At 39.1% G+C, this 72,089-nt stretch overlaps 1 protein-coding gene across 1 annotated transcript; it reads left to right on the top strand.

Annotated features, from left to right (window-relative positions):
• Nucleotides 1–37,027: 37,027 nt before the first annotated feature.
• LOC119735885 lies at nucleotides 37,028–49,827 on the top strand. Its single transcript, XM_038209830.1, has 9 exons — nucleotides 37,028–37,046; nucleotides 40,615–40,698; nucleotides 43,312–43,626; nucleotides 44,173–44,496; nucleotides 46,508–46,615; nucleotides 47,535–47,559; nucleotides 48,155–48,240; nucleotides 49,332–49,435; nucleotides 49,552–49,827. The coding sequence occupies exons 1-9, from the start codon at nucleotides 37,028–37,030 to the stop codon at nucleotides 49,825–49,827; spliced, it is 1,341 nt and encodes a 446-aa protein (XP_038065758.1).
• The last annotated feature ends 22,262 nt before the right edge of the window (nucleotides 49,828–72,089 follow it).

The raw sequence follows: 72,089 nt of genomic DNA, 5'->3' as shown, positions 1-72,089 counted from the left end.
CACCTTTCTCGTGGTAAGTCGAATAACACACAAAATATTTTGAATAGTAGTAGCGGAGTTTTTATATTGATTGTTAACTCCTATTGGATCTATAGTAATCAGTCAACTGTTATTCTAACGACAAAAGACTGTAAATAAATTCCACAAAAGGATCATCCATTTCTTAAATCGTTATGAACATTCACAGATGAGGGAAATTTTGTCAGATTTTATGATGATTTTATCGTTTGTTTCCATAGAGACGATTTTGACAGCCGTCGAGGGAGAAGATGTGGAGTTGGAATGCAAAGCACTTGACTGGGCTGTGACTCCACCGTGCAGTGGTCCAGCTTACGAATTCGAATGGCTTGTAAATAAATCAACCATTGTCAATTGTAATTATACAACGACCATTGCGGGGTATACGCCTGTACTTAACAGGACAAGTGGGGCTTTGACAATCCCGCATGTTCCTCAGTCCTTGAATGGCACAAAATTCCACTGTCAAGCGTTATACGGAGGAGGGAACAACAACTCTGTCATACAACTCATCGTGTTTAATGGTAAGTATTTCTAATATATTTTTCATGTTATGGAAAAACATAATGAATCAGTGTTTATATTTGTTTAGATTAGTTCTTGTGGCCTGAATGTTTCAAATGTAACGGCTGATCGCTAAACAATCTAGTAATTCTCTACAGGAAGTTACTCACTGCAACAGGTTTAACGTTATTCTTACGGTTGAGAAAAATAAAATTGATGAAAAAAGGCTGAACAGAGGGAAGTGCCTTTATCAGGAGCACATTAATAATATTTAGAATGTTTGACAAACGTCCCTGACATCAATTTCCTTTTTAATATAAACGAACATAGTAGTGTTAAACACTTTTAACAGGTGCTACATGCATTCCCTCCATTGAATTGTGGAATATGAACACAAGACAGATCGGAAAAAGGGATAAAGTTTGCCCCTAGCGTCAAATGTGGTCCATGTGCCCACCCTTCCCCGCATTTTTGAGTTTGCACTGCCGACTAACCGGTTGGTCTCCCCGAATATTCAAAATTTAAACAGAGGATACTGCTTTTTTTCGAAATTAGAAGGAGGTAGAATCAACCCCTATTTTTGTGTATGGCCATGTGTCGGTTCAGTTATCGTTAAAGCTTGCAAAACATAACTATTTCTCATTTATACTTGATATTCCTATGTGCAGGAATGGGAATTACTGAGACGACGTACCTGTTCAACGGGATAATAGGAGGGGGTATCGCCTTAGAATGCTTCGTCAAAAGTGTTCCATTCGGCTTTCCGAATATTAACTTCAAGTGGTTGCTTGGAAACAAACCCTTGCACGATGTGTGCACAGAAGAGGGCAGCACTAAGACAGGGAAGTATGACTATCACCATGACAACCACGGTTGCAATTTGACGATTAACGATCTCGAGTTAACTGACGAAGGGCGCTACAGATGCGAAGCTCAATATTCGGCTACAACGGTGTGGAAGAATTCAACCTTGACTGTTAATGGTAAGTTCAAACACTGGATTTAACTGTTTTTATTGAAACAACTGTTCTTTCATGGATAAATTAATCATTGGCAACCGTTATGTTGGATTACACATACACATTTTGTTTTGCATATAATTATAACAAATACCACAAACAATGATCCCAAGCTAAAACATCAGAAAACATGCAGATCTAAAAAGGAGATTGCATTAAACATCACAGGCTTTTTTTTTCAGGATAAAACAAAAAAATACTGTTTCTTTCCAAGGTTGATATATTTGCGGTACGAAATCAACGTAGGCTGGTCCGCCACCCACGCTGGCCAACACTGGCCGTATATCTTAGCCGTTCATCGTGCTCCGTCCAATTTTGGTGGCAGGCCTCATTCCGATTACTGATTGTTTAAGTCGGTAATTGGATTCGACGTGCAGGCATTTTGGGACCGAGGATGTAGGAAACGTTCCCGCCTGTGCAATAACCTGTTTAGGCCCAAAAAAACTAAAATATTTTTAGCATCCCCGCCTGCTTCCTTTTGGAAGGATGCCTAGTTAAAAAAAAAATAAAAATTAACAGTGACATCATTTTGGCCTCTTCGTTTGTTGCATCTAGCCCATATAAAGCTGTTATGTCATTTCCTGAGTCAAAGTGGCGGCCATTAAAAAAAAAAAAACGGCGGCCATCTTGACAAATAGCCCGGTCGGGCGGCCATTTTGGAGGGGAAAAAGGCCTCCTTCTTCCTTTTTCAAGTTCCAAAAAGCAGGACGCGAAATTTTCTTTGTGTACTTGATCTGATTAAGAGATATTTTCTGAAATAACTATTATTAAGGGAAGGACATCATCATTAGCTTCCGAAAAAAAAGGAAAAATGTTCGATAGTTGTTACTGCGAAGTGGTCGAAAATGTCTTTGAATGAGTAATGAATAACTTCAAATGCGATTATCTCGGGATAAACTTTTGTTCAATTTGGAGAGTTTTTTTTTTCATTTAGTGAGCAAAGCGACGCATTGTGTTACGTATTCGGCACATATAATTAAAATGTGTTTAAAACTTGACGGTGTGCACGCGTGCCTCCAATAAACGTGCTTCCAATGTAAACGCGTGCAACAGATTTATGAGGGTCCCCCTTCCCCGTTTCCGCTTTCTAAGCTATGTTAGTCGTCTAAAAAGTCGATAGAGTCTTTCCATGGATTGCTATGAAAAATTAACTTTTTTTCAACACAGCAGTGGTTCACGAAGGAGGCGTTAACTGGACGTCTGATCTGTGTGTTCCAAAATCTGACCGGTATCTCTGTTTCTTATCAAATGTTGCAAGAACATAGGAGGTATTTCTACGGAGCTGCATACTGGCCGTATCGTTGAATTTACCCGGCCGGGCGTTCTCAGAACCACTTCACTGTTCAGACGCTGTCACTTCACATGATGCATGGGCAAGACTGCTATCGTGGGTTTAGGCAGGTCCCGGTCCTTTTCCAACCATGACAAACGAACATGACAAACAAGAAGACTCCAATGTTAAACTGAAGTGCCCACTTTGGGGAGTGCTGATAAATGCTGGTTTTCTAGTAAAGTTCTCTCATAGCTAATGCTGTTCCTGTTGGTCTTGTCCTGATGCAAGTTGTAATTCTTCTCTGCAGTGCCACCCAAAGATGTGCACATCATCAACGCCACTACCGGCGAAGTTTATAGCGGAGACGTGAACGTCGGACCGGACACCGACCAGAGCTTCACCTGCCTTGCCACAGACACTAAACCCCCGGCAGAAATCACCTGGACATTCGCTGGAAAGAACACAAGCGGAGAGACGAGGGTAGTTGGGACGAGATTGCATAACACCAGCAGCACGTTTACCGTGCCGTCGTTTCAGCCTGGTCAGCGGGGAAATCTAACATGCACGGCAACTGGGGAGGGAGGGAAGGTGTCTACGGTCATTTTGTTGCTCGGCCACTATGGAAAAACAGGTATTTCTTTGTTTTTCTCTCTGCCAATTCTTTGAGTTTTTGTCTTTGTTTTCCCTAGCCCATGTTGAACTAGCTTTCAAAATTGCTTAATTGGTGGGAAATATCATATTTGATAATAAGTTAATAGTATCAAGTATTCCATGGTATGACGTCATTCAAGAAAAAACATTGAAGGGTGACGATGGGTTTAAAAGAACAATCGCTGTCAGTGACAAAAATATATTTCTATGTAACCGATACGATTACTGTCGTCCATCGTCGTTAATGAGGCTTTTGCTTCGAAATAGTGGGGTTTTTTTTCGTCCTTTCCAATCAAAAGCCGTGCAAAACAATACGGCCCTCCTACCAAGGCCCCAGCAAATTGTTGGCCAGATGACGACCGGTCTCACATTAGGATTTAATTATTATGAATGACCAAGATCATAATATTCATCATAAACTAATTTAGTCAGAGCAACTAGCGAGGAAGCATTTTCTCTCTCGTGTAAATATGTGGTATGTGTTTATAACAACAATGTCCTAGGGATCTAGCCTAAATGCTCACTAGCAATGGTCATCTTTTATTTTTGAATTTCTATGCCTTGTATTAACGCCCGTTGGCGGAAAGTAGCCTACACAAACGTTGTTGAATGGATGAAAAGTATCACTCATGTTTGGCGGAAGCCCTGAGTGGTCTAGTGTCCAATCTGATAACTTATCTGATATGCATAAGAATATATAGCTGCATTGTCCTGAATATATATATCAGGTTATGGTAAATATGCGTTTGTCCGTCATTTGCTCGTGTCGATGTCCTATGTAAAATGCTGGCAGCGACCCATGTCGGCTTTGCAGTTCTAGTTTTCACTTCAAACCACACCAGAATCAGCATCCACTTTCTGTCACTTAGGCCAACACTAAAAACGCCGAGCTACTTCCGTACCGAACTATATAGAGACAAGAACCAAGATTTATATTAGGTCTAACAGCGTTTGTATTAATGAGAATCGACTCTAACTTCAGAAAATGTTAACCAGCCATTACTTGAAACAGTGTATTATTGAGAACATGTATTATCTCATTTCGTAACAAGCACCGACAGAATTTAATCCGGAAAATGTGGGTTTTTAGCATACATACATGTACATAACATTGGCAAACTTTGATGAAGTGTAAAAAAAAACTGCAGCAGATTTGCTGAAGAACTTTTGACATAGTGTTTGTGATGTACTGAACCCCACATATGTGCATTAAAAAAGTAGAACTCAGTGTTGCTGGAACGAAACTCATTTTACAGCCGGTTTTTGAGTTTCAGCTGATAGCCTACAGGTGTACTATATGACTGTACTATAATTGTTGTTATTGTTTAACCTTTTATAACGTTTGAGTGTCTACCCTTGTTCCATGAAGTGTTTTAGGAAGGATATCTGAAGAACACAGATGTCAACTAATAATACTGTATACACTGTACTTTCCTTTTCAGTAAGCAAAACTTCAAAGAAAAACACCAGCTTTTATAAATATTAGTAAATAAAGAAAGACTTGGTTTGAATTGACTCATGAATTTTGCCTATTTGAATCCCAATTCAAACACGTACAATAGACTATTGACCATAAGCTATTGAAGTTTACCCAAAATGTGTTCTGGCAGATTTGCTAAAAGCCATTTGAGCACCCTGCTCACAAACTACGACAAACTAAACACACACTAGCAAGGTTTTATAAAGGAACACAACTGCGGCGATACTAAATAGGATATACGTAGCCATAACTGGAACATCAATTTTAATTTTGCCTTTGTAGTCAATTTAAGGCATTAAAGTGATTTGATAACTATGGCAGGAATTTCAAACGCATTATCGACTATCAGACTATTAAACACGTTTTTGTCAATTCATTTTCAGACCCATCAAAACAGAGTCAGTTGACGTTGATCTTAATTGCGGTCAGTGTCACGGCGGCACTCTTGCTGATTCTTGTTGCGGCCATCGTTTTCTGGAGACACCGAAAGAGTAAGTTCACTGCAAACCCTGTTTACTGCAATCCCGACTTTTGATACTGGCATCATACCACCAAACCACTACGTTGATACTGCCAGCCAGTAGCTGCTGCTCTGTTGTTACTGACACCAATGTGGCAAGATTCTGGCAGAGGACCCTCTTCTCTTTTGTGTTGCTCAATTTGTGTTCTCAGGATCCCATGAATTATTTTGATATACGGTGTAGTGTGCATATAGGTGACAGGTGTCCCTCTGTCGCAAATTGCGCAGGGTATATACCGATAATACTGCTGATGTGCCGCTCTGCTGCTCTATATCTATTGTTGTGCCTCCATATTGCCATTTTGCACCGTAGCTGCTGAAACTGCTGCAATTATGTTGATGTTCAACTCTTTGCATAAACGTACAACAATAGGGAATTGTGTCACCTGTCTGACATATTGACCTATGTAGGAACCTGAAGTTTTCTTTTATAGTGTATAAATCCACACATTACCTTTTTTACAATGCTTTTTCTGTCACTTAGCGACAAATACTGGGGACGCCACATATTAACATAATTTTTCAATGAAGAGTAATCATAAACTCACATGTGCTTTTACACTACATGGTCGGTTAAAGATCAGTATGGGTACGGTGAGTTTCGATCCTAGATTAGGGCAAACATCAAGATCAGTTGCAGTGAGTGTGTTGTACCTGTTAGTTCAGCACATAAAGCAACGTTGAAATATTTTTCTTGCGGTATGCTAATAAATAGTGAAACATTTGTTTGTCGAGATTAAAACTAGAACAGTATATACTATATAGAACAGTATTGTTGATTGTTCAGAATGCATATTTGCGTTTCGAATTCAATTGTTATTATTTTTTGATTTATTCACATCGGGAAACAAATTTATCCTGTATAGGCCTCGTGGTGACAGCTAAAGAGATCGAATATGGATGTGATTTTAGTTTGTAACGAGTTTCTTTTTATGTGGGTTAAAGTATAAATTGGAGAAAAAAACGAAAGTTCAAACCGCACTTTTGAAATGACTACATGTGAAATGTGAAGGTAATAATAACAGAAACCTATGTAGACTTCTGTTTTTGGTTTGATTGTATTTCTTTTTATTCTTATTTACAGATAACATCCCCCCCGATGGAAACCAGTGAGTTAAATATAGTATAAATACTGCTATCGTCAAATGGGTTCTGCTTTGACAATGTTTTTTCTTTTTTGTAAATTAGCACTGCAGTTTAGTTTCATTTTGCACTTACATGAGAGGTCTTTGCAAAATAATTTCGATGATCTTTATTTCGGATATTATCCAACCTGTATGCACGTTCTGTTTCCACGTTTTATAGAAGCATTATCGCAGCACATTTGAAACGTTCCGTGCTAGAATAAATCCAAATATCAGGTCTTACCGATGACACAATGTTGCAAGCGACTACTTCTTTAAAGCCGAAGGAAACAGTAAAATTATTGTGCCTGTATGTTCCCCCAGAACTATATATTTATTTATTGCTGATCTATTAGCAGGGTAGCCCGTTCGCATAATTATAATGTGGTCTTCCACGGGGGTCCTGGACATAACATTTCAAAGAATATAGGTAACAAGACAACAACTAGCAATTAAAACATTTAAAAGTGTATATAAAATGTCAAAACAGATAGGAAATCAGATCATATAAAATCATAATCGAATAATCCTTAAATAAAAGAGACATGAGCGGGTATACAACATTAACAGTATATTGTATATGAAAAAAAGACATAGACAAAAGTTCAGATTAAGACAATAGATTTGAGAATAAAATCCAGAATAAGTCTTACATGCATATCAATGAACGAAAAACGAAAAAAATGTAAATGGTAAAGACAGTAAAATTAGTACCCTTATTATGTTAAAGATATATAAGAAGCTGTCCTATGCAAGAATGCAGGATTTAGGCGGTGAACAAAAGCAACATATCATAATAACATCAATGGTATGCCTCTGAAAGCTTTATTTTTTACCGATATTTTGCTAACATGATATTACAGGCCTGCAGTTTACTACACACAGACTGGACCCGACAGGCCTACGGCGTCTGTGAGTCCTGTCTTGAACACAGTCGTAAGACCATCAGGTAAACTAAGCTAAGTGCCCGAGTCCCAAAGCTGTTTGTACTTCAGGGTGGGATGTCCATATCCAAACTGAAACAGAATTGGAAATATCAAACGTACATGTCCTTGGAATGTTACAATGCGCATCGAACTATAATGTCCGATCGCTAAAGAACGTTATTGTTTGACAGGATGGAAATTGCTTCTTCCTAGAATTAAATTTAAAAAAAATATTTTCTCAGTTGACAATACAAACTTAGATCCAGCTGCTCCAAATTGATTGCTAGATATGAGGCTTTCCATAGGAAGTTACCCTTTTCGACAGTGAAGTCTATTGCTAATTTGACCATTTAAACACTTTAAAATTATGGCCGTGTTACGAAGATGCCAATTTCAGGACTTTCTTAAAATCATTACAAGATGTTGGAAATATCTACTACAAACATTTTATAATTGTATAACGCAATTGTATAAAATGTACATTAACCAAAAAATTAAGCTATACAATCTGTTTCATTTCCTATTTATCTCTAATTTGTATATTTTTTTAAGTCTTCAATCTCCTTCAAAACGTTACGTGCTTGAGAGGAAAATTCATGGCTTGCCTCACTCCTTGAACCTCAACAGAAAATATTCCCGATTTAGATGATTTTCATTTTTTTTTGTCTCGCCTTTTTGTTTCAGGCAACAGGGCAGCGGAGACTGTTGTCCTCTCTGACCCCCAGGAGCAAAGAAACGTGACATCTACCGGCAAACATCAACCAGCCGCCAATGTAAAAATCATGAATAAACTCCTTAAAGTTGTAAAAAATAATATCACTGATTCGATTTTACTGAAGTTTAAATATTTAGTCATTTTCATCCTGGATGTTGAGCTCATGTGGTTGAATAGTCCGAAGACGTTTCATCAACATTTTTTCCATGCTTGTGATATCCAATTGATTCATTGCCCTGTAAAACCATATCAGAAATGGAATTGTTAAACATGTTGAAGTGTTGACAAATAGGGGTGTCAATAATTTGGGTTTTTTTTTCAAATGCGATTTTTCTAATATTTGCATTAAAACATTTTTTTCTACGTCCTGCATTTGCTTCAGGTGGTCCATACGTATGCAGACCGCATCACAAACACACCCCCATTGGAAGCCCAGCCCATCCGCATAGTACCTACTACTCAATACGAAGACATCGACAACCTCCAGATGTCATCTCCTGTCGAGACCCCGCCTCTTTTCAGAGACGACGCTACCAGCATGTGGGAGGAGGGGCAGAGTGTGGACGGTCTGGATGAAGAGGGCAGGATGGAATGGGCTCCGCCCCGCCCCCTCCGGGGTAACCCAATCCTTCCTCCGGTACGGGATTGGCAGATGTAGGTATGTGTAACAATTGCATTAATGAAAGGGTGCGATCTAATTGCCAAAAAGTGCGATTTCAAGATCACCAAGCGAACAGCCCAATATACATGATTTTCAAGCTTGTTTAATGATCTGTGAACTGATAAATACATTGTTTACATTTCACTTCTTATCATGCGTAATCTGTAGATACATTTTTCTTCTTTAAATAACGTTCACTGTTTTTCATTTAGTAGGCTTATTTTACAGTGTTTGTCTGTACATGTATAGTTATTTTGTTTTGCTTGAAGAATGAAACGAAGTGGTTTCTTCTACGTTAGTGTTGCATTTGGTTTTAGTCGAAGGACAACATACTTGGAAGTACAGTCGAAAAGCTTTTTACGTATACTATTGACTAAAAATTTATTAAAATTATTTGTAATTTTATTCTGAAGTTAAAGTTCACGGTCGGTATTTTTTTCTTTATTTTGAAAATATCACATACGTTTTAGAGGGGTTCTGTTCAATATTCAATAAACGTTCCAGTCTCACCCATACAAAATGTAATGAATCCATGACGTAAATTGACGATTCCATTTTATCTTAGAAACTTTACTGTAAATAATGCCACAATTTTCTCAATGTTTTAATCTAAAGTATAAACAGTTATGACCTAGTAATATTGTAGAGAGATGATTGTTTGTTATTGTTATAACATACAAGCTCACCAGTATTGGTGGAATATCGGTGTACTTGCAGCAGCGCAGACCATGTAAGTAGCTTTTAGGATCCGAGTGGCGCCAACTAACGATGGGTGCGGCATTTAAAGCCACACAACCATTAACTTTAAAAGACTATGAAAGAAAAACATGCATGCACCTGAGACTAGGCTAAACTTGAACAAATACGTTCTGTTTTATGAACGAAGAGTAATGTGCCCAAGTTGTTAAGAGAAGTATAAACAAGTCTTTTTATTACACAGTTGGAAGTGAGTTACGTCTCAATAGGCAATAGTTTTATCCAACGAGGGCGCCGCTGTAATCATGCCATCTTCTTGGTACAAATGCAAGCAAAATGTCGTTCATGGATACAGTAATAGCTACTTAACTAACATCGAACATTTTAACATAGTAAACATGTAAGTTTGAAGTCGTAGCAGAATTCAAGCATGCGTCAATTACTTTGGAAACACGTCTGTTTATACCTACAGCGCCGTCAATTGTTTAAGAATACGGCTCATTTTGGGACTAAGATGTACGTTTAATAATCTCTACCATACACGTTTTGGTTTTCAAAGACAGGTTGCTGCAGCTATTAAACGGTGATGATTTCCTCACACTGAATTTGCCATGTTTAGAACATTCGAACATTATCTCAACTTGTTTCCATTATCCTTTGTGTCTAAAAAAATGTATCTGGCAAAATTATACATCATCCCTGTTGATTTTTTTTAGAATTTGTAGGGTGTTATTTCACAATTCAAATCGCCTTATTCGCCTTTATAATTCAATAATTGGCAAACAACAATGTGATTATCGACCCCTTATTGTTTTGGGTTCAAAGAAAACACTCGGTCTAAAGGGGCTCTCAATAAATGAATTAGCTATTGATGTTGAAAAATAATCGATGCTTAAAAATATGCTATAAAAATTGTCTACATGCATAACATTCTTTGACCTGTATAATAGCTTGGAAGAACTTCCCCTTTGAATATCTTGAAGACAGATCAATGTTTCTTTACTTAAAACGTTGGCATGGTAAATCGGGCTTACCTTGTTTATTATTGTATGATGTAAAAGCGTTTGAAATGTCAAAAGTGAACTATTCTGCAATTTCAGACAGTTTTCTTCAATGTAATACATTTATCAAAAAGTAAAATTAAAAGTGGGTCAAAGATTTGTACATGTTAAATTTTTGTAATCTTAATAATGTTTGTGTGTGTAGGAATTGACAAATCAATGCTTCTGTAAGGGCTGGGATGGGTGTGTACCCTGAAGATCCAAGGCAGTCAATGTGAATAAAGCAGTTAATTAACTCAGGTGGTGCAGCTTCTTTGTCCTATTTTTTTCTCTCCTTAATTAATGAAGTTGATCCCAAATTCATCAGAAATAATCCCTCACAAAAATCTTAATGAAAATCCGGAAAGTGAGCAGAGTCTTTAGCCAAATATAATATGGTAAATCCCTGGACACTGTCGCCACTGTTATGTGCTCTCTCCCCGCGTATTAATCTGAACCGGGCACAGCGATCTTCAACGCACCCGTCGTCACGCAACGTCAAGGCAGCACCGAAGAGGGCAAAGAGTTCGAGCGCTTCCAGTTTGCGACTGGTGGCGACTATGCGTTGAAACCCGACACTTTTCCCCATGCCTGAAGGAGTACTGCCAACCCGCTCATCTGACGGACTGGAAGTGACATCGATCGCGATGGCCCGTTACGTCATTTAATAGAACGTTAGTCCGGCGGAGACCGCCCAGGTGTTTTCAGCCAATTTGACAACGGGACGAGGATCGCTTCATTGGCAAATTTCAAAGGTTTCAACGCCCTCAGCGGTTCTTCAACGGCTCTTATGGGGGCACCCTGGAATCATCTGCGTTCTCCAGTGTTGCTTCTCCACGAATTTCCCGCCAGTCATCGACCGCAAATCAAACTTCGCCGGTAGCCCCCTCCCTGCCCTACAAACGAGTCGCTGGAAAGGGCTGATTTCCTGTGACGTAGCCAGCAGCACACAAACCGCCCCTGTTTATCAAACGTTGCGCGCTGGCGATATGTGACGGTTATGATAAGTTACCCATAATGCCATCCTTCACAAGATTTTGTGAAGCGGCATCGGCACTTCCCAGCACCCTGTTTGCCGGGGGGAACGAGCAAAGAGTCAACCAAGTTTCGTTCGTACCCCCGCCCTGCAAACAGGACACTGGGATGCTCTGATGAATACACGCTCTGATTGGTTGGATTTTGCGTGACCTGTGACCTACGTGTCATCACGGTCATGACTCTGCAAGCTTTGAAATGGACTTTAGGACTGATTCATTACTCTTTTATTCCAGTTTATAGATATTTTTTTTAAGTGTAATAATGTAGGAAATTCTGTCAAACTTATCTGTGTTGTAAATTTACAATTCCCGATACTTGCTCAGTCTCCATTTGGAATCACGAACGGTCGGATTGCATTATGCGACGCTCACAATTTTGTCGACATGGCCCGCAATAAAACAGCAATCTCATCCGGTATTGAATGCGCGCATTTCTGTAGGAGGTTTCGGATAACATTTGCGCGCGTGGGCTGAAACAGTTGCAGCCAGATGCTTTATACATAGGTCATAGGCCACTTCCCCAACAAGATTCTGTGAAGCTCATCAGAGTATCCCAGCGTCCTGTTTGCAGGGCGGTGGTACGAGCGAACAAACAAGTTTACTTAACAGACCCGGATTTTGAGCATGCGCAAATACGGAAAGCGTTGTGTTTTTAATTGTCATTATCTTAAGACAACTTGGATTACAAAAGTACAGCAATATGTTACAGTTGTTTGTTGGTACATCCCCCCCCCCCCGAACTAAAGAATTCCTAACTGCTTAAGATTGTCCATTAAGACTTTCTTTAAAAAAAAAGTCTAAGCTTATAAAAATGGCAGAAAAATATAATCGAAATTGCACAAACGAGACAAAAGAAGTTACCGAGATACTCAATGATATCTGTATTAAACGGAACCCCATAAATAGCGCTCTCCTAATGTGATCTCCATAATTTTTGTCAATATCTAGTATCTTTTGCAGGCTGGAATACACATGTATAATGCCGATGAAAATTATATTGTGCCTATTTTGTTTAACTTTTTTACTGGAGCTTTAACTTTCAATGTATTAGCCTTCATGAAAGGAAAATTTTGATAGAGAGCAAACGAGCTGGTGTGTTCTTGGATTCTGGACCTTTTCCCACCAATTACATTACCTTGTTTGGATTTTTAAAGGCGTCAGCACTCACCAAGTCATGTTTGTGATTCCCCTTTCATTGATCTTGACGAGTCAGTTTCCACCTCCGGCTCCTTTAAGCAGCAGTTCAGGCGTCCCGGTTAACTCTTATTCACACCATACTAGTTGAAGGGCCAAAGTAATTATGACTGCAATGCAAACTGTAAAAATGCATTTTTGTTTCCCATTGAAGTTAGTTTCAATCTTACAGGGTGTTTGGGTCGTGTTGATTTTTTTATTTTTTTTTTTTGTTGGTTTGTTTGTTTGTTGGGATGTTTGGGGTGTTTGTTGGGGTGTTTGTTTCTTTGTTTGTTTCTTTGTTAACTTATGCGAAGTGTCGTATTTGTGAGCAGAACTGTGATGTCATTCAAGTCTTGGGGCAACACCTTGTTTTTGAAGGTACGTGATAACAAGTCTTGGGAATGTTTTAGGGGTGGTAGTGTGAACAATTTATGCACTTTGCATCTGTTTATTACTTAAATGATTATTGCTCAACAGGATTCTTTGCAATGCAAATAATACATTTGTTAATTAATTGTTGAATAAATTAAATTAATTTAATTAATAAAATAAATTAATTATAAAGTATTAATACATTTGTTTGTTATGTTTTGTTTAAGAAATAAAAATTAAAGCAGAAATGAATTATTATTATATCATTATATTAATTAATTGTACAAATAAATTGATAAAGTTAATTAATATAATTGTTAATGCATTTATTTATATTTTTTCATGAATTAGGCATTTTTTTAAGTGTACAGCGCTTGTAATGTAATGTTAAGCATTTTTACAATTATGTGAATTATTGTTATAATGTCAAAGCTTGAAAAATCATTCTATTTACGTTATGAGCAACGGGATAGACATAGGAATGATTTATTCATATTTAATAATGCAAATTCAGCCTAAGGGGCCGGGTTATTTTGACCATCTTACCCCCCCCCCCCCGGTATCAGCCATCGAGTGACAAAAAAAATATGAAACTCGGTGCCTTCATAACACAACTTAATATAAACAAACCAAAGAAATGTTATGACTATATGTTACAGGGTTTGGAATTATGACTAAATAATTATTCATACGCACCAATGGTAATTCTGCTTTGTGTACACTACATATATGGGGAAATTGAGTTTTTATTGCGCGTCAGAAATGTTATGTTTTTGGTATTTAAAGACGCGAAAGACTCGAGGCGAAAAAGTCAGAAAAGCTCAGGTCGGGAAAAAAAATTGCAAGGATAACGCGGATAAAGTTGAGGGCGGGGAAAAAAATCCGCCCCCTCCACCGACCCCTTTAGGGTTAAACGCGACATTGTTTTTCAGGGCAAAACAACTGGAAGCTGGTCTCCATATTTGAATAACTTCAGGGAAAAATGTAGACTTTTTAAGCAATCGCCGCTAGAGTCCGTATTGGTTGCTAGCTTGTGTAACTCCAGCTCCAATTCTCATCAGGAATTCGACATTAGGGCTAGAGCTCAAACTACGTTGTAGATATTAGATTCTAAGGGTATCTATAAAAAATGGGACTCTCTGTATTTCAACAATTGTCCTTTTCCCTTCTATTATCTCAATCCAGATTCATTCAACATAACTCATACTTTGCAGCAGTTTTTCACGAAGCTAATGATTGACTTCAAACAGAACAAAAGCGACTAAAATATGAAAATAAATTATGATTTCAGTGGCTTCTCCAGAAAATTGTCAAGTACCACGCCTGCCGTGCATGTTGTGTCTGCATGCGATGACGTTGGGTTACGTGATGACAATTAAAAATGTGCACGATGTATGTGGGTACCATACCGCTTTCAGGCGCTCAAGTGGCTTCAAATTTCGTCTGGTGCGATGTCGTGGAGAGCAAGACATCTACTGTTTCATGCAGACCAGACGTGCTTTCCACGACATGAAACAGTCGTTGTCGTACATTCCACCCCATCGTACCAGACCAATTTGTTGTTTACAAAATTGGCATAGTTTGTGGCACGACACAATTATTAGCTCGTACAGGGCGGGCTGCGATTTTTTTTTTTCATACGGTCGGTGGTGGTTTTGCCGTGTATTGGAGTACAAACATTGAACATTATAAGTAGAAATGCTACGTCTTGAAGTGACTGGTGTTAAGGAGCATTGATATTTTTTCTGTGGCAGCAATATTTACATTGTATCTCTTTGCCCTGACAATGCACTCTGGATGGCATTTGGAAATATAAAGAGCTACCCATGTTTGCTCTTCAGAAATTAACACCCGCTTACACTTTCAGTTCTGGCGAAAATGGTAAAACTTTCGGTTTTCATAACCTATGAAGCTATTGGTATACGCACTGAACACTAGATAGGCAATAATTATTCTGAACACTTCATATCTACACAGATGCACGTGACCCTGCTTGACTTGGTCAACATTTTACGTGATAACAACATAACCTACGATGTACACTTGTTGTTTATGTTTTAAGAAGCCTTCAACTAGCTTAAAATCAATATAACTCTCGCGTGAAGTCTCTAAATAAATATTTCGGCTTCGCTTCTTTACCTCACTGCGACGCGTTGGAGTTTCGTTACTGAATTGGAGACTGTTGAAGATAACTGACTCTCTTCAGCAATGCCTCAGTTACTATACGCGTTGACTTGGATCTGCGTGTTCGGTACTGCATGTCACCTTTCATATGGTAAGGCAAATAATGCCCACAATAATTGACTGACAAAAAATAGAGTTCATTTCGATTTTTAACTCGTTTTGTTTTCTTTTAAGTGTTATTCAAACTGTTATTCCGACAAACGCCGGTAATCTGGTCGTATTTTATGATTTTTTTTCTTTTGGTAATGTTTTTATAGAGACGATTTTGACAACGGTGGAGGGAGAAGATGTGCAGCTGGAATGCAAAGCACTTGACTTGGCAGCGATACCACCATGCAGCGGTGCAACTATCGCATTCGAATGGCGTATGAATAAATCGATCATTGTCTCAAGTGACAGGGCCTTTGCGGATTATACGTATGTACTTAACAAGACAAGTGGGGCTTTAATGATCCCGCAAGTTTCCGAGTCCTTGAATGGCACAACGTTCAACTGTCAATGGTTCCAAGGAGCAGGAAACGATCACGGCTCTGAAATATATCTAATCGTATTTAATGGTAAGTATTTCTTTTATATTGTCACCGTTTGAAAAAGTTCAGAATCTGCGCACACAGCTGCAGTTTTGAAAAAAAAAATTCGTTTGAAGTTCGTCGATTGTTCAATTCCCGTTTCCGTATGCAGTTTTTCCCTAAAATGGAAAGCAAATATATATATATAACTGATGAGATAGCCTATTAGTTGAATAGAATCATTTGTTCTCTGTTTTCATTAAAAAAAAACACAATGAAGATGTTTACTCTGTGGGGTGACAGATCCTTTGCTGCAGCGTCAACCCGAGTGTGGAACCAACTCCCTCTGGCTATCAAATCATCTCCATCCATCACAACATTTAAGACAAACATGAAATCTCACCTGTACAAACAAGCTTACTCTCACATCACACAATCTTAACTTGACTTTCTCCTCGAGCGCCATGAGCGCCTATTTTTGGCGGATACCGGCGCTTTACAAATGTTCTTTTATTATTATTATTAATACTTTGAATGTTTGTCTGAAGGGTCCTTCATTATTCTGTTGTTTTGGGGAAGGAGGAGAATGTGCATAAAAAAAGAGATTGGAAAATAGGTAACAAGCGCCCCTAGCGTCAAATATGGTACTCCTGCCCAACCTTCCCCGCTCTTCTTAATTTGCAGCTGCCGGCCGGTTGGTCTCTCCTATTATTTACAATTTAAACAAAGCGGACCCTGCCATCAGAATTCAGAAGGAGTTACAATCCACCCCAAGGGTGTTGTTGGTGGCCACGCCTCGTTCCTTTTATCGTTAAACTTGCAAAACATAAAGACTCGTCACTCTTATTTTACTTGATGTTCCTTTGTGCAGGAATAGGAATGACTGAAACGACTTCCGTGTTGAACGGGACACTAGGAGAGGTTATCGCCTTGGAATGTTTCGTCAAAAGTGTTCCATCCGGCTTTCCAGATATTAAGTTCAAGTGGTTGCTTGGCAACAAACCCCTGCACGATGCGTGCACATATGAGAATAGTGCCCTGACGGAGAAGTATGATTATCACTATGACAACCACGGTTGCAATTTGACGATTAACGACCTCGAGCTAACTGATGAGGGGCGCTACAGATGCGAAGTTCAGTATTCGGCTACGACAGTGTGGAAAAATACATCCTTGATAGTTAATGGTAAGTTGAAGCAGTTTTATTTGAAAACGTCTTCCCGTTGTGTATTTGCTGTTGGTGTTTACGTTTACGCTTTCTAATCTATGCCGCCGCATTAGTCTTTCTAAAAAAAAAAATCGATTGCCATTTAAAAAAAAGGTCTTTGTATGACAAAGAAGTGGTTCTCGAAGGAGGCGATAGTTGGACGTCTGATCAGTATGTCTTAAACTCTGACCAGTATCAATAATTTTCAGCCAACGTAGCAAGAAAATAAGAGGTTTATACTCGAAGCATACAGGCTGGAACGTCGAATAACCGCCGGTTGGTTTCAGAACCACGGAATTGTTCAGACGCAATCACTCAACATCACGTGTGCGCTAAACTATATGTTAGGCAGGCCTGGCCCATTTGCAACCTTACTAACAAACATGGATACCAGAAGACTCGATAGCTAAATTGAGGTACCTATAATTTCAGGGTGTTGCTGAATGATTTATTTCTACTGAAGTTCTTTCATAACGGTTGCCGTTGTTGTTTGTCTTGTCATAATGCCTGTTGTAATGCTTTTCCACAGTGCCACCCAAAGTTGTGCACATCATCAACGCCAGTACCAGCGAAGTTTATAGCGGAGACGTGAACGTCAGACCGGGCACCGACCAGCGCTTCACCTGCCTGGCCACAGACACCAAACCCCCGGCAGAAATCACCTGGACACTCGCTGGAAAGAACACAAGCGGAGAGACGAGGGTAGTTGGGACGAGATTGCATAACACCAGCAGCACGTTCACCGTGCCGTCGTTTCAGCCTGGTCAGCGGAAGAATCTAACGTGCACGGCAACTGGGGCAGGAGGGAAGGTGGTCACGAATATTCGGTTGCTCGGCAACTATGAAAAAACAGGTAATTTTGTTGTATTTCTGTCAGTTTTCGTGTTTTTGTCCGTGTTTTTTCTAGCTCTTTGAATAACTCTTAAAAACACAACAGCGGGCGACTACGAAAAGCCATTTCTTTGGTGGCATCGAACTAGTACAGTCTTCCGGTTACCACAAACGATTTGGTCAATCACGTAATACTTTATTTTGAATAAAACAAGCTCAAATTACCATTACGCAGACCTTTTGATGTTCGCTGGTAAACCCTTTCAACATCAATTTCTTCCGTTTTGAAGACCGTATCTTCATGCCACTTTCGGAGTTATAATGATCAAAATATATGTGCTAAAATTCGTTTAGATATGTTCAGTAATTATCATTAAAATTGGGGAAAAATAGCTTTAGTTAGGGCCCTTGTTCGCAATATATATCAATCTTTTCAAGCCACATGAATATTAATGAGGTTCCTATACATAATGGTGTGCAGTAAACATTTCTACCATCGCCTCCTTCACGAGTTATTCATTATAAATATGAACCTTTTGGCTGGCTTCAACGTTTTTCCATAGCGAGACCCAAGCGAAGTCACGCCAAGTCACGCTAATGAATTTATAATAACGCGCTTTGTCACGGTTGCTAAAGAAGACTGTCCAAGTATTGTTTTGCTCAGCCAAAATCCGAGTCGAACTTAACCTTGGTGATACTAGAACGTGTAACACAAGCGTTTGCAACAACAGATGAACATGGGCGTCGCCGGAATTTTTTTTTTAGAGGGGGGCAAAACATATTTTTGACAAAAAATGCCTGTATTTCTCAACACATTTTTGATTTTTCAGTTTTAGAGGGGGGCAGGGACATTTTGCCCCCCCCCCCAACCCATTAAATTGACACCACTATGACTTTGTGCCTCTTTTTTTTTCCCTCTTTTTTTCTTTTTTTTTTTGCTTTTCCAGGGAAGTGCACCCCCCCCCCCCTTGCCCCCCCCCCCCCCCCCCCTCGCGACGCCCATTCAGATGAAGCTGACATTCGGAATGTACTTAGATGATATTAGTGTTCAAGTACTCGTAAAGTTCAATCTGGTGAGAATTCCTAACAATTGAGATAAGTAAATAGTTTTGGGGACCCTTTCGAACAATTCTTCCAGGACTTTTACGTAATCTGTACCAGTGACCAGTATACATGTTTCTGCATCATTAATGGTGATATTTTTTCACTGCCATTTAGGTTAGCATTTTATTATGCATGCAATTTAACATTTAAGTCATACTGACTGTATTTTGTCAACAACAGAACGCTCAAAAAGCTGTTCACTGCTCTGTCTGTGGCGTTCAGTTACGTAATCTAATTCACTTTCCTATCAACGCACAGTGAAGAGCCTAGGCAACCGGAAGACCGAATATGGATGTTGCACGTGTTTGCATGAGCCTGGGAGACAATGTATTGTCGATCTATTTCTTTAAAAAAAGATATATTTGTGATTTGAAAACTTTCAAAAAAGCAACTGCTAATTATTTCGTTAGGAAAGACCCTACTTGTTGGTAGGTTAATAGTATCAAGCATCCTGTGAGATCGTTGCGCCTGGTATGCTGTCAATTTCAAGAAACTATGAAACTATGTTATATTAATAGAACAACGTCGGGTCGGACAGAACAATCGTTGTGCGCCTATTACATACATTCGAAAGTAAAAAGCTATTTACCTCGTGCATATGTTCGGCTAGGCATGTAAATGTGCGCCGAAATAATGTTTGACTAATTTATATGTACTTTTTAATGCATTTTTCAAATCTCGGATTTTTTATATTTTTTTCTGAATGAATGTGTTTTTACCGTTTCGTTATTGGCTCCAAAATATTTCTATCAGGAAAAACCACACTGTCAATGAAACATTCTTTTAAATTTTTGTAAGATAGACACAGTTTTGAGAATGATTGGATTTAAAAACAAATTCTTCAGGTTTCAGTCTGAATAGCATTGTGACTGTAATGTCACCTGCAATATGGAAATAAGTTATCAGAAATAACTTTGATTTGAGTGTATATGTGATTTTTCTCAACATTTGAATTTGAATCTGATTGACATATTACAGATGGAAAGGTGGAGGTTGAAACTACAGGGCCATCCCAAAACGACAACGGAGATTCCGGATCAACAATTAACACACCGAGTGAGTTTATGTTTTAACTTAATTTGCGCCTCAAGCTCTACACACAACCGAAGATATAAACGCGGCGAATGGGAGTACATTTCACAAAATGTTAGGGCTCTGATTGACAAATCAAATGAGCCCTTTAGGCGGAAAGTACCCGCCTGAAAGGTGAGGTGCAGTAAAGGTAGATATTGCACTAAATGTTGGAATAGTTTTTGTAATATATCAAGCTTCGATGGTTAGCAATTTATATCTTCAGTACATCAATCTAGCTGTAACAGGTGATGTATAGTTCACTGCTGCTCAAACTAATACATGTAGATAAACAGCACAAAACGATGCCACTGGGATTAAGAGTCAATGAATTTGGCTAAATGAACACGTGAAGATGTTTAGGGTCATGTTTGTTTTGCTCAAGTACTTTTTTTAGGAATTCTAGATTGCTCTGGTTTATTTTAATTCATGTTTATAAACATTGTAGGCCTCATGTGCATTTGTAAATGTACATTTTTCTTGCTTTCACTTTACACTCATATCGTGCATGCCACGTAGACGTGGACCCCATTTTCAGGAAGTGCGTCCGGATATCGGAATCACAGAGATATCAACTTATATAATACTACAAACAATCGTTTTCAGTAAGCTTCCAGGAAAAAAAAAACACCAGCTTAAGATAATAATAATTACGGGATTACTTTGTTTGAATTTACTCATGAGATTTTGCCTCTGTGAATCACAATTATTAAAACAAACACAAAATACTCTAATTGACCAATAACAACCGCTGCTATTGTGTGTCTTCTCACATATTTGTTGTGGCCTTTAAAGCACTTGTCTAACACAAATTACGACAAACTAAACTTACAGACTTTTCCAATACAAGTTGGATTTATAAATGACCCCCAGTAGCGTTGACAATGAACAGGATGTCCTAGTGTTTTCGAGTGTTCAATTCCTCTTTGTAGTCAATGAAAAGCTACAAAGTGGTTTGACAACTATCAGCAATTTTTAACTTTCCTTAACATTGTGATGTGCATTTGGATTATTGGCTTTGTGTACATTAATCCTGCGGGCTGCGCAGGGGCTGACGCGTTAGTCCTTTTTTTTGTTTCTTAACTTTTTTTATGAAGCTATCGCCCAATTCCCTTGAAACTACATGTAAATCCTAAATTGAAACTTGTGTTTTGAGATGGTGTGGTCGTTTTTCTTGCAGAAGTTCACTTGGGGGTCAGCCGCTTTTGGGAAAGTTGGGCCTCCAGACAAAGCCCATTCACTTGTGCACAACAAAGTTATCTGTGCTTTACACACCGCCGTCACAACAATGTCATCAATCATCCTCTACTGCTGGCCCAGTGACAGCTGTCTAGAGCCGCAGAAAGGCTGTTTCGACTGTTTCATGCCCATCTTTTTTTGGGGGGATCCAACATGTAATGGTCGATCCAACATGTAATGGTCAATCCAACATTTAATGGTCACAGTGCATGCAGTGTATATGGACATGACTGTGCAGCCACAATGTCTGTGAGTGACCTACTGGAGGGAATTCAATCTTGTGTTGGTTCGGGGGACCTGCATCATTTAGACCATTAGAGAAAGGAAAATAGTATTTTATACGCGAAATCAAAACTGCCTCACGCGTGAGCACCTCAGCTACGCGGCGGAAGTGTTTACGCTACGCACCTCGCAGGGTTAAGACGTTGATTAAATATGTTTTTTTTTCACAATTCATATTCAGACCCCTCGAAGCAGAGTCAGTCGATTTTCACCTTCATTGCCCTCGGTATCGCGGCTGCACTTCTGCTGGTGCTTGTTGCGGTTATTGTCTCATGGAAACGCCGAAAGAGTAAGTTTGTTTGCCAACTCTAATGACTGTTAGCTCTGTTTTTGACACTGCTGTCTACTACTGAGCTATTGCTTTGCTGATGCCAGACAGCAGCACACTGCAAAAACTGTGTTTAGCAATTAAACACTTTTCTAAACACTTTCTTGCTATCAGGTTGTAAACATGTTTACATACTAAACATGTTTAGAGTGAGGATGGATAGTGTTTAGCAATTGAACATTGATGTTTCAGAATTGAACACATAATGTTTAGCTCCTAAACATGTTTACAAAGTGATAGAAAGATTGTGTTTAATTGCTTAACACAGATTTTAGAGTGCACCTTTTTGGGGGTCAATTGCAGCTGCTAGTAATAATATGTTGATATTCAGTGCCTTTGGACTTATCAGGTACAGTTTTGCGTCGTCAATTTGATACAACCAACCTGCTTAGAAACCTCAAAATTTCTCCCATAATAACGGTGGACATTTAACATTTAGCTTTTTTCCCATGCCACCTAGCGCCGAATACTGGGGACGCCACATAAATGTAAGAGCAATCAACAACTAACACGTGCTTTTATACATCATAGTTTGCGTACGGGTGAGGTCAAATCCTATACAAGGGCCAATATCAGGATCAGTTTCCTGTTAGTTCAGCCCGTGAAGCAATCTTGATGTTTCTTTTTGAGATTTGAAAGCTAAGAAATATGGATAATCAAAACATAACACCACTGTTGATTTTCCAGAATGTATTATAATAATATTTGCGTTTCGAATGTAAAATTCGAGGAAACAAATGCATCCTGTATAGTCATAATGTAAGTTCTGATGGCCGCTAAACATATCGAATATTGAGGTGATTTGTTTATATGAGTTTCATTGTTTGTGGGTTAAAGTGCAAAATCGGAAAAACGAAAGTGTTCACAATGCATTTTTGCAATGAATCGAGGTAACAATGAAGATAATAATAACAAAAACCATAGACGTTTGTTTATAGTTTGATTTTCGTTATTCCTATCTACAGATAACATTGCCTCCGATGGAAACCAGTGAGTGAAATGTATTTTAAATATTGACAGTTTTGCTTTGTCAATGAATTATTGGAATTAGTAATGCGGGTCAGTTTCTCTTTGCGCTGACACGATAAGTCTTCATTTCACTGATAGTCGCTGTTGCATATTTCTATTTTTATCAACCGTAATTATGTTTTAATGACAAGCTATATGCTTGTGTTCTAATGACAAGCTATATGCGAGCATTACCACAGCATGCTTTTAAACTTTGCAAGCTGGAATAAAGTAAAAATTGAGGTCATCCACGTAAAAACAAGTACTGCAAATTCTTCCTTTAAGGAGACAGTACTGTTCCTAAACTCAATCTTGTGAGAAATTACCCCCAAAATACTTGACAATACTACATACACCTTACACAGAGCGCCATAACTGGTGGTAGTTCTTTGTTAATTTCAATGAGAAAAAAAATTGTTTTAAGTTAGGTTGCTTTGTGCAATTGTCCTATAAAGGCTGGATGATTCAGCCGGGGAACACAATGCAACTTGTCAAAGTTATACGAGCACCAAGGTACGGAAGCGTATTTAGGACAAACAAATTCGGTCCACGTTTTCGTCGGGTGGTTTACTATTCCGCCCGGGCGAAGTAATATTTAGCCAGGTTTGATTACTATTCCACCTGAGCGGATTACAATTTGAGTTGATTTTTAGCCCAAAACAGCTGATACTAACCCATTAAAGGAATTAATAGGAATTTGCTAGTGTTTTAGGAACATTTTTGGGTGCTCAATATTTGTAGAAATGTATTGGATAATAGGGCTGTTAATCTCAATTTTTCAAGTTGGGGGGGGGGACTGATTTGGACCCAAGTTGTCTTCTAAACAGTTCATATTATTAAATTTGAAACTTGGAATAGACAACCTGACAGGGAATAGTACATATTACCGAGACGTCATTGTGACATCATCAGGTATTACAATAATATGTTTTAACGTGCTTTTTTTGTTTATTTATAAATCATAAACTATACGGAAACAAATCATGTTAAAGTTAGTATATAGGTGCTTTTTTTCAAAGTTGATTTTACTTTTCCGAACAAATTTAAAAGAATATAATGCTCTCTAACAAATAAATTTGCTTGTTTGCTTTTTGAAGCCTTCATACTACTCTGTGTCAGGATGTTCAGTCCAAGTTTATGATATGGATCGTTTGTATGAAATAATTCAACCCCCACTTGAAAGAGTGAAATGAACAGCCTTGTTACCCAGCAATACAATTTTAAAAACATTGAGCGCCCGAAAATGTTCCTACAATACTAGCAAATTAATATTAATTCCAAAAAATTGGTAAATTTGAGCTGTTTCGAGCTCGAAAACAGCTCAAAATGTAGCCAGCACGGGCGGAATAGTAATCCGACCGGGCGATTTAGTAATCCGTCCCGGGCGAAATGATAATTTTGTCCGGGGGGGGGGGTATGTCCTAAATACGCTTCTGTACCAATGGTATGACTCTGAAAGCTTTATTTTAGTAACAATGTGTTGTTAACATGCTATTACAGCCCTGTAGTTCGCTACACACGGACAGGAACCGACAGGCCCACGGCGTCTGTGAGTCCTGTTTTGAACACAGTCGTAAGACCATCAGGTAAACTAAGCTTAGTGCATGAATGCCCAAGCTGTTCGTGCTAGAGAATGGGATCTTCGAATTCAAAACTAAAACGAAATAAGAAAGATTAAAGGGACAGGGCCCCTGAAATGACACCTAACACGTATCGAACAATGATAACGATCATGTTGCCATCATTAAAGAATGACGATTCGATCTTTGATCGAAATTATGTTTCGATGTGACAGGTTACAAGTTTACTTGTATATAAAATCAAATTATTTATTTTTTTAATACAAAATTAAATCAAGCTGCTTTAATTTGATTGGTACAATGAAGCTTCAAGAGTGGAGTGTCATGGCCTAGCGGTTAAGAACACCGGACTCTTGCTCTGGTGTTTCAGAGGCAACAGTGGCGTGGGTTTGAGCCCGGGCCCGGACACTTGTGCCCTTGAGCAAGGCACTTAACCATTATTGCTTCGTCCTTCGGATGGGACGTAAAGCCGTAGGTCCCGTGTGTTGTGTAATGCACGTTAAAGACCCCAATAACACTTATCGCTAAGAGAAGGGGTTTGCCCCGGTGTTTCTGGCAGTGGCTGCAATATGCAGCAAGATGACGTAAATAAAGAGTGAAGTATATGGTCATACGGCCTTTAAAAATACGATAACTTTAAGAGAAGCCACTCTCATAACTTTGTACTTTATTTTATAAGTTGCGGAAAATATCTACGAGGAAAATACGTTCCTTCCGAATAGCCATTCGCCTCCTGCTACGACAGCGCCCTCTAGCAGTGGCATTCAAGCAACAAGGAACTTCCGACGTTACATTTCCGGTAATCAGTTAATAGAGTTACTCAATAAAGTCAATGATTAAGTCCACTCTTCGGTTAGTTTATACACCGAAGCGTTGAGTTAAAACATGTTCATGTCCGATCAACCTCTGCTTAGTGATATGCGACCAACATTTCATGTGTGCATCCGGAAACATCATTAACATTGGTATGTGTTTTGCAGGATAATTTTGGACATGCCTCACTTCTTCAACCTATTTCAACGAGTTTGGATGTTCTGGTTTCAAAACTGATGTTCAAACTGATGTTTTTTGGTTTTCTTGCCTTGCTTTTTTTTAAGGCAATAGGGCAGTGGAAACTGTTGTCCTCCCTGGCCCCCTGGTGCAAAGCGATATGGCGACTACCAGCAACCAACAACCAGCCGCCACCCTTTCTAAGGAAGTATGTAAATTAAAACTTATACATTCTTTCAAGTTATCAAAACAAATATGCATTATGGTTACATTTCCGTCAAAATTAAAAATGTGCATACATTAATTTGTTTGTCAAATAATCCAATTTTTCAAATGCGCAGTCGTGATATTTGCATTAAACGCAGTCATTTCTACCTATTTGTCTTGGCAGGTCCTCATTTACGCAGACGTCCATCACACCAAGGCACGCCCATTGGACGTCCCGCCCATCCGCACGGCGCCTCCCACCCAGTATGCAGACATCGGCAACTTCCTGTTATCAACTCCTGTCGAGACCCCGCCTCTTCTCAGAGACGACGCCCCAAGCTTGGGTGCTGAGGGGCTGATTCTAGATAGTTTGCAAGAAGAGGGCATTGAAGAGAGGGCTCCGCCCCGCCCCCTCCGGGGTAACCCGATCCCTCATCTGGTACGGGATTGGCAGATCTAGACTTAACGAGTGTGCGTGAAAAACCGAAATGATCAGTTTGAGGATCACTGGGCGAGCAGCCCAATAAGACCCGTATACAATCAGACGAATATTTTACAACACTATTCACTTTCGTTTGTATATTTTGTAAGAAAAGAAGAGCTTTCTAATGTCAGATGGAAACAACTTTATTCTTAACAAATACACACCTTTTTTTGTGGTAAAAATGAAAAAAAGGTCACTTTCGCTTGTACATTTGGAAGAAAAGAAAGAGTTTTCTAATGTCTAAGAAAAAAAGCTTTATTCTTATGACAAATTCACATCTTCATTGTGGTAGAAAAGAAGACGAAAGTCACAGAAACTGGAAACACTTGTGAGGCAAAGGTATGCATGACCTTTGACAACAAAAATACTTTTTCCAGCCGTAGATTTCCACGCTTAAAATTAAAAAAGAAAAAGAAAAAAAGACGGGCCTGTTCAGTTGAAAGGTACAAGTGGATGACAGGCGTGGTAAACACGCTTTAGCTAAAAAAAAGACCTGTTTGCTTTCGAGGATCAGAATCTCAAGACCGCTTGCTTTTTTTGTCGTTGAATAATCCTTACGTCATGTGCTTGAAAATCAGCGTTCGAAAAAAAACCGGCAGTTCGAATAATTGAAACCGTAATCGACACGAAAGAAAATAATAAAAAGAAACAAAATTACCGTAAACTTGCGGTCCTATAATGAATTAACATTTACTCCATATTGCGTGTAATCTGTAAATAAATGTTTCTTATATCTCAAACGGTTGCAATTTCAGTTGGCCTATTTGACAATATCCGCTTTTGTTTTTAAACGAAAATGTAAACGTAGTGGTTGTTCACATTTATAGGGTTAAATTCGGTTTCAGTCGAACAACACAAATGGGAGTAAAGTCGAGAGGCTTTTTATATATTATAGTATAAATTAAAAGTGAAAACTGTTTCAATGTTCATCATTATGATCATCGATCATCATCATCAACTTGGCAACAGCAATGTTGAAGATCAATAAAGTAGCCAACATTTTAATTTTAATTCAAATTATGTGTATTTTGATGTAATCACACTAGTTCAGGATTTTTTTTTCATAAACAGTCCATGAAATCAGTGTAATATAATACGAGATTTATTTCAGAAAGTCATAAAAGAATATAACGCTGTCGACTGCATTGTAGATATAGACTTTACTAATGCGTGTACAAAAATTATGTTATAATTCGCTCTATAGCTGAATGTAAAAGCATAAACAATAATAACTTTGTCTTGTTAATGAGAGATGTCTGTTAATAATGTAACACATTCTGTTTTATCATCACAAGAGGGCGCCGTTTAAAAAAAAGTAACGTGGTGCTGGCCTCGCTTGGCTTCGTACGGTTGTACATCATGTAGCTTTTGTTGTGAACCACCTCGACTCAAGCATGTTGTCTTTTCTGTTGGGTCTTAAACATGTTGCTGTTTACTTTTGGTGAGTTGCCTCGTCTTAAATTATCCTCTTTATTTACATGTGCTAAGGAGTTCCAAGAGTGTTTTTGTAGCCATATTTAAGGTATATTTTTTGAGAATTTTAATTTTATTTCTGACGGATATTCCTTGGGCTGTGATAGGGCCTGGGAGTGTCAGCGTGACATGGCGGCCATATTTGCCCAGTTTTATTTTCTTGAATTTTAATTAAGTTTGGGACAAAAGTTTTGAAGTCGCTAAAGGTGTTTTGCAACTCCTTGAAATGGGCTTTAGGGGGATTGAAAATGATTGGCTGATATTTTCAGGTTTTGCTGGCAAGAACGAACCAGTCATTTTTTTTTTAAAGTGAGTGCATGTATATCATTGTACATGGATAGCCTACCTGGCTGTTAATTTTATGAGATTTTCTGACGTGTCTGAGCAATTCTCCTGGAACATTGCTTTTTGACAAGCGTGAAATTTGTATTTTTGTTTATGCATTCCTCATAAGGCAAATTCTTTGGTTTATGCAAATCAATTTGGGCGTGGCATGGGAATCTTGGGTGCTCAGATCTTCTGAGTTCAGGTGTATTCCTATCATGATTTGTTCTTGCCAGCAGCTGGGTGTTTGTTTAGTAAGAAGAGTCAAATGTTTGCATTATTTGTGAAATATCTGTATTTTTCTGTCTCGGTTGGTCGCACACCTTCAAATTGTAAATGTTAAGTGTTTAAATAAAAACTGAAATTTGGTGTTGCTTTAATTTTGCCGACGTATAATTTTACTTGTGATATGTATTGATTAAATTTCTCGAGAAATTAAGAAACGAGGAGTTTCACTCATCTAATTTGGGATTTTATTTAGTTTAATTTATTGAAACACTTTTTTATATTATGAAAAACGAGTTTGCTTAATTGAAGGAAATGTTCATACTTTGTGAGATTTCAATGTGTGTTTAGTAACGAATTAAATAAAAATCAGAAGGGAGGTTCCATCAAATTTGTTCAACTTATATTTTCTTAATTAATGTCTGTGAGTTTGTAAGTATTTTTTTGTGTGTGTAGGGTTTATAGTCTCCATCCTTCCCCCTACACGCTACAATAACATTCAACCCCACCATTATTGACAGAATATTGGTGTACTTGCAACTGTTTAGACATTGTAACAAGCCGTTTGCAAGCGATAAGGGCGACAGATAAAACCAAACAATTATAAATTGTAAAAGAATATTCTAGACTATTCCCTTGTAGTTTTCATTAGGAAACATTAGGGACAATGCTCAAAACCGTTTGTTTGGGAACCACCTGGCTGCAGACGCTCTAACTTGGTTTTAAAAAATACTTCAAAATATTACACAAATTGAACATTCGTTGCATTAAAATATAAATTTTCAAGAGCATGCACGGCTGGCCGCTATACAGCCTGCGCAAAAGACAGCGCCCTCAGTGTTCAACATAATAGCCAAAATTCGGTTGCGCGGAGCTTCGGTTTCAGTCTGTTGACGAATCTGGGGTAAATTTTCGACGCGCACCCCATATGTTTTTCAATGTTTTCAGGTACGGAGTGGTCAAATGCAAATTATTTTCCATATGTAAATTATCCTGCTGCTTCATGGATTTAAAAATTGCCTTGTTAAATCAAATGATCACGAAGCTACATGGGCATTGCGAGTGGAAAACGAAAACAATTGGAAAAAGGGAAATAAAAAGGAGGAAAAGATGCGAAGCCATATTGTTGTTAATTCGATGTGGGGGGGGGGGGGGGGTAGGGCAAATGCTCCCCTGCTCACGCTCGAAAAAATGATAAATTGTTAATGTAATGAAAATGTTAAGGAATTTCGAGAACAAATTTGCTTTGCCCCCCCCCCCCCCAAAAAAAAATTCCTGGCGATGCCCATGCATAGCTAGAACATATCAGCTGGACAATGCTGGACGAATTTCAACGTTTGGAAAGGCGACCTTTCTATGGAAGCATGTAATATCATTTTCACGAGGCAACTGATCATACTGAAAGTTACTCGGATGGCGCACGGACAAAGTTGATGTGGTTCCAAGGTAAGGGCAAGCAGGTTATTTGAGTTTTGCTTCGGAAATCAGTGCACCTCAAGTACAATGCCTGTGTATCGTGTGTATTCCTATGGCGAACTGTACAAGGGCGAATTTTTCTTTCCCAAACGACATCCGTTTCTAATCTTCTGATTAGTCAATTACATGCATAGCTAATTCCCTATTCTGCACAACACAAACCCAAGATAGGTTTTTTTGTCTCCTGAAAAATGTTTCTTCCTCACTTTAGTTTTTTAAAGGTAAAATGACAAGACGTGAGAAACGTTCAATGCGGCTCTTACTCGGATCACCTGATTAGGAGTGAGCACTATTTCCAACCAGTCCATTGTTACATTACAACCAGTGATTATTTTTAAACAACATTACTCGAGACGTCAAATAACTCATCTGCATAGTCATGTAAATCAGATGTGATGAAGTATTTTTACGTGATAAATTCAATGTTTCGTAATTGTTTTTGCGCCCCAGCTATTTTTCAAGGACGCAGTACGTGAGAGCGCATATAAGATCGCGGACAGTGTGACAGGGCCTTTAGATTGAATGGAGGGTTGTCATTTCACATCGTTCCATTCTTACATTGAATGGAGTGTTGTCAATTCGCATCGTTCCATTCTTAGATTGAATGGAGGGTTGTCAATTCACATCTTTCCATTCTTAGATTGAATGGAGGGTTGTCAATTCACATCCTTCTATTCTTACATTGAATGGAGGGTTGTCAATTCACATCCTTCAATTCTTAGATTGAATGGAGGGTTGTCAATTCACATCGTTCCATTCTTAGATTGAATGGAGGATTGTCATTTCACATCCTTCAATTCTTAGATTGAATGGAGGGTTGTCATTTTCACATCCTTCCATTCTTAGACTGATTGAAGGGATGTCAATTTACATCGTTCCATTCTTACATTGATTGGAATGATGTCAATTCGAATCCTTCCACAGTTAGATTGAAATGAAGGATTGTCAATTCACATCCTTCCATTCCTACATTGGATAGAGGGTTGTCAATTCACGTTGTTCCATTCTTACACTGAATAGAGGGTTGTCAATTCGCATCCTTCCATTCTAAGATTGAATGGAGGGACGTCAATTCACATCGTTCAATTCTTACACTAAATGGACGGTTGTTAATTCGCATCCTTCTATTCTTAGATTGAATTGAGGGACGTCAATTCACATCGTTCCATTCTTACATCGGATGGGGGTTGTCAATTCACATCGTTCCATTCTTACATTAAATGGAGGGTTGTCAATTCACTTCGTTCCATTCTTACACTGAGTGGAGGGTTGTCAATTCACATCCTTCCATTCTAAGATTGAATGGAGAGACGTCAATTTACATTCTTCCATTGTTACATTGGTGGATCGAGGGACGTCAATTCACATTCTTATTTATTTACGATGAAGTCTTTACTTTTCAAAGCATTAAAGACGAACGTTTTAAATACATAACTCAACAATAAAAAAATCAGTTTTACATGCATCGAACCGTTCGTCGCAGAGCTAACATACCGACGAATAAGCGAAAACCTTGTCTCGAGTAATTCGCGTTTGAAGTTGGACATTTTTCTGGGCGCCGTATTTTACCCTCATTGTTTCGATAAAAACCCTTTTAGTATATATTCGGAATAAAATAGGAAACTAAGTATCCATCAGGTCACTTATTTAATCAGAAAAGTTGTGCGATATGATTATATTTGATCGTAAACGTATTCGTCAGTTTGTCAAATTACATTAATCCCCAATAGCCGGTTGTTGTTTACACTGTTTATATGCTATTCGTCAGTTTGTCGGATCGCGCGTGCACGCGTGCGCGATCCGACAAACTGACGAATAACCTTTGTTTGTACTTTGAACGCACACCTTACATTAGCTGGTTACCAGCGAATTGTTTGTAGCTATTCGTCATTTTGTCGGATCGCGCGCGCCAATCTGACAAACTAACGGTTAACATTCGTTGGTACTTCGAACGCACACCTTATATGAGCTGGTTACCAGCGAAATTCCGTATTCGTCACTATGTTACGTAACTGGTTTCAAAATGTAAGATTGTTGCTATCGATTTGTTACAGATTTTCTGTGGCTTTTTTTGGTATTTGATAATAATACCTCTGGTTCCAGTATTTAAATTAAACCATCTAAAAACTAATTTGTCGCAGGAAAGTGACCATGCCACAACTGAATGACTCCAAGTACATCGCGATGGCCATCTACAACGTGGCTGTTCCAAGCATAATCGTCGCCCCTCTGGTCACCTTCATCACCAGTGACATGCCCAGGACCTCCTACATCCTCACGGCGTCTTGCATCATCTTCGGGACAACTGTCACCAACTGCTTGATCTTCATTCCAAAGGCAAGTCAAACGAATTATAGTATTGGGATTTGTATGACTTAAATACATTTACAACAGCTTTCTTGGCATGTAACTCTGACTTTGTAGCAGTAACATGGAGAAATTTTAACATTTAATTGTTTATGCTAATGAAAATTACCATATTCATGAGCCAAAGAGTGATGTCATTCAAGGCAGGACAGTATATAGGTTTGTGTACTAATAAATGTCATATTTTTCTTTATTTTCTTGGAGTAGGTTCAATTTTTTACTCGTTTATCAAAATGAACAGCTTGTTTCGACAATAGTAGCCAAAAGTCTTGAAAATTGTTTAGGAGTAATTTTAAAGGACTAATTGTTGTACTGTCTATATGCACTTTTGACAAGGAGTACCTTGTGTGACAAAAGCCAAATAGCGCCCGCTTACATGTATTAATGAAAGTATTGAAAAATTACCACTGTCTTGTATTAAGATCTTGTATGTATTGTTGCAACACATAAAATGCGCATGAAAACAACAGTGGCGCAGCCAGGATTTGGTTTTTGGGGGACTCATTTTTTTTTTCAAAAAATGTTGCCCAAATTTTTGGCCGCAGAAAAAAAATGATTTATTTCGGGGGGAAGACTAGTTTGACTTTGGTGGCGCCACTTACTCCCATGTTAAACTACTCGAAAATATGCCACATACATATATCACCAAGGTAAAATCGTGGGACAAAAAAAAAAAAAAAAATTACCCCCCCCAAAAAAAAAATGACAACCTCTTGGGGGGGGGGGGGGGGGGGTCGCTGTACGGTTCTGACAGATATGACTGTTTTTGAGTTTGTAGTGCGTCAGTACTGAGTATTGACGCAAAGCAAGCATCACATCCATCAACTCCAAGGAAGCCAAATCGACCCATTTGGTAGGGATGGTCATATGATGACCGATGGAATTTTACAATGTTGGCAAAGTATTTGACTCAAGAAAACATTTAAGTAACGTCCTTTGTTTAAGGATTATCTTTGAAGCCTTTTGAGATTTTCCGTTGATTAATGAGCACATGTCTACTATTCCATTTGGCAGGTTTTTTTCAACGAGAATGATCATTTAACGAAATACATCCACTTGATGACGGGAGAGAAGACAATGGGAAGCAATTACAGACTTAGAGGGTGGGAGGAAAACCCAAGAAAACTATTCTGGGAAAACCCATGAATCAGATAGGGACTAAAAACCCACTCCACAAGTGGACCAGGGCAGGAATCGAACCCGGGCCACGGCGGTGGAAAACGAGGACAGTAACTACTGCGTCAACAGACTCCCCATTTTTTTGCAGGTTTTAAAAAGGAATTTCTAGCTCGCAAGTTTTTTTACAAACCTCGACCTAAAACAATATTGATCACAAAGACATTTTTAAGTTTAGAGGTGGTAGGAAAAAGAGAATATATTCAGGCGAGAGTCCACGGTAATCAGGAAGGGACTGACAACTCAATGTACACAGCGACCAGGTGGGATTCGAACCCGGGTCACAGAGGTGAAGGTTGAAGAAAGCAACGCTGTGCCAACCTAAAATCCAATTCACCATAGGGTCTTTTTTCCCAGAGCTTAGATTTTGAAAACTAAAGGTTGAAAGTGAAAAACAAAACATACCTTCATCCCAGCCATTCCTCTCCCTTTTCCCGACTCCTCTCTTCTTCTCCGCTTGTTTTGGGTAATTAGTGTGTCAATTGTATTCAGTTCTCCATTCAAAGTTGTATAAGTTTACTTAATACAACTTTACAACTTCAGCCTTCAAAAATAAAGCCTTATAAATAAACCACTTTTTATATAAACTTTATAGCAATTTCTAATTTTTTTTCTTCAAATAAAATTTAAAAGTACAGTTTAAGAAACAGTTCTGTACATCGAAACGGCAAAAAGGGGGAAATGAATAAACACTTGACAAATCCATTCAAAAGAGGGTGCACTTTAAGTAAAGCACAGCAGGGCGCTGTTTAAACGAGTAGACTTCAATTTTAATATCCAGCGGCTCAAAATCGCTATACCGAACGACCGCTCTGACGAATTTTGTATAGCGGCGTTCTACTTTATCCACTTCAAGTGATTTTAACCTGTAGTCATGCATATACTACAGATTAATGCGCTCTGGCAGGAAAGACACGGTGAGGTGCTTCAGGACCAGCGCCTCTTCACGACCAACAACCAGATAGCCCCGCAGAGAGCATTCACCGCGAACCGGAGCGTTAACATCAGCTCATTGACCGTGCTGAGGGAGAAAGACAAAGAAATACAGAAACTCAAGAATCAGTTGACACAGGTGACACCAAGCTCCTGGGACAGAAATTGCATGCGCATCGGAACGAAATGTCTCGTTTCCTTCATCATGTGTGTGTATACAGGTTAATGAGTTTGAACAAAATATGACATTATGAACCCCAATTCCCAAAGGTCCACAATTTGGCGATCGTGAAAACAAAACATATTGGGAGGTCTTCCTAAATTGAGTTAGGGTTCAAACAAAAGAGGGGCAGTAGGGAGTCCCATTGCAGGCAAATTGTGTGCTGTATCCACCTCCGAAAGTGGAAAATGACTAGGGTCCATAATCGGACGAAGGTTCAAAAAATCATACGGATGTTCTTCCCTACAACAATGGAAGGACGAGAAGTCCATGGTGGAAGGTGTTCAAATACGTAATGTGTATTCATCTAGTACAGTCGTTGTGTGGACTTGTGAACAAAATGTCAACACAATACAGAACAAAATAATAAATTAAATCTCCTTGAGTCGTTTTGGGGTTACGGTTATTCGTGGGGGAAAAACAACTCACACATCCCTATGTGATTTGTTTTCGTTTTGCTGAAAGAACACTGACTTTTTTTGTGTTCCGTGGACAGAACTTTAAAATGACGCTTGTGTTTAAAATTCGGTAACTTAAAAAGTACATAAGTGTATTGAATGATTCTTGCACTAAAGAAAGCTTATGCATTGGACTTTCACATCCTAGATATGCTACATGGGGAATTTGACTGAAACAATGGTCCGGATAATGTTATATATTTGGGATATTTTTTTGGGGGGGGGGGGTTAAAACTCGTCCAGTCTGACGTTTTCGGCATTTGGAAATTGAAATAAAAAGTCGCGAAAATGTGCGTAATTCAATTTGATGGGAGATTAGCATCATGCAACGAGAGGTATCTTTCTAAGCAGGGCAAGGGGATATATAAAAAAAATAAACATACAATATGAATTTTGATTCCTATTTTCCCTGTTATATTATCAGAAGGAGCTTAAAGTTGAGGGATTGTTGGAACTGATCAGCAAGATGAGACTGAAACCGGAGTAGAGCATCGATGGGAGTACCACGATAAGACGAACGTACACAGTCGCTGTGTACACCCCAGACATGTTTGCGCTACATACCTAGTGTGGACATTCTTTTGTTTTCGTGTAGTTAAGAAAACCTGTGAAAAAAATCATTTTACTCACAATGTGAAAACTCTTTTAATCCAATTTTTGTTCTATGATTACCTAATAGGCATCTTAACCCGTTTTCCAGAGAGGGAAAAACATTGTGTTGACGTGGGCAAGTCCGCACAACGTCGCTGCTACCTGGTTTATGTGGACCTCTTTTGTTCGGAAGTCCACACAGTGAATGTAATGCTTGTACTCCCGTTTCCGCAAACACACACTTCCACACGCAAGACAACAATTAAATTGCATCCAAATCAAACAATAAACAGGACATAAACGAACAAACGGACTAGACGTGGAGGTACTGCAATGACGAGACCAACCATCAAACACAAAACGAAACAATTATACACACTCACAATCACATCATCATTGAGGGGACTCACCATGACCAGAGTAAAACAGACATCAATATCCAGCAGACTACCAGGGGCCAATTTCACAGCGCTGCTCAGCACAAAAATTTCCTTAGCACAACAAAGTCTGGCTTATAAAAGCAGGTTGCCAGCCCAAACTCCATGTGATGTATATTGCTTGTGATAGGTATTCAGCTGTTGTCTGCTAAGCATGATATTCACATGGAGTTTTGGCTGGTTTTCTGCTCTTATATAAGCAAGACTGTTTTGTGGTCTGCAAATTGTTGTGCTTAGCAGCGCCGTGAAATTGGACCCTGGACCAATCAAACAACACAGTTGGACAAAACTAACCCAACTACCATTATCAAACAAATGTGTAGCGGGAGATGAGATCAATCTAGTCATGATCAGAAAAGAGAGCAGTACATTTCAACAACCACATCAGAATAAGGGAAGGTAGGAACATTAGCCGGTAATTCAGACCAAAGCCGGGGAAATTGATGATTTGCAGAAACAGCAATAAATTGTTCGCTTTGGTAACTGTTTATTGGAATCTGAAAGACACCGTTATTTCCTGCCATCAACTCCGCAAACCGTGTCTGGTCGTAACATTAGCTCTCCCCCGTTCAAGGACCCAGAGGTATAAACTGTCACCGATTCCATTCATGGTCACAATGTTGAATACAAATTCTTATTGTGTATTTGTATATTGTAGTGCAATTTTGTAATTTGTATCACTTTGATCGAATCCGGCCTTTTCATTTTTATTTTGTCATTAATGTTTTACTATTGTATAAATTTATTTTAAATTTGTAAATCAGACATTGTTAGTCTTGTACTTGCTGTTTAATCTGTATGTGTAATAAACCGTAATAAATGAAGGAATGCAAGGCCCGTGTTCTGGCATACAGATGTTTACATTTATAAGATCAGCATATCTCCCATTAACTACCAAATTTGTGACAACATCATAATTAACAAGATTAAATGATCCCCTGATTACCAACGAAGAGAGGAAAAGTTTGCCACGAATAAATTACCCTTTTAGTGTACGACATGTCCCCATATTTTGTTGCCCGAGAAAACGAGTCCCTTGTTTTTTAGCTCGATGTTATGCATCAATATGCTTGGACTAAATGTAACCAAGCAGACATTTCATACTCCAAAAATGACGTGGCTAGTTGTTGGTAGGTGGCAAATACGGGGAGACATTGTGGCACAACAGAACACGGGAGACAAAGCATATACATGTAATGTATACGAAGTCAGAGACGCCATATCAGAAATACGCGGGGTATGGCATTCGAGTGCAATGCTCAAATAGTTCAAAGTTGAAAAAAAATCATGTGTAAAGCTTCGAGTAAATGAGTCTAAAACAACTCCGAAACTCACAGATATTGAAGCCACATACAGTCTCCCCTTGTTGGTTTATAATGGCAGCAGGATGGACGACAAAAACGAAAAATCACATGGATATAAACATAAAATAAAATCGACGAGAATAAAAGCACTGATGAAACGATGAAGGACGCCCTCACATCGATCTTCATTGTATCGTCGTCTCCTTGTGTTCTTTGGAATGAATTAACATACTCTCAGGTGTCAGTTATTTGTTTAATGTAGATAGTATTTTTTCTCCGGTCATCCACTTGGCCTACGAAAATTAATAGAGGGGGGGGGGTGGCTTGTACCATACTTTCAATGGGGGCGCTCTGCGCTGTTCAAATTTGACGATTAATAACACTATATTATAAAATAGTTCACAAAAGCCCCCTAACGAAGCTGGCTCTGTCCGTATTTTGTGCACAGGCGGACATTACACCAGTATATTTTTGGGGGTGTCAGAGCGGGGGTAGGTCTCATTGTTTTTAAGGAATTTCTATGAAAAAATGTCAGAGCTGGGAGGGGGGTGATGATCCCTCCGCACCCCACCGAATCCCCGCCTGGTGGACCATCGCCATAATTATTGTGGACCCTATTGTCCTCTTTTGTTCATAGTCTAAAATTAAATCAACATACTGTACCCTGGCTTCTACGGGGACTATCCCCCCCCCCATCAAAAAAAATAATTTCCGTGCCGTCTTGGTCACAAACAATTTGGTTCTGAATCCGTCCTTTGGGTGCACTAACTATTTTTATATTCTATAATGTATGTTATGTATAGATGTAACATGTACATTTCAAATGTTGCAAACAAAATTATTGGCCAAGTCTCATATGCAACCAGTACAAAACAAATCATGTAAATTTCTTAAATGATTCTGCGGAGCCAAAAAAATATTAGCCGTTTCCACAAGCATTCGGTGTCGTATTTTCAATGTGCAATCGACAAACGGACCCGATTAAAAGGTATACATTAATATATCAGGTCTTGGTTTTTTTACGAATGTAGTTTTGTTCATGTTCAGAGGCACCGGCATTTGCATACATCAAAGTTTCATGTAAAAATGTTCATGCTTAATTTGTTGGACTAAGCATTGCAAACCTGTCCTTTCCGTTTATTATGAGTTTATTATGATGTTTTATGCCGCGTGCCAATTACTTGGTTACGGATGGCAATAACCATCTTTTAGCCTATTAAAGATAATGTGACGGGCAGAATAGGAGGGCGCTGTTTGATTTGGCTGAACTCTTTCGTATTTACCCAAACTAAACAGTCCCCTCATATAAGCCTTTTCGGAGTTCCACTGCGCGCATTCGTAACGTGTGACAACGCACATTATTTGTCTCAAATGCCCTTTGACAGTACCCACAATGCACAAACAGCCTTTTTGTAAAGTCAGTGGCGCGATGATGTCAAAGGTCATTTAAGACAAACAATGCGCGTTGTCACAGGTTACGAATGCGCAGTTGGAACCCCGAAAAGGCTTATTGTGTCCGTCCAAACTTCGCGTTAATCCATGCATAAAATCACTTGTGTTTGGATAAATTATTGCAACAAATTACAAATTGCAAGTGCGTCCGTTCATCCAATAAAGTAGGCATGTTGTTAGAACTTAGTGTAAATTGTATCTTGTATTGTGTCCCTAACTGTAGTTATTTTTTTAACCAAGGTTTTAGTTTAGTTACCAAACGGAAGTGGATTTTTTTCGTTCGATGTCTTAATTAAAATGTGACTATAAACTGTTACATTTGTAGGAAAATAGCAATTAGACAAATTTATATATTTTTGGAAGGTGAACTCACAATTAGCATTAAGAACCATTTTATTAATGAGCTGCTATGAAAAGTGAATGAGGTGATTTTACTTCCCCGGCTAAATAATTGGAAAGAAAATAACAGTTTTGGTTTGTAACGACTAATAAACGTGGTCAACTCCTTTTGACACATTTGTATTCAAACAAACGCCATCAACAGCACCCTCGTATATTGTGGCCACAATAGTAGTTTTCGCCCATATACAGGATCGGTTGCAGGCAGGAATACACTTAAATTGTCGAATAATTCTCGTCGGGCGTCGCTTTTACGTCAACTAAAATCCGTGGTTAAGGTAAATAATTTAACACAGTGGCCAACACACGATCAAACTATATGTCTATCTTTGCTAAGATTAAGACAATATTAAGATTAAGAGGGCGCTGTTGAATGCCAAGAATAATTTGAAGAACTTGCAATATAGAAGACTAGCCGTTGCATGCGCCTATAATGTTTTATCCAAAGTGCACAGAAACCCATACTTTGTTTATTTGTGATGCGATCAAGCTAAATGAGTCGTTTGTTGGGAATTTTTAATTGAAGATACAGGCAATGTCACTACCAAGAAGAGCGGAAAGTAGATTTGGTTCTTTTGTTTATTTATTTACAGATCTTAGGAATACATGAGACTTGACTGGCAGGCCTATTCTATACAAAAACAAGTACATGTATAGGCGACTGATTAACGTCATAATATTAAAAGCGGCATTAACATTTTTAACTAGTCAAACACTCGGTGGTACCTTTTATACTGTGTATTGGAGTTCTACCATTGTACATAAAATAATATTATTATACGGATCACTTTTGCGACTCGAAATAACTGGTATAACAGCATTGATATTTTTTTTAGGAAAGAACTATGCGACAGCAACATGTACATTGTATCTCTTTGCCCTGACAATGCACTCTGGATGGCATTTGGAACTAAAAAGAGTTCCATAAACTGCTTTCCGGAAATAAACATCCTGTTACACTTTCAATTCTGGCATATTGGTCAAAGCTTTGGTTTCCATAACTTATGTAGCACTGGATAGGTAATACGTGTTCTGAGCACTTCATTTCTGACCATATTAACGTGACTATGCATGACATGGTCGAAATAATATACGTGATAACTACAGTGACATCTATTGTTTATGTTTCAGAAGCCATCGACGTTAGTTTCGTTCATGACTTCCTTGAAATGAAAATAGCTCTTTGGTGACCTCACTTAATACTTCGGATTTTCGTTTGTACTTGGCTGTGACGCGTTGAGTTAGCTCCGCTGATTTGGGACTAACGAACATAACCGTCGCTCTTCATGAAATGAATCCGTTATACGGGATTATTTACATCTGCGTGTTTGGTACCGCATGTCACCTTTCTTGTGGTAAGTCAAATTATGCCCACACCAATTGAATTTGTTTTTATTCTGATTGTTACTCCTTTAGTGCAAGTTATCCCAACAAAAATGCCACAAAGTGCTCAAAAGGATCATCAATTTTGTAAATTCTGATGAGCGTTCACATATAATGGAATTTTTTCTTCAGATTTTCGGGATTGTTTGTGTTTTCACAGAGAAAATTTTGACAGCGGTGGAGGGAGAAGATGTGGGGCTGGAATGCGAAGCAATTGAGTTGGCTGTGACTCCATCGTACAATGGTACAGCTGTCCAATTCGAATGGTTTGCAAATGGATTAGCAATCGCCACATTTATAAAGACCGTTGCAAACTATCCGGTTGTACTTAACAAGACAAATGGGGATTTGACGATCCAGCATGTTTCTGGGTCCTTGAATGGCACAAGGTTTCACTGTGAAGTGTTACGAGGAGGAGGAACTACTCAATCTGAAATTGAACTCATCGTGTTTAATGGTAAGTACACGTGTTTCTGATATTTGTTTTCGTGGAGATGAAAAACATTAATGAATCATATTTGTTTGTTACATATCAGTGTTGGAGGTCTCGACCAAAGTCTTGGTCTCGAGACCAGTCTAAAGCCTATTTTTTCCAGGTCTCGACGATATTGAGGTCTCGGAATGTTGTGGTCTCGGTCTCGACTCCAAATGTCTCGGTCTCGGACAAGGGTCTCGGATCAAGACCTTGACGAGACCCGTTAAATATTCCAGAGTGTTTGAAGGCAATCATTCGATTAACCGCTTATTGAGTAGACACAACCAGGGCAAATCATAACGCATAGTGCATGTCAAAAGAATTTCCGCAGGGAGAGCACGCTTATCGCTAGCATATCGCCGCTCAGTTAGTAGCATGGACAGTTTGTCATGTCATTGATCTCGAGCTGAGTTCTGAGAGCTTTCAGTTTTGGACATACAATCGTGTCAGATACCCGACATTGTATAAACTTTCTCTGAGAACACTAAAAGTCCCTGCCTCCAGTGCTCCTGCGGAACGCATCTTCAGCATAGGTGGAATCGTAATGAGACCACACAGGGCTAGATTGTTAGCCGATAACTTAACACAGTTGATGTTCTTGAAGTGCAATGAGGACATTATGCAGAATTGCTATAGCCTTCAATACTACTATCAACTTGCTGAGATAAACCTGTTTTTGGCTAATTCAATCGGGCATGTTCCATTTGTTGAACTTCAGTTCTGTCGCACTCTAAAAATGTTCAAAGAGCCACAAACAGCACATACCTGCATGAATTAGTCAAACCATTAGAACATCAAACCATTAATAAAAAAATTGCCAAAATGTACCCGGCTATTTTTTAAAGGCATGGTACAGCATTAGTTTTTTTTACGTTTTGAAGAGTTTCGGCATTAAATTTGCATTGATATGTGCACACGTTTGTTCACAACTTGCTAGTTATTGTGTGTGTTTTTTTTTTAAATGAGGTCTTGGCCTCGGTCTCGGACTATGAGGTCTCAGTCTCGGTCTCGGATGGGGAAGTCTCGGTCTTGGTCTCGGTCTTGGACTTTGAGGTCTTGACTCCAACACTGTTACATATTACACGTTACAAGATTGAACTATTTCTGGGAGCCTGAATGCTACAAATATAACGGATGATCAGTACAACAATCTGAACCGGTATCTCCCTACCAGGGTTAGAGCTACAGTCCATCATTTGCAGCTATCAAAACAGTGGGAGTAAACTCCCTGTGAAATTATTCATTCGGGCAAGCTGTCATTTTGAAGAAATCAATATACGAGGGTCACTCAACGATGCGTCTGAAGATGCATTCTTGGAAATATCCGTTGGTAGGCCGAGCTCGTTTTTAATTCGTCGAAGCGCGCGCAAGCTATGGTCTATCATGCTTGCGTGAACAGATTCGCTAATTAATTAGGCAAGACCCCACCTCTTGACCTCCTAGATTCTGACCAATCAGTGGGTTCCTTCTATGTCGCTTCGTCGGTCATTCATTCCTTGCGCTTCAAAAACAATGGATAAAAAATATGTGTCACGCGCTCTGTATCATGTTATTCAATATCGCGCCCGGCTGTTGTTGTATAACAAAACACTGCATTCGCATTGACCAATCAAACCCATTATTCCTGATTAAGGAATGAAACGACGTCACAATTTAGTAAAGTCGACTCAAATTGACTCGCGCGGCTTGCATAAATCTGCATGTCTAGACATATCAGACGTTATAAAGGACTTGGCTTCGTGGATAATGGGTGATACTCAGACAAGCTACAAACGGGCATGAAGCCAAAATGACAAATGATGGACTACACCTTTAACATTATTCTTACGTTGATTAAAAAATACAATGGAAAAGTGCAGAAGAATGGTAAGAGTCATTATAATGAGCACATGAATATTATTTTAACTGTTTGACTTTAAAGGGTGTGTATATATCTGTAAAAAAATGTGCAAACGCCGTGATAGGATATCCCACACCGGGTATAGGCGCGTTACGTAATTATGCAGTTTCGGGAAAGGTGGACGGGGCCATCCCTCTTCATTTTTTTTTATATTTTTAATAAACCGAAAGATGAGTGAGGACAACTTTTTTTAAACGGGTACTAGTGATGCCCAGTCCCTCCGTCAATGTTTAAAGTATGAATAGAATGAGATATCAGAACAGTGGGAAAGAGCGCCCCTAGCGTTAAATGCCCTTCCCTTCTCGGCCCTTTCGACATTTCAACTGCCAGTTGTCCGGTTGGTCTCCCCAAAATAAGAAGAAGGCAGAATCTGCCCAAAGGCTTTTTGATTGCCGCCTCGGGTGTTTTTATCGTAACATTTAATTCAAAAAATCAAGTCTCACTCTCCTCATTACTATATTAATTGATGTTCCTTTGTGCAGAAACAGGATTTACTGAGACGACTTCCGTGTTGAACGGGATACAAAGAGGGGCTATCACTTTGGAATGTTTCGTCAAAAGAGTTCCATCCGGCTTTCCAAATATTAAGTTTAATTGGTTGCTTGGCAACACATTCTTGCACAATGCGTGCACAAATGAGGACGGTGCCAAGGTGGGAAAGTATGACTATCACCATGATAACCATGGCTGCAACTTGACGATTTACGACCTCGAGTTAACCGACGAGGGGCGCTACATATGCGAAGCTCAATATTCGGCAACGACGGTGTGGAAAAATACATCCTTGACAGTTGATGGTAAGTTGAAAGTGGATATACCCGTTTCAATAGACCTGAGACCGAATGACGTCACGCGTTGTTTACATGTGCGCTTTCCGATAAGAGTCAGGATAAGAAAGCGTACATGTAAACATCAGTAGGTCTTAAATTACCGAGGTGTGTTTTGCTATTGATATTTTTGTGCTAAAAATCTATGCAGACGGGTCCAGCAACCACAATAAATGATATTAGGTGGCACCATGTGCGCTCGAAGGTGGTATGTGCGCGCGCACGCAGTGCTGTTTTATCCAATAACGTGTTTAGGGCTGCATCCGAATCAGTTGTCTAGAGCTATGTCTAGGTCTGCGCCCATTGAAAATACGCGGGGACGCGCTGACAATAGACGTAGCCGTAGCTCAGGAAGCCCGTTTCGGACACGGCCTAAAGTTCACACCTAAAGGAACTTGCATGAAGCGCGCACTATTGATTTGGGGGATGTTGCAGAATGTGGTATTTCTACTTAAGTTCTTTCATAGGATTGTCTGTCTTGTCCTGATGCCAAAATAATGTAATGCTTCTCCGCAGTCCCACCTAGAGATGTGTACATCATCAACGCCACTACCGGCGTAATTTGTAGAGGATACGTGAACGTCGGACCAGGCACCGACCAGAGCTTCACCTGCCTGGCCATAGACACCAAACCCCCGGCAGAAATCACCTGGACATTGGCAGGGAAGAACACAAGCGGAGAGACGAGGGTAGTTGGGACGAGATTGTACAACACAAGCAGCACGTTCACCGTGCCGTCGTTTCAGCCTGGTCAACGGGGGAATCTAACATGCACGGCAACTGGGGCAGGAGGGAAGGTGGTCACGAATATTCTGTTGCTCGGCCAACATCAAGAAACAGGTACAGTTTTAGTTTTTGTGTCATTTCTTCTTTTTTCCCTGGTTTGTTGGATACCATAAAATACTATACATAAGTAAATGTATATTGATGTGTTTTGCAAACATTCGAAAACGCAACTGCCTACTTGTTATCGAATAGCTTTTAATAAAGCGTCAAGCATCCTGTGAAATCGTAGTTGTCTGGTACTTTGTTGTTATGTTAAAATATACTAACAATAATGGTTTGGGCAGAGGCATCGCTGTGTAAAACGACCTTGTTAAATAATTGGTTTACGTGTGTTAATAGACGCAAAAAGCAACTATAATTGGCTTCGTGCATATTAGGCACAGTAGGCTTAGCGGGCGTACGTATTATGCCCTTTTCATCTCGGTGTTGTAAACCCGATTTTCTGTATTTTGAAATAATGCGTCCAGCACTACCATTTCGCTCCGCAACACTGAACAAAAGCTGTACAGATTTTTCTAGGATTGCAAAAGCTATTAGGAAAGGTTGGAGTAAAACAAAAAAAATAGGTTTTAGTTTGAATTGAAATTGTGACTGTATTGTCACCTGCGACATTAAAATTAGTTATCAGAAATTAGTTTTCTCAGTAATTTAGAGTACTTGATTTTCTTTGACATTTTAACGTGACGTATTAAAGATGGAGGGTTGGAGTTTGAGACTACAGGGCCAACCCAAAACGACAACAACGGAGATTCCGGATCAACATTTAACACACAGAGTGAGTTTATTTTTCAACTTGATTTGCGGCTCACGACTTTACATTCATTAATGCCGGCCAATTTTATCAACTGAGGATTATAATCGCGGTAAATTGAGTATATTTCACAAACATTTAGAACTCTGCTTGACCAATTAAAATAGCCCTTTAGGCAGAAGGTTCTTGCTTAACTTGCGAGGTGTAGTAAAGGTAGATGTTTCACGAAAATGTTGGAGTATTTGTTTGTGTTTTGTTTAGCTCTTATCTTCAATGTTGGTTCGATCTATCTATGACAGGTAAAGTATATAGTTCCGTGCTGCTGAAAATAATGAAGTTGATGTGAATAGACAAACTGCCAACACCAATACCATTGGAATTGGGGCCGTATCATGAGTCCGAAGCCTCATGATAGGTCCGACGCCTCGTAAGTCCGAACTTTCGGACTTAGGAGGCGTCGGACTAATGAGGCATAACATTTATTTAATAAGTCCGATGTCGGAAAACGAGGCGTTTAATTTGTCGGATCTACGAGGTGTCGGAGCTGTGAGGCGTCGGACTTATGGGCCTTTAATTGGTTAGGGGATGCGATTTTTGTCGGACTTATATAAGGCATTCAACTGATGTGGCGTCGGAGTTATGAGCTGACCCCACTTGGATTAAGAGTCAATGATAGAATTTCGTTTAATGAACCAGCGATGTTTATGTTAAGATGTTTATGGTCATGTTTGCTTTGTAAACATTTAATTTTTAGGAACCGTAAGCACCACATGTGCAATTTTATCTGTACGTTCGCTTTCACTTGCATTCATTTCGTGCCATGTAAAGGTCGACACATTTCAGGAAGTGTTTCCGGATATCTGAATAAGAGATATCAACTTATGATACAAAACAGTTTCTTTTTCAGTAAGTTTCGAGAGAATAAGGCAAGCTAAGAAATATGAATATTTATAGGATGACTTCGTTTAATTTTTCCTCTTTGAATCCCAATTATTAAAACAAACACAATACTCAAATTTACCAATATCAAGTTGATATTGTGTATCAGGACAGTATCAGGGCAGTAATAACCATGTTGTGTAATGACCAGATTTGTGTGGCCTTTAAAGAAGACGAATGTCCGACGAATAAAACTAAATGTACAAACATTTCCAATAAGTGTGGTTAATAAACGACCAAGAAAAGTGGCGATAGTAATATGATTTCATAGACCTTGATCTCCTCGATTGTTCAATTGTCCTTTGTAGTTAATATACAGCGACAGAGTGATTTGAAATCTATCCAGATTTGTTTAACTTTTCATTTCATATGCAGACCCCTCGATGCAGAGTCAGATGTCTTTGATCTTCATTGCAGTTGGTATAGCAGCTGCACTTCTGCTTGTTCTTGTAACGGCGATTGTCTGCTGGAAACGCCAAAAGGGTAAGTGTTTTTGGCAAACGCTGATACTGTAAGCCCTGCTTTTGATATTGGCTGTCTTAATACCGAGCTGTCGTACGACCCTACTGCTGTCGTACTCGTACTGTTATCGTTATTTGGACTTCCTGCTAGACAGTAGTTGCTGCTGTTGTTCCTGCTATACTGCTGCGCTGCCATTCTGCTACTCTGAGGAACTGCTGCTGAGGAAATACTGAAGCTGTTCTGATCACTGTATTGCTGCTAGCAATAATTTGTTGATATTCATTACCTTTGGACTTATGTATACTTTGTGTCATCAATTTCATACAACTGACCCATGTAGGAACCTCAAGTTTTGTTTTATATCATACGAATTAACGGTGGACATTTAGACTGTTCCACTTTGCGTCATCAATCTGATACAATTGACCTATGTATGAACCTCAAGTTTTCTTTTACCGTATACGAAATAACAGTGGACATTTAAACTTTTCTGCCGTAAGTGTATTGCAGTTAGTGTGTTGTGCTTGTTAGTTCAGCCCATGAAGCAATCTTGAAATCTTTTTCTTGATGTTTGCCAGTAATAAGTGAAAAATGTAATTGTTGAGATCAAAACTAAGGGATACAGATAATCAGAACAATATTGTTGGCTGTCCAGAATGCACTATTATCGTAATGCGTTTCGAACGTAAAGGTCATTTGAATTCGTTACACCAGGAAACAGATTTATCCTATATTGGCTATGTTGGCACCTATTAAAAGAAACCGGTTGGGGAGGTGATTTCATTTTCTATGAGTTTCAATTTGTGTGTAAAATCGGAAAATCGAAAGTGTTCACACTGCACTTTTGCAGTGATTCGAGGTAAACGAATAAAGGTAATAATAACAGAAACCAATTAAAACGTTTGTTTTGGTTTAATTTTGTTTTTAATTTTATCTACAGATCACGTTCCCTCTGATGGAAACCAGTAAGTAAAATGTATTTTAAATATTGACATTCAAAGGAGTTTTGCTTTGACTATGTTTTATTAGAATCATAATTTTTGCACTCACACGATAGGTCTTCCAGGATAATAAAACTCATTTCAATGATCGTCATTAACTGAAGGTATTTTCCAAACCTGTCTGCATGTTCTTATGGCAAACTGTATGAACATTATCACAGCATGCTTTGAAACAGTGCCTGCTGGGATAAAATCACAAATGAACTCTTACATATGTTTCAGACGATTCCTTTGAAGTAAGCCAATAAATTACTGTCGCTATGGCTTCTACAGCAATTGATTTGTCATGACTTGACTAATAGTGTTGCACAATATGGTGCCATAAAGCCGAATACTACTTGAAAAGAATATACATGCACCTTAAACAAAGCGTCCTCACTGATGATAGGTCTTTCTGAAGTTATATGTATAGAAAACAAATCTCCATAAACTCGGCATGTACTTTTTTTCCTGTAAAACCGGCATGATTAAACGATGAAGAAATGTAATAATAAGCATCCCAAAACATGACTCCGAAGCTTAATTTCATATAACGATACTTTGCTAACAAATATTACAGGCCTGTTGTTCACTACACACGGACTGGAACCGACAGGCCAACGGCGTCTGTGAGTCCTGTCTTGAACACAGTCGTGGGACCATCAGGTAAACTAAGCTTAATGCCTAAGTGACTGCCGTGCGTGGGATCTTCGTATTCAAAACTGAAACGGAAATAAGAAATGTTAAAGGGACAGGGCCGCTGGAATGTTACCTTTCGCACATCGATCAATGATAACGATCATGTCCGATAACTAAAGAATGACAATTTGCTCTTTGCTTGACGTTGCGTTTCATTGTGACAGGATGCAATTTTTCATTGAATCAAAGTCTGAAATAAGTTCCAACATAAACCCAAGCTGATTCAAATGAATGGGTCTCATGAGACCTCCTTATGCAGTATATCATTTCCGACGATTATCAAAAGTCTATTATTAATTCTACCTTTTAAGCAATGTTGCAATTTTAATGGATGGCTATTTCATGGTTTTGGAAAATTTATAACAAGATGCGGAAAATATCTACGAAGAAAATCCTTTCATTCCGAGTAGCCATTCGCCTTCTGCTGCAACACCGCCCTCTAGCAGTGGCATCCAAGCAACAAGGAACTTCCGCGGTTACAATCTCGGTAATTGATTCAAAGAGTTATTCGATATAAAGTGATTAGTTAACTCCACATTTCGGCTAGTGTACACACCGAAATAATGAGTTAAAAGCTGTTTCACATGGGTGTCGCGAGGGAGGGGGGGGGGCAAGGGGGCGCTTCCACACCCCTGGAAAAGCACCCCAAAAAAAGAAAGATAAAAAGAGGAAAAAAGAAAAGAAAAAGAGGTGCGAAGTCATAGTGGTGTAAATTAATGAGTTGGGGGGGGGGAATGTCCCTGCTCCCCTCTTAAACTGATACATCGAGGATTTGTTGAGAAATACAAGAATTTTTGGGGGATAATATGTTTTGCCCCCCTCTAGAAAAAAATCCTGGCGACGCCCATGCTGTTTCATGTCCAATCCACCTCTGCTTTAGTAATTTACGACCTACACTGTCTTCAAGTGGTGCAACCGGAAACATCATCAACCTGTGTATGTGTTTTGAAGGAAGATTTTTGACATTCCACACTTCTTCAACCTATTTCAAGACTTTGGATGCTTTTGGTTTCAAAACTGATGTTCCAGTTTTCCTTTGGCCTGGCTTTTTTTTTCAGGCAACAGGGCAGTGGAGACTGTTGTCCTCCCTGATCCCCCGGTGGCGCAAAGCGATATGCCGACTACCGGAAACCAACAACCAGCCGCCACCATTTCTAAGGAAGTATGTTAATTAAACTAATGCAATCTTTCAAGTTATCAAAACAAATATGCATCTGGGTTACATTTCCGTCAAATAATCAATTGAAAATAGTAATATCTACCTTTTTGTCTTGGCAGGTCCTCATTTATGCAGACGTCCATCACACAAAGACACGCCCATTGAACGCCCCGCCCATCCGCACAGAGCCTCCCACCCAGTACGCAGACATCGACAACTTTCTGTTATCAACTCCTGTCGAGACCCCGCCTCTTTTCAGAGATGACGCCCCCAGCTCGGGCGTGGAGGGGCAGAGTGTGGATGGTTTGGAGGAAGAGGGCAAAGAAGAGAGAGCTCCGCCCCGCCCCCTTCGGGGTAACCCGATCCCTTATCTGGTACGGGATTGGCAGGTGTAGGCCCAACTGTGTTTGAAATTATATTGAAATGCACGCTAATTGCCGATATGTTCAGTTTGAGGATCACTGGGCGAGCAGCTCAATAAGACCCGTACCAATGAGAGGAATATTTTACCACAATATACACTCTTGCTGACAGAAATGATTTTTGGCAAAAAGGAGCTTTGTAATGTCACATGCAAATAACTTTATTAGTAACAAATATACTTATTTATCCGGTAAAAATGAAAATGAAAGTCACAGAAAACGAAAACACTTTGAGGGGACGTATGTATCACCTCTGAAACTTTTTCCAGCCGTAAATTTCCACGCTTGAAATAAAAAAAAATAAAAAAACAAAAAGACGGCCCTGTTCTGTAGTAAGGTACAAGTGGATGACATGCATGGTGAAAACGCTTTAGCTAAAAAAAAGCAAAATAATGTTTGCTTTTGATGATCAAGATCTTAACATTGACCGCTGGCTTGTTTGGTCGTTGAATATTATTTACCTCAGGTACTTAAAAAAAGCGTTCGGGTAAAACAAATCGGCTGTTGGATTAGGTGAATTCGTAATCGAATAAAAAAAAAATCGGTAGAAAACAATCACCGGAAATTTGTGGTCCTGCGATGAATTTAAATTTTAGTGGGCCTGTTAGACAGTATCCGCTCAGTGGCGCAGCCACTGGGGGGCGTGGGGGGGGGGGGCGACAGCTGAGATTTTGAGTTTCTTAAAAAGATGTCATTGATCTACATGACGCCCCCCATGAAATGTTCCAGCCCCCCCCCCCCATCCCCCACCCCACCCCCCCCCCCCCCCCTTGACAAATTAAACGTATTGGTTGTTAAAGTTGAGGTTAAATTTGGTTTAAGTCTAACAACATAACTGGGAGTAAAGTCGAGGGGCTTTCATAATATATTATAAATTAAAATTAAAAACTGTTTCAATGTTGAAGATAAAAAAAACTAACCCTTATTTTCATTTTAATTCAATTATGTGTATTTTGATGTTACCACAGTAGTTCAGGATGATTTCTGTAAAACATAGAACTTCATAAACAGTCCATGAATTCAGTCTAATATAATACCATATTTAATAAGTCATAAAAGAATATAATGTTGTCGACTACATTGTAGATATAGACTTTATTAATGCGTGTAAAAAAAACAATGTTATAATTTGAGCTGAAGTTTAATGTAAAGCATAAACAAGTTAATGGAAGACTTTGTTGTTAATGTAACAAATTTTGTTTTATCATCACAAGAGGGCGACATTTAAATTAAAGTAATGTGATGCTGTACTTGCTTGGCTAGGTATTTTTTTACATGATGCCCTTTCAGGTGGGACTTAAACTGTAGCTGTTTTATTATCCTCTTTATCTAAATGTACTAAGAAGTTGCAAGAGTGTTTTTTAAGACACATTTTAAGGTATATTTTGAGGATTGTGTTGTATTTGGGACGGATATTCCTTCGGCTATGACAGGGCATGGGTGTGGGAGCTTCACTCCCCTTATTTGGGATTCCATTTATTATTACTACCGAAAAACATTGGTATGCTGAAAATCTAATTTTTTGCAGCTTTTACTCCTCAAGGTTGGGAGTTTGTACAGATTTTCCAGCGGTTGATAGTGGCCATCCTTCCCCCTTGGCATGTTACAACAACATGCAACCATAGAATATCGGTGTGTTGCACTTGTGTATAGATATTGTAACTCGCCATTGTAAGCGATAAGTGCAGCATTTAAAACCACACAACTATAAATTGTAAACGAAGATTCTGGACTATTCTTTTGTAGTTTTTATTAGGAAACATTAGAGGCGATGCTCCACATGGTTTGAATGAAAACCACCTGGTTGCAGACGCTCTGAAATATTTGTTTTAGTTACCTCAAAATATAACACAAATTGAAAGATTCGTTACAATATATTATATATATATATATATATACATTATATGTTTGCAAGAGAGTGCACGGCCGCTTTAGCCGGGGCAAAAGCCAGCGCCCTCAGTGTTTAACAATAGTTTGCCAACATAACGATGCGTGGAGCTTCAGCTTAAGAGGGCGTCGTTTGGTGACAAATTTGGGGTCAATTTTCGACCCACCCGCTATGTTTTTCAATGTTTTCAGGTACGAAGGGGTCAGATGCAAATGATTTTCCACATGTAAATGATCCTGCTGCTTCATAGATGAAAAGAAAATTGTCCTGTTAATATAGCCTTGGTCGTGGCTCTCGTCGTTATTCGTCCGTATACGCGGTAATCAATCGGCGGCCTACACTCATAGCCAAATCAGAGTCAGGCTTACTCTTCAAATGGAGTCCAGCAACTATGTCAAAAACGACTCCATTTTTGGAGACAAACGACTCCGTTAAAGAGTCCTTTTTTACTCCCTTTCAAGAGTCACAATGACTCTCATAAGCTTTTGAAAGAGTCACTGTTGCGAGTTTACTGTGACTCTCCTGTGGGGCTAGGGTGACATGGTGGTTTTTCGGTGGAGTTTAAAAGGCCAAATTATAGTCATGGGGTCTATTGCAAAACATTGTAGTAGCTTGTTCAATGAGGTAAATTTACATGCAAGGCAAGAGTGCTGTCCAACCAAAACGATGACATTTCGACGTTTGTAAAATCAGGGTGATTATACACACGTCAAAAAGTCGTCCCGTCATATAGTTTCATTCGAGTGTGTCAAGCGGCTCGTCGTCGTGAGTTTAGTTTAAAAACTCGGTAATAAACCTTTGCTCAACGCCTGTTGTGAAAATAAAGGCACCTGTGCCGAATACGAATGTTGTGGCTCATTATTTGTAATGATTACTGTGAATTCCGACTTCACTTAAAAAAAAAAAATCAAAGCTTGACTCCACCGACCGAGCACAGCAAGCAACGAGAGTGCCAAGATGGCGACAAACATAGCTACGTAAGCCGGAGACCGGCCGTATCGATCTAAATGTAGGAGAGTTAGTGACTAGACTACGGCAGCAACGCGCTTTACGCGCCATCAACAACAACAACCAACTTCGCGCAGCCGGCCACCAATGACTCTTGGAGAGGAGTCAAATTGACTCTGTGTTAAAGTCCATTTTACTCTTTAGGGACCATTTAACCTGTCTGACGAGTCATTTGACACCAACGACTCTGGGAGGGGAGAAATGTTCCTTCCTCACGTTAGTTATTTAAAAGCTAGAATGAGAAGAAGTGAAAAACGCTCACTGGGGTTCGAGCTCGGATCACCTGATTAGAAGTCAGGACTACTTCCTACCAGTTCACGAATCCGCTGCCGATCGTCGGTGATTATCTTAAACACCATTGCCCCTTTTTATATAGCTTATCCTCTAAAGCTCTGGACAACATGTATATACATAAAACAGAATAAACATAACTTACACCCTCCGATCTCAAAAGTATACTATAATCCAACTGAGACAGCAAATCGTAATTGATGGCGTTATAAACCTGCGTAAGTATACTAAAAGTATCGTAGATGGCGCTCGACAACCATCTGTACGATGTTTGGGGAAAAAATCATTCGCGGTCTGGAACTTACCGCCGACCCAATTCGTCCAAATGAGTACCGGTTGCAGGTTGGAATACACGTAAAATGTCTAAAAATTTTCTCGTCGGGCGTCGCTTTTCCTTAAAGTTAAGCCGTTAAGGTGAATAATGCAGCGTCCCTTTAACAGCGGCCAGCACATAATTGCAGTCATAGGCGATTTCTAAATGTTACGTAACACTTCATTTTAAATGAAACTGAATGTGCACACAACTAAAGTTCACGTTGGCGGGCGAAATCTTTGAAAATTAATTTCTCCCGTTTGGAAGACCGTATCTTCATGCAACTTTCAGGGTTTACTTTCCTCATAATGATCCAAGTATGTGCTAAAAATCGTGTTATGTGTTCATTACTTTCGTTGAAATTGGAAAAAAGAGGCCCATCTCCGTGCATCATTGAAAGTTGTAACACTGACGTTTGCAAACGCTGGCAATCTTTTCAATCCTCACGGATATTAATAAGGTTCCTATCCATTATAATTTGCAGTACACATTTTGAGAAAAGCCTCCTTTACGAGTTATTAGTTGATTAATGTCAACCTTTTTGCCGGCTTCCCTTGGTCGATATCGAGACCCACGCCAAAACACGCCAAGTGACGCTAATGAATATGCTAATCTACAATACGATATTGTTTGGCTTAGCCGAAATCGGTCAACCGTAGCTACTAAGGCGCTTTGATGAACAATGCATGTGACTTGGATGGCACAAATCATCGTCGAAATGTTGCATGTAGATCGTTCAAATTGTAACACTAGCGGTTGCAACAACAGATTAAGCTGAAATTCGGAATATACTTAGATGATATAAGTGTTCAACTGCTCGTGAAATAACAATTTTGAGAAATTCCTAGAAATAAATATAACTAGAGATTCGCGTTTGTTGTTACAAACGCAGAGTGGTCAGGTAGACAACTACTTTATGAAACACTGTCCAGTTAAGTCATTAATATTTTTTATGAAAGAACAAAGGATCACGAAATCAAATCCTTTCCCAGGACAATCAATTATTTTGTTTAAAAATACATCTTTAACGGTGTGATAAATTTTAGTAAACATTCTTCGTACACATACAAGTTATTTCTTGCTTGATAACGTCATTAGTCATAACAGTAAGTGAATACTAATTTAGTTCGAAGTGTATGTTCTTTGTGAAGTTAAATAACGTATGAAAATATGGAAAATATAAGTGTATGTTTTAATCACACCGAACTTCCGGTTTGATGACGTCACGGTATTTGGAAGCAAAGGTAAACATTGTAATGGTATCGTTATTTGGGCTAAGATGTACGACATGGATCAAATGATGGAATTAAAAAACCACTATTTTATATGCAGCTAGGGGGCGCCCTTTCGGATGATGACGTCATCACACTGTTTTTGTGTCTGGCATTCTGCACTAAACACTTTCATAATATATATGCTTGTAGTAAAATACTTCCATTTGTTAGTTATATTAAGTTTTTATTGCACTTCCTGTAACAACGGAAGTAGAGGTCAAGCGATTTTGTGTCCGGGAACACGAAATGTTTCTCATGGCAAAGTCTACAACCTCACAAAAAAACGAACACGATACTCTATTTAGTTCAAAAGATATAACGCAAACTATTTTGTCAAATTTGCCCTTAAATCACTAGTAATTTGATACCTGATGACGTTATGATGCCGTAACAAAATTTATAACATCTTCGTTACATGGTACAAGTTCATACAAGGTTTTGTGATCATACCGTAAACCGTTCGGAAGAAATTTTGCTTTGTTTTGATTTCAGGCTAATCAGTCTCCATTTTGAATTCACCTAACTTTGACCTTCCGGTAGACCCAGAAGTAAAGGTCAAGCGAGTTCACCTACGTGACAAAAAAATGTTTATCAATTAATGGTCTATCTAATTACAGAATACAAATATCATTGATTAGTTTGTTCAAGAGTTATAGATGAACGTAATTGGTCACTTTTTCAGCTAAAATCGCTTGTAATTTGACACCCGATGACGTCATAATGACGTATAAGTAATATGCACCAGTTGGGATGAGGGTCGATATATATTGAAAGTTACAAGTTCATATCATAAACCGTTTAGGAGAAAACCCGCGGAAACGTGCTGTGCAGAAAAAAAGAAAGAAAGAAAGAAAGAAAGAAAGAAAGATTAATCGCAACAAATCCAAAGAGTGGTCGGGTTGTGCCCGACCATTCAAATACAGAGATTTGGGGAATTTTTCGAACGATTTCTTCCCGACTTGAAAGTTAGCTATACCAGTAACCAGCATTGACGTTTCTAATCCGTTATAATTTAACATTTCAATCATACTGTGCATATTTTCTGCGAAACACAACGTTCAAAAGGCCATGTTTTTTGTGATGCATGAATTTCACTGCTCTGCTATAGCGTCTAAGTACGTAATTGGATTAGCTTTGCCTAACGACGGCAGACGCTTTGCCTTAGCAACCACATGACTGATCGAACTGCATCTTTGCTATTCCTATTATTTTTCAAAATCGTTTTCCTTAATGAGAATGTGAGGGCGCTATTGAATGCCACGAATAATTTAAAAGAACTTGCAATGCAGAAGATTTGTCGTTGTACGCGCCTGTTTTGCTTCATTCAAAGTGAAGTACTACCCCACTAGGGCAGACAACATCTTGTCTTTAAATGTATTTACTGATCTTAGGCAAATATTATGAGATTGTCTTGTATGCCATTAAGCAATCAATGAACGAGAAACGAGTATAGGCCTAATATTAAAAGCTATATACATGTTTTTCAACGAATCAAACGTTGCAGCAACATGTACATTGTGTCTCTTTACCCTGACAATGCACTCTGGATGGCATGTTGAACTATAAAAAGCTCATATATTTTCTTTCCGGAAATGAACATCCTCTTACACTTTCAATTCTGGTAAATTCGGTCAAAGTGTTGGTTTTCATAATATGTAGCGCTGCATAGGCAATAATATTCTGAACACTTCTTTTCTGCCCATATAGCTCTGCACGACATGCATTGTCAACATAATACGTGTAACTACTTAATCAGCCATACACAATTATTGTTTATGTTTTAAAAGCTTTCGACATTAGTTTCGTCTGTGACTAGCCTGATATAAAAGGAAAACTATCGCGTTACGCTTAGGAGTTGCTTTCTGATTTAGTGACCATCCGACGTAACTGACACTCTTCAGAAATGAATCAGTTATACGCGTTGATTTTTATCTGCACGTTTGGTGCCGCATATGACCTTTCTTGTGGTAAGTTAATAATGTCCAAAATATTTTGAATAGTAGTGAAAAAAAATCAAATTGATAGTTGACTCATTTTACCCATAGTAATAGGTCAACTGTTATTTCAACGACAGAAGACTAAACACTCCACACAAGGATCATCCATTTCTTAAATCCCAATCGACCCGATGAGCGTTCACAAAAAAGGGTATTTTCTTCTGATTTGGGAATTTTGTTTGTCGTATATTTTCATAGCGACAATTTTGACAGCCGTGGAGGGAGAAGAGGTGGAGCTGAAATGCAAAGCACTTGACTGGGCGGCGACTTTACCATGCAGTACTACAGGTGTCTCGCTCGAATGGCATGTAAATGAATTAGTCATTGTCGATTGTAATGAGACCTATACGGGTTATACGGTTGTACTTAACAAGACAAGCGGGGCGTTGGTGATCCCGCATGTTTCCGAGTTACTGAATGGCACAAAGTTCTACTGTCAAATTACATCATCAAGAGGAAGCGAAATAACTGTAATAGAACTCATCGTGTTTAATGGTAAGTATTTTCTAATATATTTTTCGTGGAAATGGAAAACACAATAAATCGTATTTGTTTGTTAAATACGTTACAAGATTGAACTATTCATGAGAGCCTGAGGGTTACAAATATAACGGATGATCAGCAAAAAAAATCCAAACCGGCTTCTCCCTACAACAGGGTTAAAGCTACAGTCCATCTGTTTGCAGCTATCTAAAAAGTAACTGACGCGATTATTGTTAAAGAGCATACTTGGTTAAAGATAGTAGTGGAACTAAACTCCTTGTGAAGTTTTTCTTTCTGGCAAGCTTTCAGTTTGAAGAAATCAATAAAAGAATGCCATTCCAACGACACGTCTAAAGACGCATTCTGGAAAATTTCCGTTAGTAGTTACTTTTTAATTATGGCGCACGCAAGTGTTGACAGGACGCACAAGCGTGCGCGGTTGCTACAGATTGAGTAAAAAAAGCGGAACCCAAACCCCCAAAATACATTTCATATATTTCAAAATATGTAGCACAAAAAATGATAATTTCTGGAAAGCCAATTTCATAAGCTACTTTTAGATGAAAGAAATTACTGAAATTGCTCAATCCGTTCCAAACATATCACCATTTAAACGCAATGACCATGAAACCTGTTTCGTCCAAAAAGCAATTTATTGTGTGTTTTTACTGTTTGGAATAAAAAAGACAAATAACAAAGAATACTTGATTCAACAACAGTCAACAACTGTAGTACACAATATCTTTATAAACAACCCTGGTTAGGCAAACAATTAATTTATAAAATCCACTTTTTTTAAGACAGGCCTTCAAAAGAACTTGAATATATATGTTGAATATTTTTTAACTTTTAAACTGAGGTTTTATTGCTGGCGATTTGTGATGACGATTCTTGAAATCGCATTTTTCGAGAAGACAGGTTTTGGAGTCATTGTGTTTCAATATCTTTGAACGGATTGAGCAATTTCGGTTAATTTTTCATCTTAAAAGTAGCTTATGAAATTGGCTTTCCATTCATTATTATTTTTGGTGCTACAATTTTTTAAATATGAAATATATATATTTTATTAATAACCCTGTATAATTCGTCGGTTCAGAGTGCGACCTCGCGTAGCTGAAATCGGCTGAATAAGAACGTATCCCGGACGTTGAACCCGGGCGCAATTCAAAAATTTGGCGCTTGTCAACTTTTGATTTGAAATTGAGATTCTAGAATATTGTTTTCTCGAAATATACAGCATTCACCGACCAAAAACTTCATCAGGTTAGTTTTAGTTGTCACCCTTCTTTAGATTTTGAGCACTTTGGTTGCTTTTAACGAGCATAATACACAAATTAAAAATGATAAACTTTACCTTTAACGCTATTCTTACGTTGATTAATAAAAGAATGGAATAGTGCTGAAGAATAGAAAGTGTCATTATAATGAGTGTTCGAATACTATTTTGAATGTTTGACTAAAGGGCTTAGACTTGGCGATATTTTTGTTTAAGGGCTAATTTTGGGCAAAGAGAGGCATTTTCGCGTAGAAGTAGGTAACACAGCTATTTTACTGAATTCGGAGGTGCTGAATCCGAAAATAATGGTTACAAAGCTGGAGTTTTTAGTGATAATATGCATAATTTACCTGTCGTGCAATATATTTGTTCCCATATTTGGATATATTTTTAATTATTTTATATTTTCAAAAGTTTGTTTTGGTGATTATACTTACACTTCCTGAGTTCAATAACATTTTCATACAGCATTAAAGTGACTGAATGATTATGAGAAAATTGTAACAATCCAAAAAGGCTAGTATTACACCCTAAAGTTGCGCGCATTTATCTTGTCTCCAGATATCATAGTCTCGCCAAACGTCAGTATTGATGAGCTTCAAACTCACAAAGTTATTTACAAGCACAGTTACCCTAACAAAATTAACTATGAAATTATGTCAAATTTTAACATCTTGATATTAAGGCCCAAAAGAAAAATAGGTGGAAAATGAGGTGTCCCTAAATTGGGCTAAATATTAGGCGAAGGGTTGCCTATAACGTTGGGAACTTGAACAAATTCAAGAAAATCCCTCCAAATAAAAGAATATTGTTGCTTACAATGGTAATGTCAACGCCAAAACGTGTTTTTTTTTACCAATAATTTTTGGGAATTTCCAGGAATTTGCTCAAATCTCCCTCGTTAGGCAACCCTTCATTTACTTGTTAGCCCAATTTGCGAACATCCCGTTTTGTATCACAATGTTATACTTGTTCACATGATTTTCCCAAACCGTGTATATTAGGGTTTATGATGTACCAGGAAGCAACGTGGTGAATTTGAAGTTCATCAATACTAAGGTTTGGCAAGACCACTTGAGACATATCTGGAGACAAGGTAAATGCGCACAACTTTAAGGTGTAAGAGTTGCCATTTTGGATTGTTACTATGTCCTTATACTTATTCAGTCACTTTAATGCTTTAGAAAATGTAATTGAAGTCAGGAAGTGTAAGTAAAATCACCAAAATAAACTTTAAAAAAAAATAAGACAATAAAAAATATACCCAAATATGGGAAAAAATATATTACACAACAGGTATTAAAGATGTATGCAAATTTGGCATATTTTCACTAAAAATCCAGCTTGGTTATCCATCATTTTCGGATTCAGCACCCGGAATTAGGTGAAATAGCTATGTGACCAACTTCTACTCGAAAATGCCTCTTATTGTAATAATTTTAGAAATGTCCCCTAGTCTATTTGTATATATCCGTAAAATAATGTGCAAACGACGTGATAGGATATCCGGCATAGTGTACATACGTGGTACATATTTATGCAGTTTCGGGGAAGGTAGGTGGGACCATCCCTCTGCAAGCTTTTTGTTAATTCAATCTTTATTTGTTAATTAAAGCAAAAGAGGAGTGCAGACAACCGTTTTAAACAGTTGCTCCTAATGCTAATTCCCTCTGTCGAATTTAGAAGTATGAATAGAATGAGAAATTGGAAAAGTGGGAAAGAACACCCAGCCCTAGCGTCAAATGAGGTCCAGCTGCCCCACCTTTCCCCGCTCTTTTGAATATGCAACTGCCAGTTGGTCTCCCCGAAATCAGAAGAAGGCAGAATCCACGCCAATGCTTTTTGATTGCCGCCCGGGTGCCTTTATGGAAGCATATTATTCAAATGATCAGGTCTCCTCTTTATATTAATTGATGCTCCTTTGTGTAGGACCAGGAATTACCGAGACAACTTCCGTGATGAACGGGATACGAGGAGGGGCTATCGCTTTGGAATGTTTCGTCAAAAGTGTTCCATCCGACTTTCCAAAGATAAACTTCAGGTGGTTGCTTGGCAACGAACCCTTGCACGATGCATGCTCAAATGAGGACAGCACCAATGCGGGAAAGTATGACTATCACCATGACAACCACGGTTGCAACTTGACGATTTACGACCTCAAGTTAACCGACGAGGGGCGCTACATATGCGAAGCTCAATATTCGGCAACGACGGTGTGGAAAAATACATCCTTGACAGTTGATGGTAAGTTGAAAGTGGATATACCTGTTTCGAAAGACCTGAGACTGAATGACGTCACGCGTTGTTTACATGTGCGCTTTCCGATGAGAGCCAGGTGGGCTGCGTCCCACCCCCGGCTTTCATAGAAAGCGCACATATAAACGTCGGTAGGTCTTTAATTCCCAAGGTGTGTTATGCTATTGATATGTTTGTGCTAAAAATCTATGCAGACGGGTCCAGCAACCACAGTATTTAATATTAAGTGGCACCATGTGCGCTCATAGGTGTTATTTGCGCGCGCGCGCAGTGCTGCCCAGGTGAAAATTCCAGTTGAAACCAGTTGAACTGGTTTCAACTGGTTTCAATTGGTCCCAATTGAACTGGGAATTGGTGACTGGTTTTAACTGGTATTAACTGGTTCAACTGGTATGAACTGGTTTTGAACTGGTTTAACTGGTATGAACTGGGCAACTGGTTTAACTGGTTTCTAACTGGGCAACTGGTTTAACTGGTTTCTAACTGGTTTCAAACTGGTATGAACTGGGCAACTGGTGTAACTGGTTTCTAACTGGGCCACTGGTTGAACTGGTTTCTAACTGGTTTCAACTGGTGCCAAATCAGTTAACTGGTATGAACTGGGCAACTGGTGTAACTGGTTTTCAACTGGTTAACTGGTATGAACTGGTTTAACTGGTATGAAGTTTCCAACTGGTTCAACTGGTTTCCAACTGGTTTAACTGGTGAACATGGTTTCCAACTGGTTTCCAACTGGTTCACAAATGACATGAGCTGTTGCCAACTGGTTTGGAACTGTGAAGTCGTTTTGAATTGGTCTGTAGTTGGCATCAAACGGTCGTTAGCCGGTTGAAATGGTCTTGAACAGGCGGGCTGAGATCTGTGGGTTGCTTCAAGGGCGAATACATGTAGTTTGTTGAATATATCCAGATACATATTTTGTAATTGATAATAAAGAGTGATTATCCGGAAACAAGTATTACAAATGAGACAAAGGGGAGCAAAATGTTTTGGGAAATACTGTACGTTGTATCTATTTGACACTATTTACAAAATGTGTATCATCATAATCAATGAAATATTATAATTGGCTTTTCAAATAAATAGATGCAGAAGTCTTGAACCATGAAAAACTATCAAGATGGTGGTGGAAGTTATTTTACACTTGGTTTTACAAGATTTGTTTGATGGCTAGATGATTTTCCACAATCCAACTTACATGTAAATTTGAATGTTGAGGATAAAAGAGGGAAGGTTTTGGTTTGAGTTTAATGCCTCTCGTTTCATAATTAGGCCACAATCCACCGTACGCTAAAACATTAAAGCTAGCCTATTCGTTTAAATTATTAAACTCGTCTCAATATCTCGTTGAGTAAATTTACAGGAAACTTCAATGGCTTGATAAATCCAGGGCAATTAACATTCAGTCTCAGATCATCATCATATTGACAAAAATGGAGAAATGTACAGACCTGGGGAAACAGGTCCTGGAAGCACAGAACTTTCATGTACTGGTGAAGTTTTATCGAACCAAAGATGAAAAACATCAAAGCTGTAACATTGAAGCCTTGCAGAAATAACGTCACTGTTTTGATATCCAGTTCGCGTGCTTCAAATGATATAACAATTACACTCCGAGTCACTTAATTTGCTGCAGATTGTTTCTATATATACGTGCTTCTCCAGTGTCTCCTGAGCCTTTTCCCGTCACTGTCGCGCCCGTCTCTGTTGCAAAACTCCTCTCCTCACGTATCGATTGACTGTTCCATTGTGTCCATGGCTCCCTGACATTGAGAACAAATCGAAAACAAATTAAAAAGTATGAAAAGCAAACCCTCCAAAAAACTCTCAAGAACAAAGATAGTCTGGGCTGAATAAGACAGCTCTAGTTGTACTTTCAGAAACCACCACTTTGTCAGGATTTTGCTTTTAATATGTTCAGTCTTAACATTATTAAAAGTAACCTGATTAACTTCTGCAATGCCGAAGAAATTGGGATCCGCAATTAATTTGTATCCTAATACCACCGACATTTCATTTACTTTGCTTTATGCAATACTTTCCTGATCCCTGAAATTATTAAAGGTGTGCTGTTTCTTGCATTTTATGGGAATACGACAGAGTTAACCAGGAGTCCAAACTCATATATTCCTCATTGTGACTGCTTCGAGTATTATGTAGGACTAGTCGTGCTAGTAAATGTACAAAATGTATAATACTTGGATATGACTATGACTATGAGCTTAATTTTCTCCCCAGCATGGCCAGCTGATCACAAACAAAGCTCAAGCATGTTAAGCAAATAATGATATCAAACATAAAATGTAGTACAAATGTGACAGAATCTATGCTGTACAAGATACGAATAAAAAAAGCTGGGTATTTGAAACATTCAGTACAAACTTACCAGTAAGGCCTACAACAAACTGTAGGTTTGAAAGATCAGGGCTCCAGAAACGAAAGGTTCTGTCCAAACTATCTCCCATTCGGCAAAGACCATGGTGCTGCAGGAATAACTCTGACTAATAAGCTGTATGTTTACAGACATGTGTGATGCTTTTGGACGCGGATTTGGAACTGAATACAATACAGATAATCAGTGTTTTTTTTTCGAAAAGACGATGTACATTTGTGCCTGCTCCGTCTTTAACAATTTTGAATGAGTAGTAGAACTGAACTGCATGCAGGCTAGCGCAATGTGGCCTAACGGTTTTTCTGGTTGAGGCAAGGTCATATTTACATGTACAGTATATATGCCGTGTGCTGACCACTAGCTCGGTACGTGTGTCAAAGGGCATGAAGTGACCTTGCGCAAGACTGGACAGTGTAAGTCATATACATGTACAGTATATGTTGTGTGGAATGTACATGTACATGTACATGTACAATGCATTCCATACAGTATATCGCTGCACGGGTGGGGGGGGGGGAGAGTCCATCATATTATAATTATTGAACCGCAGCCGCGACAAACATGATGTGCAGTCTTGAATCATGTTGGCTGGTTTTCTACTTAAAATCTTAAGTCAATTTCCCATTGAAATTCTTCTCTTCAGTTCTCAATTATAAGCTCCATGCAAAAACTAAAAAACAATTAAAGATCGACAATCTACAAAGCAAAAAAATATATGCAATTGGCAAATAGTGCTTCCTGTTGACCACAAAAGAAATAATTAATAGCTGGTAATAACTTTTTCCATTTATATGGTTCCATCAACTGGTTTCAACTGTGCATGGTCCGGGCACTAGTTTAGCTGTTGGTTTTAAATTTCCTGTTGACATTGCCATTGATAACTGGTTTCTGCAACTGGTACGTTTCTTCAACTGGTTTCAACTGGTCCAGAACATGTTGACACTTCGATACCGCTACCAGTTTGGTTGCTAATTCAACTGGTTTCAACTGGTTCCTATTGACACCACAAGAATTGCCAGTTGATAACTGGTTTCTTAACACTGGTTTCAACTGGTTCCAGTTAATTGATATGGCACAACAAGAATTGCCATGGTTTCTTCAATAGGTTTCAACTGGCTGTTGGCACAACAAGAATTGCCAGTTGATAACTCTTTTTTCAACTGGTTTCAACTGGTTCCTGTTGGCACAACAAGAATTGCCAGTTGGTAACTGGTAAGTTCAACTGGTTTCAACTGGTTTTTGTTGAATCCAGTTGAGCTACCAGTTGAAACCAGTTGAATCGAACAGGTACCAGTTGGACACCAGTTAATCCCAGTTGAAACCAGTTAAAACCAGTTGAAATCGTAACTGGTTTCAACTGGAATTTTCACCTGGGTGTTTTATCCAATAAAGTGTTTAAAGTTCACACTCCAATAAAAAAGAACTTGCATGAAGCGCAAACTATTGATTTGGGGGATGTTGCAGAACGTGGTATTTCTACTTAAGTTCTTTCATAAGAATGTTTGTCTTGTCCTGATGCCAAAATAATGTAATGCTTCTCCGCAGTCCCACCTAGAGATGTGTACATCATCAACGCCACTACCGGCGAAATTTGTAGCGGAGACGTGAACGTCGGACCGGGCACCGACCAGAGCTTCACCTGCCTGGCCACAAACACCAAACCCCCGGCAGAAATCACCTGGACATTCGCTGGAAAGAACAAAAGCGGAGAGACGAGGGTAGTTGGGACGAGATTGCACAACACAAGCAGCAAGTTTACCGTGCCGTCGTTTCAGCCTGGTCAGCGGAGGAATCTAACGTGTACAGCAACTGGGGCAGGAGGAAAGGTGGTCACGAATATTCTGTTGCTCAGCCAACATCAAGAAACAGGTACAGCTTTAGTCTTTGTGTCATTTCTTCTTTTTCTCCCTCGTTGTCCCTGGCTTGTTGGATAACATAAAATACTACTCATCAGGAGGGAACTTGTTGGATAACATAAAATACTACTCATCAGGAGGGAACAAAAACATGTGATTATATTCTGAAATATTCTAGTTTTGTTCACTGGCTGTGAGAGTCCTTGAGGCGAAGGCTATGGGGCGTTATTTTCCGTCTGGTCCATATAGGTGACTAATAACCGCTCAAAGTTCGTAAGGGCTGGCGTCTGTCTGCAGTACTACTGGCTTGGACGGATCATAGTGTGTTAGGACGTTATCACTCTGCAAGAGTTTCGTTGCCTCTTCGAACGCCTTCTGGTGTTCAGGTCCCCATTTGAAACTTGGGTCGGGCTTTTCAGGATTGCTTTTCTTCTTTGATGCATACTCTGCCTTTAACAGTGGTGTGAGTGGCGCAATCTCCTGTGTCAAGTTGGGGATGAATTTACGGTAGTAGGTAGGCTTGCAGCTGAGTTTGGTTTGTAGGTCTCTCTGCATTCTTGATGGCGTCCAGTTTCTTCGGCAATTGACTTATTCCGTCTTTGTTTAGACCATGTCCCAAATACTCGATGGAGGGCTGCAGGAATGCACATTTGTCCTGCTTTATGCGCATTTCATTCTCTTCCAATCTGGACAACACAGCTTTCAAATTGGCCAAGTGCTCCTCATCATTCTTGCCAGTAATGATGATGTCATCCATGTACGGCCTGCACATTGGAATGTCTGACAATAGCGATTCCATTGTCCTCTGGAATAGGGCTGGGGCACTTGCTATTCGAAACGGTAACCTTGTGTATTGGAATAGTCCTCTATGTGTGTTGATGGTGGTGTATTTCCGTGCTGACGGATCAAGTTCTATTTGGTGATAGGCATTGGACAAGTCTAGTATTGTACTTCTGGCCTCCTTCTACTGTTTGAAGAGGATCATCAAGAGTCGGTATCGGATACTGCTCTAGCTTCAAGACTTTATTTGCAGTAAGCTTGTAGTTGCCACATATTCTGACTTTACCGTCGGACTTGTTTACAGCAACTACTGGGCAGGCATAATCAGCGAATTTCTAAGGTAGCCTTAGAAGATCATCTAAGGTAGCATTGATTTTGCTTTTCATTGCATACGCGACTGGGGCGGCTTCGTAGAAGTATGTCCCGTCCACGACCTCCTTAGGATACACCTTGGCTTGGCAACCTTCCAATTTACCAACTTTGGAGTAGTCAAAAACAGCATTATGTTGGCTGAGTAGCGACTCCAGATCGTTTTGCACCTTGTTGATGCTGATGCTTGGCTTTTGAGGTTTCCCTTTGCTGGTAAACTCGCTGACTACAAGGGGATATGCTTGTATCCAATCTCTTCCCTTCAGACTTGCTCCATGATCTACGACCAATAGGGGCATATTCGTTGGCTTCTTGTGAGGAGGTAAGCTTGACATCAGTAGGCTGCATGGCAGTATCTTGGTTAAAGGCACTAAATACATCTTTTGAAACAACTGTCCAGGGGCTGCCTGCGTCGACTTCCATATTAATCTCCTCGCGATTAACCATAACTGTGAATATGAAGGGATTTGGCCGGCTCAACTTGAGGTCTTCCACTTTTGGGCTTGAATTCTCATCATCTTCAAGATAATGTGCGCTTTAGGGCAGTGATAATATTTCTGCTACTGAAAAATCTGCAATTTATCACACTGGCTCTCAGTATGTCCCACTTGAGAGCACTTGAAGCACTTCTCCTTCTGGAACGGGAAGGATGTAGAGGCATGGCTGGCACCGCAGCACCAACATCTTTTCCTGGCTTGCTCACAGGACCGCTGGCTTCTCTGGTTGCCTGTGTTGGGGGCTAAATGTTTCTGCTTAGGGGGCTTCCCTTGCATTTTATGCACTACTGTACCCGAGGGGCTATCGGGCTGGTTTCCGATATTTCTTTGATTTTCTACATCCCTATTTGCAACTTCCATAACCCTAGCTATTTGGAGGGGCCTTTTCCAAAGGTAGTTTTGACTCACTAAGGAGCTTCCTCTGGGTAGCCGTGTCATCACGACATCCTACTACTACTCTATCTCTTAGCATATTATCTAACTCCTTGAAGTTACATCCCTCAAGAAGTTGTCTTAAGTTAGTAACAAACTTGGGAATAGTTTCATTGACTTTTCTGACTACAAGTGTAAAACCTATATCTCTGAACAACCTCAGTAGGTTTTGGCGAGAAATGTGCCTTAAGCACGTCTTTGCAATCTTTGTACGTCTTCTCTGTGGGCTTTTTTGGCTGAACTGGAGCCCGTAGGGTATGGTAATTCTAACTACCTAAATTGGTTAAGAAAACCGACCTTTGCTTGTCATCATCATAAATCTCATTGGCTTGTAGCCTACCTACTTCAACATGTTCAAGTTCAAGTCTCTTGCAGGTGGATGCACTGTCCAGTTCCTTTAAATCAGTATTGGCGGCGGCGTTGATCAGTGTTCAACAGTCCAAAGGCTGTGGGCTTGCAGGCAGGCAGTAAATATCCATCCTGGTTTAGACTGGCTCACCAGTATGGGCACGGCGAACCTGCTGGCTTTTCTTGCGAATTGGGAAATTGTGTTCGTGCGCGACGATACAAACGATATTCCGTGTACGATAAAACAAAGTTAAAATGTCAATCGGGGCTTGCGGCGATCTTCCATATCAACAGTTAACGGCAGGGCTGGCGGAGATCGATGAGTATTTTGCAATTTTTCACGGCAAGAACGCTGGCTGTCGATCCCAGTCTGACGTTAGCAACGTTCCATTGGCGCCGCCATCTCGGATCCGTATCGTACGGCCTCGATCCCTATCAGTACGCGTCCATCCTCCTGGCGATTTTCCGGTCGTCGGCTCCCGCAAAATCCTGTCTCGTGCTTGGCAGGTAGGCCTGGTTTGTAGCTGCAAACAGGACTGAAACGACGGCTAAAATCGTCCCGCTCCGGCATCCTCTAGTTCCTGGCCTGAATTCGATCGGTTTGCCTGCATGCGGCTACCGGCTGCACTGCACATCGGCCCCACCGCGGGCACTACAACGGGCACGTACACGCCAGTAATGTGCGGGCGTCGGCGCTTTGTGTGGCTGGTTACCATGGCAATTACGCGTCGGCGTCATGGCGTCATGACCACGCCGGGTCACCTCTCACCATGACTTTTTTCTGATGCTATGCTCAAAACGCTGTGATTCAATGCCTAAAGTTGTTAAGAGTTATCCCATTCTTGTCGCCATAAATTGTTGTGTGTACTGGGGGTAACTTAACAACTCAATAATTGACACGGAGACTTTGATAACTTGAGAAAAGGGCCGAAAGTGGCCAAACATGTTGTCACTCAAAACTATCACTTGAACAAGAGCAGGAAAGTACTGGAACTTTCCATACAGATGCGCGCGCACGCATGCGCATAGACAAGTGCATTATTAGTCTACTTATCTTAATTTAAGTCCATACACAACACAAAAGCTGTTAGAAAAGGTTGGATTAAAACCAAAGAAAAAAACAGGTTTTAGTTTGAACTCTATTCTCACTTGCGACATTGAAATAAGTTATTAGAAATTAGTTTTCTCAGTTATTTAGAGTATGTGATTTTCTTTGACATTTTAACTTGACGTATTAAAGATGGAAGGGGGGAGTTTGAAACTACATGGTCATCCCAAAACGACAACTGAGATTCCGGATCAACATTTCACACACCGAGTGAGTTTATTTTTCAACTTCATTTGCGACGTACGCTTAACACTCATTAAGGTCGGCCAATTTGATCAACTTGGGATATCATCGCAGTCAATGGGGTAAATTTCAAAAAAGGTTAGAACTCTGATTGACCAATCAAATTAGCCCTTTAGGCAGAAGGTTCCAGCTTAACTTGCAAGGTGTAGTAAGAGTAGATGTTGCACAAAAATATTGGAGTATTTTTTTTTGGTTTTGTTAGCTCTAATCTTCAACGTTGCTTCGATTTATCTGTAACAGGTAGAGTATAGTTCCATGCTGATGAAAATAATGAAATCGATGTATATAGACAAACTGCAAACACCACTATCATTGGGATTAAGAGTCAAAATGTTTATGGTCATGTTTGATTTGTTAAAATTTAATTTTCAGGAACCATAGGCTGCTCTTGGTTGTTTAAAAGCGTGTTTATAGACATTCAAGGCACACATATGCAATTCTTTATGTACGTTTTAGTTGCTTTTACTTTGCATTCATTTTGCGCCACGTAGACGTCAACCCCATTTCCAAGAAGTGTTTCCGGATAGCTAAAGCACGGCGATATCATCTAATAATTCAAAGTAGTTTTTTTTTCAGTAAGCCTCAAGATAACGCAAGCTTAGAAACATGAACATTGATAGGATGACTTCATTTGAATTTACTCATGGCATTTTGCCTCTTTGAATCCAAATTAATAAAACAAACACAGTATTCAAATTTACCAATATCAGGCTGCTATTTTGCAGCAGGACAGTTAGGACCATTTTGTGTTTCGACATATTTGTTGTGGCCTTTAAAGCAGCTTGTCCGACACAAATTACGCCAAACTAAACTTACAGACATTTCCAATAAGTTGAATTTATAAACGACCAAGAAAAGTGGTGATAACACTTTGATCTCCTCGATTGTTCAATTGTCCTTTGTAGTTAATATACAGCAGCAGGGTGATTTGAAATCTGTCAAGATTTTTTTTACCGCATCTTTACATTTCATATGCAGACCCCTCGATGCAGAGTCAGATGTCTTTGATCTTCATTGCAGTTGGTATAGCAGCTGCACTTCTGCTTGTTCTTGTAGCGGCGATCGTCTTCTGGAGACGCCAAAAGGGTAAGTGTTTTTTTGGCAAACCCGGTTTACTGTAAACCCTGCTTTTGATATTGGCTGTCTTACTTCCGAGGTGTCGTACTGTCATACTGCTGTCATACTCGTACTGTAATCATATTTGGACTTACTGCCAGACAGTAGTTGCTGCTATTCCTGATATACTGCTGCTGCGCTGCCATTCTGCTACTTTGAGGAACTGCTGCTGAGGAAATGCTGCAGCGTTAATGATCAGTTGTAGCTGCTAGCAATAATTTGTTGATATTCATTACCTTGGGACTTATGTATTGTGTCATCAATTGATACAACTGACCTACGTAGGAACCTCAATTTTTCTTGTATTATATACAAATTAACGGTGGACATTAAAACTTTTCTGCCACATCGGCAAATATTGGCCAAATATTACAGTAAGTGTGTTGTGCCTGTTAGTTCAGCCAATTAAGCAATCTTTAAATATTTTTCTTGATGTTTGCCAGTAATAAGTGAAAAATATATTTGTTGAGATCAAAGGTAAGGAAAACGGATAATCAGAACAGTATTGTTGATTGTCCAGAATACACTGTAATTGTAATGCGTTTCGAATGGAAAGGTCAATTGGAATTCGTTACACCAGGAAACAGATTTATCCTATACAAGCTTTATGGCAGCAAAATAAAACGAATAGGGAGGTGATTTCATTTTTTAAAGAGTTTCATTTTGTGTGCCTTAAGATGTAAAATCGGAAAATCGAAAGTGTTCACATTGCACTTTCGCAATGAATCAAGGTAAACATTGAAGATAGTAATAACATAAACTAATTGAAATGTTTGTTTTTGGTTTAATTTTGTTTTTACTCTATCTACAGATAACGTTCCTTCCGATGGAAACCAGTGAGTAAAATGTATTTTAAATATTGACAGTCAAAGGGGTTTCGCTTCGACAATGATTTCTTTGAATTAGTAATGCAGGTCACTTTCTTTTTGCACTTACACGATAGGTCTTTTAGGATATTATAACACATTTTATTGATCGTCATTACTGAAGTTATTTTTAAAACCTGCATCATGCATGTTCTGATGACAAACTGTATACGAACAGTCCATGCTGGAATAATGTAAACAAATGAAAACTTACAGATGTTTCAAACGATTCCTTCGAAGAAAGCCATTCGATTACTGTCCCTATGGCTTCTACAGCCATTATTTTGTCATGGAGTGACTGATAATGTCGCGCAATCTGGTGCAATACTCATGCTTGTAATATAACTGCAATATACTATTTGACAAGACTAGGCACCTTACACAAAGAGTCCTTGTTGATGATAGGTCTTTCTGAAGTTACATTTATAGGGAAAAAACTTTCCGTAAAATCGCCATGTACTGTTTTCCTGTAAAAACTGCATGAATTTTGCTGATGAAAACACGTAGCATGTAACAAGCAGACTCTATAAGCTTCAATTTTCATATCGTTATTTTGCTAATATGCTATTTCCAGGCCTGTAGTTCACTACACACGGACTGGACCAGACAGGCCCACGGCGTCTGTGAGTCCTGTCTTGAGCACAGTCGTGGGACCATCAGGTAAACTAAGCGGAGTTTCTGAGTGCCGAGAGTGGGATCTTCGTATTAAAAATGTAAACGGAAGTAGGAAATATTTAAGGGACAGGGCCGCTGGAATGAATACCTTACGCGCATCGAACAATGATAACGATCATGTCCAATAACTAGCATGACAATTCGCTCTTTGCTTGATGTTGCATTTCATTGTGACAGGATGCAACTTCTATATTGAATCAAAGTCTCAAATGAGTTCACTTTTTAATACAAACTAAAACCAAACTGATTCAATTGGATGGGTCTAATAAGGCCTCCTTACCCATTATGTCATTTCCAACAGTGATCGAAGTCTATTATTAATTCTACCTTTAAAACAATATTGCCATTTTAAAAGATGCTTATTTCATGATTTTGGTAAATTTATTACAAGATGCGGGAAATATCTACGAAGAAAATACGTTCCTTCAGAGTAGCCAGTCGCCTCTTGCTGCCACACCGCCCTCTAGCAGTGGCATTCAAGCAACAAGGAACTTCGGACGTTACAATCCCGGTAATTTATTCAAAGAGTTATTTGATATAAAGTGATTAGTTAACTCCGCGTTTCGGTTAGTGTACACACCGAAACGTTGAGTTAAAACCTGCTTCATGTCCGATCTACCTCTGCTTTATTGATATACGACCAACACTGTTTTCAAGTGGTGCATCCGGAAACATAATCAAAAATTGTATGTGTTATGCAGGAAGATTTTTGACATGCCACACTTCTTCAACCTATTTCAACGACTTTGGATGCTTTTGGTTTAAAA

Source organism: Patiria miniata, unplaced genomic scaffold (genome assembly GCF_015706575.1).
Source record: "Patiria miniata isolate m_02_andy unplaced genomic scaffold, ASM1570657v1 HiC_scaffold_29, whole genome shotgun sequence".
Lineage (NCBI taxonomy): Eukaryota > Metazoa > Echinodermata > Asteroidea > Valvatida > Asterinidae > Patiria > Patiria miniata.
Note: the sequence above shows the minus strand (reverse complement) of the source record. Positions and strands in the feature narration are given on the sequence as shown.

What these genes read in the sequence shown, in the direction of transcription:
- LOC119735885 (XM_038209830.1), top strand. An exon ending in CACAGTCGTGGGACCATCAG is followed by an intron (nt 48,241 to 49,331) that starts GTAAACTAAGCT and finishes TTTTTTTTTCAG; the next exon opens with GCAACAGGGCAGTGGAGACT. An exon ending in CCGCCACCATTTCTAAGGAA is followed by an intron (nt 49,436 to 49,551) that starts GTATGTTAATTA and finishes TTGTCTTGGCAG; the next exon opens with GTCCTCATTTATGCAGACGT.